The 60,948-nt window shown below is 47.1% G+C and overlaps 1 protein-coding gene across 2 annotated transcripts; it reads left to right on the top strand.

The window, feature by feature from the left end:
* Positions 1-8,203: 8,203 nt before the first annotated feature.
* On the top strand, positions 8,204-51,369 carry LOC135916777 (chymotrypsin-C-like). 2 transcript variants are annotated; one of them, XM_065450219.1, is made up of 9 exons: positions 8,204-8,324; positions 8,383-8,516; positions 18,692-18,719; positions 18,819-18,892; positions 20,654-20,757; positions 26,006-26,144; positions 28,857-28,974; positions 46,481-46,629; positions 51,008-51,369. In XM_065450219.1, exons 1-9 carry the CDS (start codon positions 8,294-8,296, stop codon positions 51,191-51,193), a joined length of 963 nt encoding a protein of 320 aa, XP_065306291.1. In that variant the 5' UTR covers positions 8,204-8,293; the 3' UTR covers positions 51,194-51,369. The 2 variants fall into 2 exon arrangements, with proteins under 2 accessions (XP_065306291.1, XP_065306292.1); XM_065450220.1 differs by lacking the exon at positions 18,692-18,719 and having other exon boundaries at positions 18,836-18,892.
* Positions 51,370-60,948: the final 9,579 nt, after the last annotated feature.

The raw sequence follows: 60,948 nt of genomic DNA, 5'->3' as shown, positions 1-60,948 counted from the left end.
TTCATGTTCTCTGCCAAGTACATGAAGTACAGGAACTGACATTTACCCAAGCCCAGATGTTTCCTGGATGTGCTGAGTTTTTGCTGAAAACCGCATTTTATATATCTTAGTTCATTCTTGTCAATAACCAAATATTGGAGGTCGCGCAATCGAGCACACATCTTCTTTAGCACGGCCATGGCTGCACATGGCTATCCGCACGGCTGAGCGCATACGCGGCCCGCGCGCCCTATATTGGAGGTGAGTGGTGGTGGGTGCAAAACTAGGGGCGAGCCGAGATGGCGGCTGGCTCCACGCGCGCCTTGTTCACGCACTCGTAGTGTGGAGGTCGTGTAATCTCGAGGTTCTAAGAAGTGGTGAAGCTAGAGGCGGCACGAAGCGTTCACTCCCCGCCGCCGGCCTTTTTCGTCACGCCAGCGTTGTGCCAGCGAGTGTTCGTGGACCTCAAGTGAGATATCTTGTTTACTTGTGGCCACGTGACAACATGCTTGTTCATTTAATCAGCAAGTGAGTGTTGAGTGTTCTTTATTCGGCTGCTGAAGCTACCAAACTAACTTCATGCAGTTGTCTCACACATTGTTGTCGCTATCGGTGGTTCGTCTTTCGGGCGATACCACGGCATTTTGTCAAGCTTTCCTTGCACATTTTTGGCGGGTCGCCTTCTTCAGCGCCTCTCTTTGACAGTGATTCGATTCGACTATACATTGTATTTCTTATTTAGCAGCTTTCATTCACTATACACTGTCCCACATAACATTGGCCAAACCTTAAATATATGCAAATGCCACTAAACTAGGCTACGTGGCAAATGCCACGTAGCCTAGTTTCAGCACAACTAGGCGAGTTTTCCGACCTTGTCCACCTTAACCATTGGCTTCATGAATGTGTCTCGATGTCGTGCCGTTCGAGAGTTCTACGACGAAGAGCTTTTGCGCGAGCCGCAGCAGCGGTCGGTCAGGACTTTCACTAGCTATTAGCCCCGAGAATTAGGAGTGGCGCCCTCTCGCGAGTGACGTCACGGCCAGGACGCCGCTCGCTCCGGCTCGCTCGGCTGCCGCGCGCGCTCGTTCCCTTCGTGTATGCTTGGGGTATGGGTGGCCCGAGCTGTACGTATTCAAGAATACGTCGGCTTCTTTCAGCTGCCATACCTTAACCACAGTTTCTTCTTCAAAAGCGTGTGAGTCGAGAAACTTTGCGGCTTGGATATCGCAAGCTAAGTAGCGTTAAAGGGGTCTGCTAGGTTTTGCAATGCATATATGCGCCGTGTGTATCGGTAAATTTTGACTAAAAAAAGAATATCTGCAAATTCAACGCGCGAAGTTGTGTATGATGCTTCGCTAAACATTTAACATTCCTTTAGTATTTAGCTATGAGAGGCATTGCATTTTACGTGGAAGAAAAATTTGGTAATTGGCGTCAACATGTTATCTGATTTTAGAAAGACACTGCCCAGTGAAGCTCTCATCATGATTCATATTACTCTGGTGTGTTGTTCTATTCAAATATGGCCATTCATTAATGCGTAAAAAAATACTTAGGTGCGCATTTCTTATGAAAAAGTTTGCTGCTACTTTCATCCCCCTCTGAAACAGGCCTCCAAAAAACGAATTGCTCATGGCTGCTAACACGACGGCGCGTCATGTAGAGTATTTACATAGGTAATTCCCAAACACCATAGTAACAATCACCTGAGATAAAAGTTTCGCTGATAAGATCGAGAGCCACTCAATTGAAAGTGATGAAATGTTTCATAGTGGCCCTCAGTAGCCTTTATCGACAATATGGCACACCCCTGATCACGTAACGGTAGCAATCGACTGTCCGTATGGCGAGGCACGCTATGTTCGCGAAACCCATCAGTTCACTACAACTTCGAATTAAAACCATAAAGCATGTTTTTTACAGCGCCAACTGGAATTGCTAAAGTGTTCTCGAGCTACTACACCGCAGCTTAGATTTCCTGTATACAAAAGGAAAATTCAAGCACCTTCTGTCTCACCATGTCTCGATCCAGCGTTATTCAATTATACAAACGGATAACTATTCGCTTCGTCGGTACATAAAAGAGAACCTTGCAGGCAAATTAAGTTTGCTCCAATCCAATCGCAAACATTCATAAAGAAAGCACCACAAGCCTTGCATATACTTTCACTTGATTTCTGACCCTCCACCGGGGGAATTTCGATATCTTCAATATGTCCCATACTACTAATCATTGACGCTTCGACTTCTTTCTGGCTGCAGCTATGCGGTCCAGCAGGCATACTTCACTAAAAAAATTGGGCCGAGCAGCCTGTGTCAGTTCGCCAAACAGATTCGTCATGTATATTCCTCAAGCAGCAAGCACCAGTAAATTTCTCAAGTGAGTTTGATTTGATTTATTAATTTCCATTTACACACACACATGTACAGAGGAGTGGCAAGTGGAGGTGGATGAGGGAAAAAAGTCGCACAGACGCGGCTTGAGGTAACCTCACCCCCTTAGGTACAATATGGCTGCATGGGGTAACACATCAAGCGCCATATAAATTACATTTATATAGTGGCCATAAAACATTGCAGTTATACAATATATGAAAGAACAGTGAAACATTTCCACAATAACAATGCAAAACACACTGCGGCATTGAAATAAATAAATAATATACACTTGGTAATATAGACAAAAAAAGAGGAACATAACTTACATTATTAATCATTAACAAACGCGCCCTAAAGAGGTGAGTTGAACGTGTAACACGGAAAAGGAAATATATATTGGTACATTCCTATTTGTACTCTGTAAATAGCTGTAAGCCTTCATTAACTTTACTTCAAATTTCCGCCGCTTAAAAAAATAAACACGTGAAGAACCGCCTAATGTTGACAGGCAGTTAAAGAAGCAAGTGAGGCGTGTAGAATCTAAGCTCCAGTATTAGTTAAGTCCCCGTGCTACTGCTGAGCGTTTCTGTGAGGAAATGCAAAAATTCGATATTATACCATGAACTACTCGTCGTGAGCAAACCTATTTTAGCGGAATAAAATCAACGTAACTGCTGTAGACGTCATATATAGCCAGCTTTGTGACATACTTGTTGCACCGCGGCAGGTATGGTATCATAACTGGATTCCTATAGGCTATGCTTTTGCGATTGTCTATCCGCGCATGAAAAACCCGCAATGGGCCGGTCTGCGTCGCTTCGGCTGCCACTGTAGCGTTGCCTTCGAGAGCTGCATTGTTGTCTAAGAAATTAGCTCTTTGAATAAATGTTTGCAAAGGAAGACGTCGTAAAAATATATTTGAGACGGCCACCATAAGTATACAAGCAGAGAGAACGAGGTCGAACAAACGAAAACACCGCAGAAAGCGCCCGGACAACGCCCGAACTGTAGCAGACGACAGGTGCGAGTCCGTGCCCTGACGTCACGCGAGCGGCGCTCGCAGCGCCGCTCGCGTTCGTTCTCGGGGCTAATAGACCCTTTTCGCGAAGCATTTTGTTCTAGAAGAATGAAGTGGCGCATTCGTAGGTGCGCCGTACGTCGCCTCAGCGAATGCGAATGAAAACGATACCATTATCGATTCTGCCATGCTATACTATGCGATCAGCTGTAATGCAATTTGGTGATCGCTAACGCACTGTGCCTCCACCCATGCTGCAAGATGTGGTAAGCTAGAGGGAAGACGTGTGCACTATAGGTGAGTGCAAAAGTAGTGACTGGTATATTAATAAATGGAATGAATCTTCGTGGCGATGTCCACGGAGCGCTGCTATATCAGGACTGCCTGTGTTGCCGGCTGTTGGAGATGCACTGCTTTCCTCGAGGATAAAAAAACTAACTGTTCCTGCAGCGTTGCATTGATAACCTCCAATGAAAGGACTTCTACCGCGGATCGCAAGAAAGATAGTTCCACTCATTACGCAGTGACAAAGGGAGTAGCGCCGCTTCTTGGCAGATAGTAAATTTTTCGCACATTATTTGCACACATCATTCCCTATTCGCACGCAAGCTTGCTACCACTATATCACCAATGCATCAAGAAATACGCCGAAGCCTTGGCGACGAAGACTATACAGACCACACACGAATCCTCGAATTAGCCTGAACGTTGCGTGACGATCGACAGATTAAGGGAGTGAATATGTAGTGATAATACGTATTTCCTATAAGCTATTTCAAATTGCACAACATCTACATTCCAAGTCGTGTGGTCAGCAAAAACAATTATATCACATGCGGCCACAAACGCAAGCGATTAAACAGAAAATAAATGTTGAGATAGTGACCGTACCGACAAATATTACTGAATCAGAAACATGACAAGTCGCTGCTTCAGAGTGCATGCCAAATAAAAAAGAAAGTCTCAGTTTCACCCGCAAGGCGATGAATTGATTGCGATGGCGAATTAGTAGACAGCTATCCTATGTAAGGATAGTAGCTTTATTGGCCGTATAAAGTTGTAAAGATAGGCATAGTACGTAAATTAAGAAGCACGGTGTCACGCGCCCACAGGCAAATATGAACACATCACGCTCGATGACCGCGGATAGTGGCTGTCAAAACAGTGCAGTGAGGAATTGCAGCAATAGCAGCGAGCGAATTGACCTTCGTGCATCTCTCGCTTCAACGCGAAGGAAAAGTCGAAAGCACAGCGCGTACAAAGCTGCCGTCACTATGTGCGCTCTGCAAACATCCCAGATCGCGTTGAAGATGAGGCCCGCGTGGGCACGCACTTGGGCCACGTCGCAGATTGCTTTCAGGATACGGCGCCCGCACGGCCGTGCCAAGCAGAAGCCCCCAGAGATGAACGCCCCCACCTGCTCCCGCGCCACACCCCTGTGCCTCGCGTGCGAGAGAAGAGCGCGCGCTTCCACCCCGCCTGTATCGTGACGATGAACGGCCCGATCTCAGGAAACAATGAATGCAATGAATGCAAGTATTGATAGCCGATATGATACACCGCCTTCCTCGTTCGCGCATGCGAGATTGAGCCGCATTCGCCGGATCACCCTCGCATAGTTTCACTCGCACATACAGCATACTGCGCGCGGAGACGATCTTATCGCCCTTGGACTTTACACGGAAATTCACGGCGACGGCGGCGGCAGAAATGCGCCTGGAGTGTCCATATAACGACAAGCAAAACACATTGATACTGATTTGATTCATAAGCGGAATGTTTTTACAGCTTGGAATGCATTTCTAGGCCCGCTTTTACTGCTCGCATTGTTTTGAAGATGCGTAATGCGCCATGATAGCGTTTGTCTGTCCTCTGATGCTGTTGCCAAAACTTCGTGTCGTCCACCCAATCACCATCGACGATATCCGCCGATATAGAGGTCTGCTTAGGTGGCCGGGTGCCATGCAAATCCATTGTAAACACGTATGCGACGACCTATGGGATCACCGAGAAATGGAGGCAAACAAGGTGAAAGTTCTCTACTTCGGCGAACGAGCGAACTCATTTATTGCGGAATCCAATAAAATCACGTGCATCAAGCACGACATTAACAATGACATGTTTCAAATGCTGCTCACAAAGAAGCATTTCCTTGCAGCAGAGATCATAAGTCTTGAGTCAGAAAGAGAAGAGCAGTGGAGAGAGCGAGCCTTGACTGAATGCCTTGTCTCGAAAGGCGAGCACGTCGCGGGCCTCACTGTTATGTCGCAGGGATCAACGCTCCTGACGCAGGTCGCGACATTCGTGGGCGATCCAGTTGCCTGTCAACTCGCGTTTGTGCTTTTTCCTCGGCAGCGCAACAGCCATCAGCTGTTTCTTACCTGCTTTCCCTTAGTCGGCATGGCACTGCAAAAGAAGTCGCCGACGCGCTGCCAGTGTCCCGTCAGCAACACCTTCCGGCCGCTCTTCCGACCTACGCACACATGGCTGCGAGGCTTCGCACAAATCCGGTTTTCGAATTTCAGGAATATCTGCAGGCGGCAGGTAAACCGCATGCCATGCGGGTCAGCCCCATCATCGCCGGCGCCTGGCATTACCACGGAGCGAGTATCGCTGTGTGTATACATTTGGATACGAATAGTGTGTGACTGTTTTTACGCTTCGGAAACAATTTACCGAAGATCAGGCACATTTCTTTCGCAGAATTTTAAGTAGCAGCAGAATTACCCACAAGTGGGATAGATGATTTTTTCTTATTCGCTTTGTCAGCAATTCGCGCACTGGGAATGTAAATTTTCAAAACGGAAGATCTAAACGGCTTCGGCAATTTTTATTTCTGCCATCAAAGCCTTCGTTCTTTGATTAACAGAGTGGCTGCTGACGAATGGAATGAGATGTCGCAACCTGGACCCCTCATTGAAATGTTGGATCACTGAAATATTAATCCATGCTATATCCAGCAATTTCGATAACATACTAAAGGCAGCAGAGCAATATTATACTGACGTTTAAAATACTGAGAGTAGCTACGCAACCTTCATTGGAAGCAATGAAGAACAGGATAGAGAGGCTCCTTCTATGTCTAGCGATGAATGTAGAAGTACCTGGCGAGTCATATTCCGGGGAAACCCGGCACGAGGAAATGGAATAACAGCCGATTTACTCCAACATGAAAGACATATGTTTGAAATGCCTGCGACCCTTTATACGCAATGCCTAACCATTTCAAGTGCACGAAAGAACTGCAATAATCCCAACATTATACTAATCTATAGCAAGGGAGACGCTAAGCAATCTAAGAATTATACACCCGTTACGGTGCTTGCAGTATTGCATCAGATATTGAACAAAATAATTTGCGACAGAATCAGGACAACACTTGACTTCACTCAACCAACGGTACATGAAGTGACATTCTACAGTAGATCCCGTCCATGTCATCAATCCGAGAACTGAAAATCTTAGGAGTGCAATCAACCTTCCTATATTACTTTCATAGATTATGAAAAGGCCTTCCATTCAGTAGAGATACCAGCCCCCATGCATGAATTGCGTAATTAGGGAGTTCAGGAGGCATACGTGACTATCTTAGAAAATATCTACAAGCATTGCACAGTACCTTTTTTCTCCAGAAGAAAAGTAGAAAAGTACCTATCAAGAAAGGGGTCGCGCAAGGAGACGCAATCACTTTGTGGCATGACTGCATGGTTAGGAGAAATATTCATGATATTAGATTCGGAAAGTTTAAAGGTGAGGATCAACCTTCGGTTCGCAGATCACATTGTCCTGCTCAGCAACACAAGGGAAAAATTTCAGCAAAGGATTGAGGACGTTAACCAAGAAACTGTAAGGGTAGGGTTGAAGATCAATATCCAGAAGACAAATGTAATGTTCAACAGCCTGGCAAGGAAAAAAATAATTCATGTTCGAATTCATAGTTTCTGCAGTAGCACGATCATCTCGTTCAATTACTCAAAGGAGCACGTCATAATGCGAACAAAGCTTACGGGAGAATAGAAATTGGTTGGAGTGCATACGGCATGCATAACCAAATTCCTGGCTCAGAGTTTACCACTGTCGTTGAAACGAAAAGCATACGATCATCGCAGTCTACCGGTGCTAAAATATTGGGCAGACACTTGGAGGTTAACAAAGAAGCATAAGAACAAGTTTAAGACCATGCAAAAAGCGATGGAACGAAAAATGTAAGGCCTAATGTTCAGAAGAAGTGAGCAGTGCAGATGAGAGCAAACGGGGATAACCGATATTCGAGTTCACATTAAGAGACAAAAATGAAGCTGGGCCGACCATGTAATGTGTAGGGCAGATGACCAATTGACCATTAGAGTTACTGAATGGGCGCCAAGGTAAGGGTAGCGCAGTCGAGGACGCAGAAAAATTAGGTGGCGTGATGAAACGAGGAAATCTGCAGGAACTGAGTTGGAATCAACTAGAACAAGACAGGTGTAATTGGAGATCACTGGGAGAGGTTTTCGATCTGGAGCACACATAAAGGTAAACTGATGATGATATAACCTTTCTATGATAGTCACTCCACCTGGATAGAAAGCTTATATTGCTTCTAAAGGAGCTCATTTACAGATGCGTCCTACTCATGTGTGCTACGGTGCTGCCGTGTTGCTTGCCTTCTGAATGGCTTTTATGGATCGAAACGAACGGCCTGCCACTGTCGCGTCTCATTTGACGTCCTTACTCTGAAAGAGAAACACACCAAGCAAGTACACAAACAACCAGACAAACAAACAAGCAAGGAATATCTTGAATGAATCCTACGGGCTCTTCCATTCGAACCTGGATAATGTAAGGCAATCAAGGAGTGTCAACGCTGACTTTCATATAGAAGGCAAAAGAACGCACGGTTAAGCTAATACTAAAGGAATAAGGTGCGTGCGCATGAGCTTTTTTTGGCTCTCAGGACGAAAAGGTGGGACCACGCTTAGGCTTATTTCGTCGCTGTGTTCTGAACTGTCATTTTATTACAGTGCCAGGCTCACAAGTTCGAAAGCGCGCGATCTTCCGAGCTGCACCTATTAGCGAAATGTTCTTGCCCCGCAGCACCCTCTTGCGCATCCTGCTCGTGACGTTGATAATCACATCGACGTGTTTCGCTGCGCAGGTAGGTACCGTTTTTCCTCATCATATTATTTAATGCTAGTTCAACCGAGCTCCTGTTGTGTGAATAATACTTGGACAAGCTAGATGCGCCATGTGCGTTGTTCCATTCCAGTATATTCCGAGTTACTCAGAGAGGATTGCCTGGCTTGAGGTGTTTCTTTCAGTGTCGGTTTATTCTGCTTCAAGTATTCCAAGAATTGCCGCTTACGAAAGAGTTTTACGAAAATGGTTCAACGTCAACGCTAAGAGGTACTGAACTTTCACTTTTTCTCCTCCACGTTGTCCGCACTTTATTTGCGCTGCAGGCCAACCACATTTTTGAGAGACCTACGAATATCCTTGTTGTCTGGTGTTTTAACACCAGTCAGAGCACCTGCACAAGCCAGTTGCCTAGTCTGGCATCTTAGATATTTATAGCTTCCAAGGCCTCCCTCTTCAGCTATTCAATTCAGACTTACCGGCGCCTTTCCCTCACCTCTGCAAGCAGCTGCAACATGTGCATCTACAAGCAGCTTCACAGCAGCCCGTGTGCCCACCTCGCCAATATTTCCATCAGTCTCCACCCGCTGTTCTGAATCCATGGCGCACCCATGACAACCGGCCTATCTGTTATTCGTGCGGCCTACCTGGACATGTAGCACGGCTTTGCCGCCAGCGCAGATGGTATCCTTCGGATTCTCCGAGGGCATAAAGCAACGGTTTCGACTATTCGTCCCGTTCCTCAACTGCCGCTCAGCCCTTCGGAGCCTCACCCCCTGCTTCCTGAACCTCCAATGCCCGTTGGTCTCCGTCTCTCCGTCGGCGTTCTCTGTCGCCCCTTATCCGTCGCCCTGAAGCTATCCGAGAGGGAAACGAAGGATCGTCGTTCCTTAGGCAAGAACTGCGATCTCAACGAACTCCTCAAGACCTCAGTTATTTCCTCTGAACGTCCTTGAAGTTTATGCAGACGACATTGGCGTTCATGCGCTTGTAGACACGGGAGGAGCGATATCTGTGATTTTGGACCAACTTCGCCTTAACCTTATAAAAGTCGCGACGCCATATTCTGCCATTTCATCACGCACAGCAAGCGCTGCGCCGATTGAACCCTTAGGGAAGTCTACCGTGCGTCTTGTTGTAAGCGGCACTTTAAACCATGTTGAGTTCGTTGTTCAGCCTTGCTGCTCCCATGCCATGATTTTAGGATGGGACTTTCTGTCCTTTCACGATGCCGTTATAGATTGTGCCCATGCTGAACTCACGTTGTCGCCATTCGGCAACCACGTTTTCGAAGATACTGATGACGCTTCCGGTCATGTGTTCCTCACCGTCGACACCGAGATTCCTACATACTCTGCCGCGCTTGTACCCGTTTCCTCCGTTGTGTTTTCCGACTCCACAATTCTTTCCACGCCGTCTAACCTTGTTGCTCGCCGTCATCGCTTCCTGCTTCTTTTTGCCCTTCTTGCCATTCGACAAGGTTCCAGCGCACTTTATGTATCGAACGTGTTTCCTTGCCCTGCTACCCTGCTCCACGATGAGTGTCTTGGTTATGCTGAAGAAATTGAACCAAGTTTCCTTTACGATGTGCCTGACGAACCGGCTTCTCCTCCGGTTGACGCTCTGGCTCTTCAAGGTTCTCCTCCCACGCTGCCGTGTAACCCAACATTTTCCCGGTGTATTGTTCCTAACCTCACTACATGTCAACACACCCAGATCGTCGATCTCCTTGGCCGCTTTCGCACGTCATTCAACCTAGAACTATCTCGTTTAGGCCGTACTTCCACTGTTCTCCATCTCATCGACACCGGCAACCATGCGCCTTTACGCCACAGGCCGTATCGTGTATCCGCCACGGAGCGTAGCGTCATCGCTGAGCAAGTTGGAGAAATGTTCCAACGCGGCGTCACATAATCTTCGCACAGTCCCTGGACTTCTCCTGTAGTGCTGGTGAAAAAGAAAGATGGCACAATTCGCTTTTGCGTGGACTACCGGCGACTCACTAAGATCACCCACAAGGACGTTTGTCCACTACCCCGTATTGACAACGTGCTAGACTGCGTCCAAGGCGCCGTATCATTCTCATCTTTAGATTTACGATGCGGGTACTGGCAAGTGCCAGTGGCTGAATCAGACCGTCCAAAAACGGCCTTCATCACACCTGACGGTTTGAGTTCAACGTGATGCCATTTCGCCTGTGTTACGCGCTCGCCACATTTGAAAGAACGATGGACAACATCTTGAGCAGCCTCAAATGGCAGATATGCCTGTGTTATCTGGACGACATCGTCATCTTTTCACCAGACTTTCCTTCCCACTTACGTCGACTTGAACGTGTCTTCAAGTGCATCGCCGATACTGTCCTCCAGCTTAACTTAAAGAAGTGTCGCTTCGCTGCTCGGCAGCTGGTCATCCTCGGTCATGTCATGTAGAAAGAAGGTGTACTCCCTGATCCGGCGAAACTACAAGCTGTTGCCCAGTTTCCGTGACCAACCACTTTGAATGAACTGCGCAGCTTCATTGGGTTAGCGTCATGCTTCCGCCATTTCATCCGCAATTTCGCCGCCATAATAGCACCTTTAACGCAGCTTCTTCGTAGCGGCCACATCTTTTCGTCCTAGGCACTGGATTACGACGCCGTCTTCACAACGCTGCGTCATCTCTTGACGTCACCACCAATTCTGCGCCATTTCGACCCAAGTGCTCCTACTGAAATACACACGGATGCCAGTGGCGTCGGCCTTCGGGCCACTCTTGATGTGATGTCAGCAATTCACGCACGCCACGAGCGCATGCGTCAATACCTGAGTGACATGATGTCACGCCAGGGTTGACTACTTAAACGACTAATGCTATGTTCACACTACGGTCGTAACGCGCGTAACAGCTCTTTTGGCGTATCGAACGTAACGGCTGTAAAAAACGTTACGGCGGTTAAGCCGGCACCTTTGTTCACATTTACTGCTGCTTAAATTACGGCTTTTACAACAGGCTAATCAAATTTGGAGCTGCAGAATCGACGTCACCAGCGGTCCAATATGGCTCCTGCCAACATGCGAGCGCTGGCCGAGATCGAAGAAATTCACGCTCAAAACAAACTTATAGTCATGTATTCAATCGCCCAAAGACGACGAAGGCGACGCAGAAGGGTTTGAGTGCGGCAAGTATTTCTCGACAGGGCCGTGGACGGCGATTTTCACAACCTTTTCGCCAAGCTCCGAGTTGGGGACGCTGCGATGTTTCATAACATCATGCGCATGTCAGCAGTTCCGCTTCTTTGAAAACCTAGTGAGACCACCCATCGAAGTTCGGAGCACGCATCTGCGGCCATCGATTTCCTCGGCGGATAAACCAGATGAACTGAAAACAGTCTCGCAAGGCGCACTGCAAAAATGTTCACGAACACAGCCAATCGTGCGCACGGATTGGCGGAATGGCACTTCCCGCGCCCGGAGCTGTCTGCAGACGGGAGGATGGAAGTGTCGTCACCGGTTGTTGAAAGCCGAAAGCTTATCGGTCATTGGCTGTGTCGCAACGGTCGTAACATAACAGTCGTAAATGTTGCCGACCCTTTAACACTCTCACCCACGATTTTTGCGAGAATTGCGCACGTTGGTACCTTTACGTTCGCAGTCTGAACTAGACGCATACGCGTGTTGCGCTTCCGCTTACGTATGTTACGAAAAATCGGCGCCTTACGAACGTAGTCTGAACATAGCATAATGCTATGTTCACACTACGGTCGTAACGCGCGTAACAGCTCTTTTGGCGTATCGAACGTAACGGCTGTAAAAAACGTTACGGCAGTTAAGCCGGCACCTTTGTTCACATTTACTGCTGCTTAAATTACGGCTTTTACAACAGGCCAATCAAATTTGGAGCTGCAGAATCGACGTCACCAGCAGTCCAATATGGCTCCTGCCAACATGCGAGCGCTGGCCGAGATCGAAGAAATTCACGCTCAAAACAAACTTATAGTCATGTATTCAATCGCCCAAAGACGACGAAGGCGACGCAGAAGGGTTTGGGTGCGGCAAGTATTTCTCGACAGGGCCGTGGACGGCGATTTTCACAACCTTATCGCCAAGCTCCGAGTTGGTGACGCTGCGATGTTTTATAACATCATGCGCATGTCGCCCCAGCAACTCCGCTTCCTTGAAAACCTAGTGAGACCACTCATCGAAGTTCGGAGCACGCATCTGCGGTCATCGATTTCCTCGGCGGATAAACCAGATGAACTGAAAACAGTCTCGGAAGGCGCACTGCAAAAATTTTCACGAACACAGCCAATCGTGCGCACGGAATGGCGGAATGGCACTTCCCGCGCCCGGAGCTGTCTGCAGACGGAAGGACGGAAGTGTCGTCACCGGTTGTTGAAAGACGAAAGCTTATCGATCATTGGCTGTGTCGCAACGGTCGTAACATAACAGTCGTAAATGTTGCCGACCCTTTAACACTCTCACCCACGATTTTTGCGAGAATTGCGCACGTTGGTACCTTTACGTTCGCCGTCTGAACTAGACGCATACGCTTGTTGCGCTTCCGCTTACGTATGTTACGAAAAATCGGCGCCTTACGAACGTAGTCTGAACATAGCATTACTCAAAAAACGTGCGTTCATTCCTATTCCTGCGTCCGTTACTTCAGTGGCGACGAGGGTGAGATATGCCGATCTGTTTTCATCAGGGCTCGGAATAATCAAGGGGTCTCCGGTTCATTTACAGTTATGCGAAGGAACCGTACCGTGATTCTGCAAGGCCCTCTCTATAACGTACGCGCTACAAGAGCCTGTAAATGCAGAAATCGAAAGGTTGGCTGACGCAGGCATACTGACACAGGTCGCCAGCGCCGAGTGGGTGGCGCCACTCGTTCGCGTCGTCAAGAAGGACGGCTCCATCCGCTTGTGTGGTGATTTCTTGTGTGGCGATTTTTTTTGTTGTTGTGTGTGGCGAGTCAACACCGCATGCCACGCGGAACAATATCCGCTGCCAGAGATAAGATATTTGCGAAGCTCAGCGGAGGGGAAGTATTCAGTTCAATAGATTTGAAGGATGCATACAACCAGCTACCACTAGATGACGCGATAAGCTGCTGTTGGTAAACACGCCAAAAGGGTTTTACAGCGTCAACCGGCTACCGTTCGGGGTGGCGTCTGCACCGGCGGTTTTTCAGAAGCAAATTGGAGCACTGTTGCAAGATCTACCGGGTGTGTAAGTGCACTTTGACGATGTGGTGGTCGCCGAGAAAAGAGGAAATTGTGACATGTTGCGGAAAGTGTTCCAGCGTTTCAGGGAAGCCGGTGTTAAACTTCACCCGCTCAAATGCAGATTCCATGAGCCGGATGTGGAATTCCTAGGTCACCGCATTAGCGCAAGATGCCTGAGACCAAAGACAGAAAACATCGACGCGCTCTTACGAATGCCTCAACCTACGTGTGTAACAGAACTTCGCAAGCTAATAGGTATGGTCACGTATTACAACGCATTCTTGGGGAACTTGGCTACAGTGCTTGCGTCGTTATATGAGTTAATAAGAAAGAAGAGGCCTTGGCAATGGGAAGCTACGCAAGAAAATGCATACGAGGCAGTGAAGCGGTTGATAAAGGATGTGCAGAGTTTCACCCGCTATAACCCAACAAAACCACTCATCTTGGAAACTAACGCATCCTCATGCGGTATCGGGGCCGTCTTGTACCACAGAGTGGACGGCGTAAACCAACCAATCGGGTTTCGATTTCGGAACCTCTCCTCAGCGGAGCGAAATTATGCTCAGATTGAGCGCGAAGCCTTAGCGGTGGTATTCGGCGTGACGAAGTTTCGCGAACATTAGCTGGGAACGCAATTTGCATTGGTCACAGATCATGCGCGGCTGATGCGTCTTTTTATTCCCGATAAACCAAGCAGCAAGGATACAGCGTTGGGCTCTTTTACTCGGTGTTTACAGGTATTCCATTCAGTACAAACCGGGAAAGGACATAATTATGGCAGACTCATTGGGCCGTCTTGCCGCGCAAGCGCCACATGATGACAAGAGAGTGAAGTCAATGTTGAAAAATGAACGGGAGTACGTCCTGCTAACAGACCATCTGAACACAGGGCTGGTGTCGTGGCACAATTTGGCCGAAATGACGGCACGTGATGGCACGTTCATGGCAGTTATGCGTTACATTTGGGAAGGCTGGCCAAGGAAATTGCCGGCAAAGCAAGAAGCATTAGTATCCATGTTCCAAAAGAAAGACTAGCTGACATGTAGCCATGGTATTGTTTATTGAGGCCATCGGGCCTGTATATCCACCGCAGCCAGGCAATCAATGCTACAGCTGCTGCACGATACCCACCAAGGCATGCCAGCGATGAAAAATCTTGCTCTGGCACTTTTCTGGTATCCCGGACTTGACAAGGATATCCAGAATATCGTACACGCATGTGCAGTGTGCCAGCAAAACTGCAGCATGCCACGCGCGCAAGAGCCGGCTCCGTGGCCGCACACGTTTGAGCGACGGTCTAGAATTTACGTTGATTTCGCAGCACCAGTCGAAGGGCGAATGTTGATGATCGTAGTGGATTCGCATACCAAATGGATCGATGTTGTTCCGCTTAAAGTAACCGACGCAGATAACACTTTTCAAACTTTGCGGGGCATTTTCAGCAGATTTCGGTTGCCATGAACAGTTGCCTCCGACAACGGGGACCCCTTTACAAGTAGACAGTTCCGCCAATTCATGGAAGATAATGGCATAGTACACCTACTATCTTCTCCATATCATCCGCAATCTAACGGACTGGCAGAAAGGGCAGTGCGCACTGCTAAAGAAGGTCTGCGCAAAGCGTTCATGATACCCTTGAAATGCGCCTGGCCCCAATGGCTACTGCGTTATCGGCGCAGCCCACTCTAAAACGGAAATACACCAGGCTTCTTCCTTCTTGGTTTCCAGCCACGTACTCTTTTGGATAATGTGGTGCCACGATCTTTTTCTGCTGCCTGTGCACTTCCCGGCAGACATTAAGCCCGGACAACCGCTCTGTTGTAAGGAGCATAAGGCAGGTGCCAGCTGGAGACCCGCAGTGACACAGAATACTAGAGGCGCCCGCTTGAGCACGGTCAAAACGGAGGATGGGAAACTATGTGAGTGTCATGAAGATCAGCTAAGACACCACGCGGAGGCTCAGCAGTCAACATCGTTGGACAAGGAAGGCGCTGAATGAAAAGGAGGGTTAGCCCCAGCAAACGAAGATGCAGACCCTCTGGCCGGCTTTTCGGGTACCAGCCCCAATTACTCGGCTAACGAAGAGCACGGAACGCGAGCTACCAACACTGGAGTCTCGGAAGAGCGTGACACGGGTACTGCCAAGGCTGGACCTCTGGCAGTTCCGATTCCGCAGATCAAACCGGCGTCGCAAGGCGCCATGCCGTTTCTAGAGCTCCTCTTAAGGGGAAGGAATTAATGTGATGTCAGCCGTTCACGCATGCCACGAGTGCATGCCACGAGTGCATTGAGTGACATGACGTGACGCCAGAGTTGAATACTTAAACGACAAACTCAATAAACGGCTTCGGTGAGTACGTCGTCGCCTTCGCTATTCGTGCACTCACTAAACCTCAATCGAACTATTCTGTAACAGAAAAAGAATACCTGGCTATAATATGGGCCATGACCAAAATTCCGTCCGTATCTCTATGGCGACCCATTTGACGTGATAACTGAACACCATTCGCTGTGCTGGCTGTCGTCCTTAAAAGAACCATCCGGTATCTTGCTCGATGGGCCCTTCACTTGCAGAAGTAAGACATTCGAGTGCTGTACCGTTCTGGCAGAAAATACCCGGATGCAGATGCCTTGTCACGTTCGCTACTAACAGACGTGGTTAGCACCCCGAAGGCCTCATTGTCCGAGTATTCCCCTGCTGCCGCGGACATCCTTCTGGAGCAGAAGGAAGACCCATGAATTGTGTCCGTGCTGAGTTTCTTATCCACCCCATCGACACCCACTACCAGTCGTGCATTCCGTCGCCAACCACATGACTTCTCCATTCGCGACGGGCTCTTGTACCATCGTAACTACCTTCCGGACGTCCGCAAATGGTTGCTTGTCATCCCTCGGCATCTGCGTTCGGGTATTTGTGTATTAGCGTTCGGGTATTTGGGTATTTGTATACCCCAGTGCACGCATGCAGGTGTACTGAAGACATATGCGCGTCTACGCCTTCGTTACTACTGGCGGGGGATGTATCGATTCATCCGTCATTATGCCCGCTCCTGTCTCGATTGCTAACACCGCAAAGATCCCCCTCGTCGTTCAGCCGCCCCATTGCAGCCTTTGTCTTGCCCAGCCTAAGCTTTTGATCGAGTAGGCACTGGCATTTTGGACCCCTGTCAACCACATCAGACGGCAATCGCTGGGTAATCGTCGCCATCGAACATGCGGGAACTTCCCCTTTGTCCAGCGCTTCTGCACGTGACGTCGCCTGGTTTGTCCTGCGCCAAATTATCTTTCGCCAAGGAGCTCTCAGGGAATTACTCAGTAACCGAGGCCGCGTCTTCCTCTCCGACGTCATCGAGGCTCTCCTCAAAGAACGCCGCATAATTCATCGCACCACTACTGCTTATCATTCGCAGACTAATGGCATTACCGAGTGATTTAATCGCACTCTTGGTGACATGCTGGCCATGTACGTTGCATCCAACCAAAGCAAATGGGACCATGTTATAGCATTTCGGACATACTCTTACAATACCATCACGCAGACTACCACGGGATTTTCGCCCTTCTTTCTCCTGTACGGACGCGAACCTTTTTCCACAATGGACACTATCCTTCCATACCGCCCTGACACCACGAAAACCAATACCTTATCCGAAGCTGGTGCACACGCAGAAGAGTGTCGCAAGCTATCCCGTAAATTTACGTCAGACGACCAGCAACGCCAGAAGCACCATCGAGAAATTTCCCATGCTCCTGTGTTCTATGCTCCTGGCTCGCTAGTGTGGCATGGGGTTCCAGGCCCTACCCCAGTACTGTCACCGAAACTCGCATCGAAGTACCACGGCCCATACCGCGTGGTCAACCAAACGTCTCAATTCAACTACATCGTGGAACCCCTCGACCTACTTTTGGATCATCGCCGTCGAGGACGCGAAATTGTGCATGTCCAGAGTCTCAAGCCGTACAATGACCCGCCTGTGTTGTCCTAGCCGTAGGTCGCCGGGACGGCTTCCTTTTCCGCGGGGGAGGTAACTGTACCGTAAGATAAGGAGCAGTGGGGCTGTGATTATGAGAGGGACAACGACGACGAGAGAGAAAAACCTTGTTGCGGTGCTCGATCGGCTGTACTACCTCTCGCTGCTCTATCATTCTAGTCGCGAACGCTTACTGCTCAAAGTGCTTTGATAGACGAAATATAATGCCTGCGGATGCAGTCTTGTGATGCACGGCTGTACTACTCAGTGTGGGGCAGAACGCTGGCAATAATGAGCAGAAAAGGTGAAGAAATCAGGGGGGCCAAGAAAGGCAAGCAGAGAAAAGGAACAAGCGCGTGTGGTGTTTTTACAGGGTCGCTGCAAAAGAAGGGCCCATGGAGGCCAAGTTAATGCAGAGGCAAATTAGCAGCTCAAGAAGCGTCGGAAATCATCCCGTGGTATCGATGTGCAGTTTCAGTAGTGAATGAAGTATACGGAGGTATCATTTGTAACGTGGCAACGTAAACGCCTCCTTTTCTCAAATCGGTGCCCATGCCGCGAAATATTTGCGCTTGTACTACCTACTCAAGGGCTGATATTCAATATCTGTGGTGATCTCACGGTCTCAATAAAGCGTCCTTGTGTTATCTGTACCGTGCTCGATCGAACCAGAGCGTTATTGCTCCTGAATGAAGGAAAGTTAAGACGTCGCATTCGACAGTTAAAAGATAGGTATTAGTATTTGAATAATTCAATCTTTTCAATATTTTTTTTAGTATCAGATATTAGTATTAGTTAAGAGATATGTAACAGACGTTTAGTATTTATAAGGTGGCGAGGCCAGCCGGAAGTACAAACTTCGGACTGGCTACCTCGCTCTTAGGAAAAGAAAAAAATAGGAATGGTAGGAACAGAAAAGGCAGGCAACGGTGAGGGACAAAATGATGATAGTTAAGTTCATAAATGTGTGGCCATGCGCTTATATGGGCGATGTCTTCAAGTAAAAATAATTATTTGCAGGCGTCCTCGCACAAAATCAACATGAGTGGTGAGCATTCATTTCCCCTATTATATTTTTTTCCTATGCTAAGTTGCTCTGCAAATCAGTGCATAAAACATTTGCATATTACCTTAACGTGTTATTCAGAATGCGGATATTCGCAGCCTCTAGGAAGGGTAATCAACGGCCGCGTCGCTTCGAAGCTGCATGTACCTTGGCTGGTAAGAAAGCCCCGAATATATTAAAACGTTCTTTAACTCTTCTTTTGAGCGAAATTTAGTAATTTCGCCTGTTCATGTGCATGTATTAAAATAGGGCTACTTCAGAGATAGAATTACAACGTGGCAAATGTTTTTCACCTGCGAAGTACCGCGATGCATACCTTCTTTACTGAAAGAACAATCACCTCGTAAAAACATCAAGAAGCACAATTCGTAAGGATCAGGGTCGGCTTGTGCGACCTTAAAGAATCCTAGCCAAATCTCTAGCGACTTCTTTGATAAGAAAAAGCGGGTTGAAGCAGTAACCTCGTGACATGTATTTCTTCTCGTCTCACCCTCGCAAGCTTTCCCTCGCACCCACAGCTTTCAGGGCACGGGTGACTCATTCTCCTCCCCCTTAGACCTTACGCGGAACGTCATGGTAACGGCGACGGCGAGAACTCGCCTGCTGTGTCCATATAGTTGCTATCATAATAACAAGCACTACCTAACCATCTCATTTCGGTGGCATTAAGAACGCACCTGCACAGTGATAAATATTTTATATGATCTATAGCACGCAACCGGAAAAAGTACTCACGAAATGGGAGCAACGCATATCTACCAGGAACCACCAGTTTTCAGACATGACACCATGTGACTAAGCTTGCCCGTCCAGGACTCGCGCCTGCATGCAGGGCGACAGAGCCTGATCTCAGCTACGTACTGTGCCGACACAGTGAAACTTCCCTGCCGTTTATTAAACTTGTTATGCTGGCAGTTTCTAGAAGTCAACATAGAACATTAGGACGCCTTTAAACACATATAGCTTAGTTCAGAGGTGCAAAGCCGTCTCGCGGTGTAGACTGGAGCTCTGTGTAATCTGACTGAAGCCTTGACTGGGTGGGCCACCGAAAATAGTGATTTTGGGAGAGGCTTCCAATTACTACGCACAGAATTAATAAAAAAGATTGATTTTGGAAGCGAAGGGGCACCACTTTCTGCAGACATTTAAGGAGCATGTCTTTCTTTCCTGATCCAGCAACGAACCAGAAAAGACAAGCACGAGGAGAGATCGCCGCCACTAGCCCCATAGGGCAAGGATTTTACTTTAAATGTTCCTTCCCCTGTGTAACTGAGTAACTTGCGTAGTATGAAGATATACTTAGGAGAAAAAAATATTTCAGCTCTATTAGTAAATTACCCGTCGGTAATACCAAAACTACCGCTCTTGCCGCGAGAAGACGCTTGGTAAAGCCGAAAAAACGCAAAAACGAAAGATGGGGTGGCGACGCCGCTTAGAAATCACCGCACCAGCTCGCTGTGACGTCACAGATTTTGATGTCTTCTGCTCAGGATAAGTTATATTTTTATCGGTAAACATAGAATACACCGTATTTTAAGAGAACGAAAGACTGAGCTTAAAAGTGTATGAAGAGCATTTACTGATCCAGAACAGCCCAAATGCGATAACGTACTTGGAAATCAGCGACTTCACACTGACATACCAGCCATGTTATGCCGGCGCAATATTAAAAAGATGAAATTTTGCCGTCTTTGTCACTCACAGTAGCCAGCCTATTGCCATCAATTCAACGATAGTGTATTTGTGTAAGAATAATTAATAATTTATTTGATCTTAATGGTTTCATTGTTTCTCTTTATTGTGGGTTTGACAACGCCGGCTAAAGAGATCTGTGAGAGCGCTACGCGTGTATGTGACTTATCAAATATTGTATCATGTGTTTGTTTCAATAAATTTCAGTTTTACATGTCTGCTAGGTTCATGTGGTATCCGTTAGACACGACAACACTATAAGTGCGTGCGGTGGAAGCATCATTACGAGGAACGCCATCCTGACGGCAGCCCACTGCGTTGTGTCAAAGTAAGCGCAATTTCATCATAACGCCAGCTTGAACAGTGCCATAGAATATTTTAAGACCCTTTAAGGCTGAGACATATACATACATAAATCAAATAGTATTTTATATTTAAATGTGCGCAACAATTTGAAAACAAGCATTGTCAGCGAAAAGAAAAAAAAGTATTTTGCGGATGCTTATTCAGTCATAGGTGTGAAACACCGGGCAGAAAACTGGAAGTGGGCTTTGGCCTATACAACATATACCTTTGTTTGGAATTTGTACGGACAGCTATTGTCATATGTGGGCCACACGTGCACATTTCAATTGCTTTACATCACGTGTGACACCGCTGCAGCCGGAGATATCGCACCGGCCTCTCTCCTCTGACTATGTGCTTTCAATACAAAACGAATCACCATGCCAAGCTTTTTCTTACTCGTGCTGTGTCCTTGCTCTCAACCTGCAATCGACCGTTTCATCAAGTGTGCCCTAATTTTGCGAGATCACAGCGCTGTCTATCGTCCAGCATCATGTTGGTATGCGTAATCACACCAGAAGGTGCACAACATAAGTGTTGACGACGAGTTGCCAGTTTTTGCGTTTTTTGAGGGGTTTAAACAAATGTTCGCGATCGTGAAAGTTCTTAGGCTGTCATTACTAAGCCCTGAGTTTCAAGACAGCCGCAGTATCTAAAGGTGACGGGTCCAGAGGCACTGCCGCATCTCCGTATGCGATCGAAATAGGAGGTGAGTCATGTCTGAACATTGTCGATATGTAACATACGTGCGACAAGTTATTATTGTATGTCTGACCTTGTACTCTAGATGTCATTCAGGCCATAGCAATCAAGGGTGTCTCCGCATGCGCGGTGTGCCGCTTCAGCGTACATCCCAATACAGTGAAACAAGCTTTGGTAGCTTCTGTGCTCCTGAAGTTCTGTCGATACGATTTCCTAACTCGACCAGAAGGGCAGGTGCATTTTAAATGCTTAAGCATTTTTATGCCTACCCAACGACGAAGAACGCCCGTCCGTCCATCCGTCCGTCACGTAAGACGATCGCTTTCAAGACAGTGCCCGCAGCAGTTAGCGAATTGACTTTCGTGCTGCCTCTCGCTTCAGTGCGAACACAGCGTGGACGAGGCTATCAGCACTAGTCGCGCTGTGTCCCCATCGCAGATAGCTTTTAAGTTAGGGACCCGCGCAGCCCACTCGTGAGCAGCCGCCGCCGGAGTGCGGTTAGTTACGGTTGATAATGGTTCGACGCGGATGAATAAGGCGCTAAAGAGCGATAACGGCTTATATTGATCGGATCGTTATCAGCGCACCTAGCGCTGTCACCTACAGCACTTTGCTTGCCTCATTAATTCCCCTTGCACCGCCGTCCGCAGAAGTTCATGTCGCCTCAGCGCTTTGGTTTATAGTGGTCGGACCAAGTTTCATAACTTTAATAATAGAGTTTCAGGATAGGGGCCCCAAAAGTATGGGACCCGAAAGAACTTTCCGGGTGTCAGCGTTTGGGCCCGCAGGAGTGAAGAGTTTTAGAATAGAGCTTTGCGGTTGCGGATAGCGTCTTGCGCTTGCAGCGCCACTACGGCTCCAAGAAAGGCTATCATAAATAATGAAATAAAACATATCATTTTATGATAAGAAGAGTATATTTAACATTCGAGTCTCCCCACTAAATGACAATTTAGAAGTTATTCGATTAGCAGAAAGCAATTTGTTACGCTTAGTTTTGAGTATCCAATTGACGTGCCTTCACCAGTCACGCTAAGCCATGTTAGGCCTACGGGCCATGGAATCGAGAATATAGTTTGGAATCAGCGGCGCCTAATGAACCAATCATTATAACATGCGCTAGTTGAGGGACAGCGATAACCACAGTAATTTCTCCAACCTTGGGAACTTCACGCGTAACCACGAATCGAACCCATTTATGTGCTAGGTGAGAGCCGTCGCTACCATGGGTGCCGCCATGTTTGTTGACGCAAAGCTTTTGGGGCTCCCGCTAAATCAGGGAAATAATGTGCGCGACGCAGAACCTGAACGTAGTTTGCGCCTCGCGCATGCGCAGTGGCTTGGACGGTATTTATTTGGTGCTCCAAACGCTTGGGGCCCCTATTCTAAAGCTCTCTAATGACAACGGGTTGTGTGGAGGTGAGGAAGTTGCACAATGCTTTCACTTACACAGCTTCCACAGGAGTTCCTGTGTGAAATTTCTTTTTGTTTACCTGAAATCAACTTCAACACGGAGTACTCGTTAAAACGACCTGGGGACAGGGGATGAAAATATTACACGATAAACCAGACGCGCGCTACGCGTTCCAATGATTTAGGCACTTTTTGGGCCTTGTGTGATGCCTACGCAAGCGCACTTCGCCTACTCTGGAGTGTTTAAAAATAACTATTCTCTGCAACGGTAAATTTATTCTCTGAAGTAATAGAGTATGCGCTACACAGCGTCAGCCAGGTTCCTTGCCATCGAGATGCAGAAACACGGAGAGTTCAACTGAACATGGTCTGTCCGGAAAACTGTAGGCATGGCTTTGGTTACTCAACAAAAAAGAACGCACGTTAATTTCCTTCGTCAGTGCTTACTGTTTTCAAGATACGTACCCGGCCGACTTCCACCACAACGTTTCTTTCCAACAGCAATAACTTAAAACACAGTAACCTTAACATGCATGCACGAAGAAATAGTTGTCCATTTATACTAGTTGAAGGACTCGAATACGCACATTTCGCTCATATCCCAGGCTGGCTATGTGTGCTGAGTTCGTCGCCATGGGCTCACCGGAAATAAAATGTTCTGGACATCCATGCGACGAAGCTGATGACGGCAAGTCGTTTCTTTTTATGCCGACAATCCAAAGCCTGGGCTTGCCTCCAACTGAAGCGGCGAAGTCCATGGAGTTACAGCGGCTAAAGGCGTGCATTCACATTCACTTCCGAAAGTTATTCTTGCAGCCGAATGCAGCGCATTTGGTAGCCCGTTAACCTTGAGTAATCTGGCTTTACACAATTGCACTAGATGCACGTTAGAATCACAGTAATTCGCAGGTGGAGGAGGAGGAGGAGGAGGAGGAGGAAATAAAGAAATAAGGCAGGAATGTTACACAGAAATGCTTTTGGTTGGCTACCCTATTTGGGGGAACGGGAGAGAGGGAATAGAAAGATGAGATAGAGGGACGGGAGGAGGAAGAAAGCTGCGGTGAGTCGCAATAACGCCACGGCTGTTCACAGCTGCCGCTGGGAGAAAGGGCGATTCCCACAAGCCAGTGTGAGGAGGATAACTACGTAGTAGAGCTGGTTCAACGCCGGATTTCTCGTCGTCGGTAAAAGGCGCTTGCTGGCTGTCATTCAGTGTTGGTGGAAATATTTAGCAAAAACCTTGTGCTAAATACCTAAAATCAAGAAGAACAAAAATGTTTTTCGTGTATCTTGCCAGTGGGCAACACTCTGAACCCTCTGAACTAATAAGCAGGCGGATAAAGTTCGTCTTTTATTTGAGCAATAGAAAATTCTGTGTTTTTACGCGCTATTTGTTAAAGTTGAATGTAAAGTGTCTTCGTTGCGAGTCTATGTCATTTATTATGCCAACGTATATCACTTGCGTTTCTAATGTGGCATTATGGAGGAACGTGAATAAATGATAGGATTGTAGATACACAGATCGAATGTTTATCTTATAATTTATAATTCACTTGCAGACCGCCAAATGTAGTCTGGGAATTAGATTCGCATACGTTTGCTCTAATACTGCCCGGATACATTACTTGCAGAGACTTTCTTGCATTTGTAAATCGTAACCGATAAACGATGGAAACGAACACACAGCATCATACGTATCATTTATCACTTCTCACAAGCCTTAAAGGAGCATTCGTGTTATTTGTATGCAATAGATTGGGAAAATATTTCCATTTTGCTGTTATTAGCGTTTAAAGCTTCATACGCCAGCTCTTCATGATTACGATTTCAAAAGAAAACAATTCTAGTCTCCGTATCATTGAAAGCAAAAGATAAAACAAGGAATGACCTAAAACTGGCCTAATAGAGCTTAACGGATGTCAGACTTGGAAATGGTATAAATAGCAATTGTTTATTTTTTCCAGAATATGAAACACAGCAGGTTTTCTGAATTTTGGCTGGTATAATGGATGTCTGCAAATAATAGCTATAGAAGAGAAATTTATAACTGACTGCTTACCATATCCACCGAAAATCGCACGTTAGCTTTTCTATACGCGTTTCTCTACGACGCGTTGCTTGCAATTAAAGATTTTCTAAGGAAATCCTGTCAAGCGTACTTTACAATGCAGGCAGCCGGTGTTAAATCTAATAAGCTTATTTGGATTTTTTGCGCTTGTAATTATTAGGCATAAACTTCGCATCTGAACTACAGGCTTGCTGCCCAAAGGGGCCGTTAAAGGAAAACGAAAATGTCATATACATTCATGTTTAAGTTGTATACTATGTAAAATATCGTCGAATGAATGAATGAAAAATTTTATTTAGTGAGCTTTTCCCGCGCATGCACCGGATGGAAGTGGTCACTGCTTGACAGGAATCCATATGCTGCTTTCGCCGCCAGGCCCCTGGTTATGAGCCACAGCTGGTCTTCCAGGGTGGGGCTCGATAAGGAAGATCTGTCATCAATCTCAAAGGGATGGGACGGGGTAGGGGATCATGTTAGGTTTGGGGTTGATGAAGACTAGTGTGTCTTGCTGACTAAACCTGCATACCCCTGTTATGTGTTGGAGTGCTCATCGCTCCTGCCCGTACTGGCTCGGGTACATGCGGTTTAGAATTCGGGGTTGTGGTTACGACTCTGAATCTGCCGATATGCTGTCTGTTGCTCCCTCGTTAACTTGGGGTGTGGCTCGGGGAAGCTCTGTCTCTCGTTTCTGTAGCACTCCACTATGTCTTTCTACGTGACCGGGGGCTGGCTGTTTGCGTTCTCCTCGTTCCTCTTCGCGGCTCTGACTCGGTGTGAAAGAGCTCGGGCCTGCGGGTGCGCAAACTCGTTGCCCTCGACTGCGGAGTGGGCCGGAGCCCAGACTACCTCTGTAGGACCTGCGCTTCTGGAGGTCCTTTGCCTTTGAGCACCTGAAGCACCAAACGTGACACCCAGCCTGAATGAAAGCTTGTATGCGCTTGCTGTAAGGCTGTGGCCACTCTGCTCCTGCCGGGTATGGTGAGGGGCAGATCTATGCAAAACATGCACGGATGTAAACATGAGCCTTGGGATGCTCTCCTTTCCACAGGAAACATAGAATCAAAAGACTGCTGGTGTACTATAACACCACCAGAGTTCTGAGGGGACCCTTCATGAAGGTGACAAAGACAATAATTCACAAGAAATATAAAAATGCATTCTTGGGCTTCGACATCGCTGTGCTGAAGGTAAGTCTTGATGCAAATAAAACTTTCTTTACCTGACGAAATACTTGACTTTCATAGGGGTGATTTTATCACCTCATGGGAAAGTTTTAAAAGTCTGGTACAAATAAAGTTTTCGCCAAAATAAACAGTAGATTAAATTCCACAAGCCACCAAGCGGAGCTTTTGGTATCCATCAGTGTTTGTAAAGTGCCGATAGCGAACGCGTTAACCACTTAATAAGGGTGAGAACCACAAGACTATTTGCAAATGAAAAAATTACCACAATTGTGTTTTAACGAACGACGTCATAATTTTGAAACAACATGAATTTTACTATGAAAGAAGCCACACAGGTGATGCGTTATAATTACAGATCGCCTAGAAATTTTATGTATTTAGTACCGAAGAGAAAGAAACCGTGAGTGCGAGGCCGTTACTAAATTAAGCACGAATAGCTTGTGAAGGTTTTCCATAAGAGGCGTCTGCGGAACTAGCCAAAATTAAGCCTCTCCTCCACTTTACTTGACTCTTACCAACACTGGGATTCCTAGATTTTGTGCATAGCACATGGTGAAGGCAGTACTATTTCGTTTTCTTTTAGCCTCCTGAAGCTGCGAAGAAGCCCGTTTATACCTATGCCAAGTGGTCACATTGAATATACATTACGAAAAGGAAATTTCCAGGTGAACGCAAATTTGTCGGAATGCGTATGACAGGTAATCTCTAGCCATGAACGACAGCTTGCCGAAGTCATATAAAATTCAACAGTATTATACGTTTACTTTGTCAGTAATTATCTGTCAGGCCAAAGTTTCAGTAGTACTCCACACGGAGCCGTGGCACACAAACTGATTGGCGAAATGTTAAGAAAAGCAGCACAGCACAGAAAGGAATGCGCGAGAATGAAATCTTATTGGAACGAATGCAGCAAAGACGCACGGACGAGTGCATGACGTCTCAAAGATAATGAATGCGTCGAACTGCCTAATCAAAAATACAAAAGGCCACATGACGCCTATAAAGTGCTAGAGAATAGGAGTGCGCGAATATTTGAAACTTTAGAATGCCGAATCGAATATTCCCGTGCTCACTATTGTATTCGAATCGAAGGGTAGCTATTTGTAATCATACGAATGTTGCTAAAATAGTTGTAGAAAACAGCAAGATCGCCAACCGTGCTCAACCATCCATGCTCAAAATTAAAGCAAGAGCACGATATCTTTAATCCCAGCGCATAATACAAACATAAAGCATGAGAAGTTACGTGGTGCAGCAGGCTTCTTCGCCCAAAGAGCAAGACTTCACCGATTTAACCGCGATCAATCGCACTCTCCGAAGAGTCCGGAGTAAGGGAACTAACTTCATGTTTGTTCGTGATGTTCCATCTCTAATTTCAGTAAGCGAGGATCCTTAACGAGGACTGTATTGACAAACTTATCGACGGTAATTATATTAAGATACGAACCTTTTTTTCAGCAATGGCAAAAACAGCGGTGTATTATTGGAAAGCTCTTCGAGGAGTATTTGATATTCGATTCGATTTGTTCCTCTCGGTATTCGATTCCCGTTCCTTTCGTTCTCAAAAATGAGTGTTTGCAAACCCCTAGTACTAACTGTCACGCGAAATGCTCTGGAAAAAACATCCCGTAGAGGACTTGGAGGGCACCTAAAAGCGCAAAGTAGTTTTTATAGAACGTACGCAAGAATTCCAGAGGCTTGTGCTTTCTTTCTTTATTTTTATTTTTATTCGAGAACGCCATAATGCATTCGACCATCGTTAACTGACGGATCTATCGGAGCGTGCCTGAAACTTAAGTGTTCAGGGAAGCAAAAACAATGTTCAAAGTTTGCATATAGAGATTTTCAGTCAAAGGAAGACAAAAGCTTCCAAAGGAACAGTGTTTCGAAAGAGTGAGCATCTGTTGTCCCTGTAACGACGCATGTTTCTTCATTTGTTTGGGCCGTTGTTGTTGCTTTGGGTAAGCAAGCTAAATGCCGCGTGCCTACGCGTAACTGGAGCCAAACTTTCAACATAAATTACAAATATGTTAAAAAAAATTTAAAATATGCAGCTGTGACGTAGCTGGACAGAACCAAGGTAACGTTGTTTGCCGTTGCATCGAGATAGAATATTTTTTTGCATTCCACCTAATTAAGTATTTATTCTTAATAATTATTCAACATCTCAAATATTAAAATTAGATGAAGTATCAATGAGAAAATTGTGGAGAAACATGAAAAATTCTCCAGACAACTTCCTGTTGCTCAATACGTGGTACATAAGAGGGCATTTCTAAGCATGAGAGAATCCCGCGAATACACGCTAAGTGCTTCGAGTGATTAGTCGCACGGTAATTTTTCGTGTATTGGAGGGCTTCTTTCATGCTTGCAAAACTTTCGCGTAACACGTATTGAGCAACAGAAAGCTGTGTCGGAAGTTTTTCAGATTGGTCTACAATTTTCTCATTGACACATTTCGCTTCATATTTCAGCAGTTCATTAATTAATCAGGACTAATTATTTAATATGACCTAATGCAAAATATAATCTCACTATCTCCAAGCGACGCCAAATAACATTGCCTTGGTTCTGTCCAGCAACGTGGCATTTGCATATTTTAATTGCTTGGCTCAGGTTATGTGGGACACCCTCTATCAAGACGCATTAACAAAGTTAGTACGTTTGCTACATGGATTTTGAGTTTATAATCCCCTTGTGCATTATTTTCTACAGCTGGCAAAACCCATTCCCAGGTTTGACTGGTTTGTAAGACCTGTGTGCTTGCCTGGACGACACGAGAAGACAAGGAAAGGCCCTATGCTCTTGGCTGGTTACGGTCGTCCCACGTTCAGTATGTACTTGCCGCCTACAAACATCAGCACATTGTAGTACGATAATGTTATCGTTTAATGGCTGTTTCATATAAATAATTAGTGGCAAGGTTTCGTTTTTTTCGCAATAAATTGGTAACCACATTTCACTTCAATATAGTAAATATGAGGCTAAGCAGCTGAAACAAGAACTACAGCTAATGAGATCATAAGATAAATGCAAGAGGCGCGCTGACAACACTTGCGCTTTGAAATGAGTCCTAAAATAGGAAGAAAAATTATTTGGTTTCTGGCTTATTTACGCAAAAATATAAACTTGCGCTACCCCTAGAGCTGTGTGTGTGTGCTGTATTAGCCACCTTCGTAATTGCGATCTCTACATTTCCGAACAGTTATCCTTCAGCAGGTTCTGCACACACAGCCGCATTACCCAGCGTGCGGTGCCTTGTCTTTCTTCCGGTAATATGAGTATCATCAGCAATAAGAAAGTATGCCTAAAAATCTGAACTTCTACGTGCGCGGAACGACCTTCTATTTCAAGCCAACTACTCTTTCTTCTCCGTCGATTTCTCGTAGGCAGCGTTTGATTAGTGCTTGAGGCACTGTGTGTACACGCCGAAACAATAGATCCAAACCAAAAGCACACATGAAATAGAGATGTTTTAAAACACGTTGCATATGCATTAGGGCACTTCTGATTGCACCTCTGCCGCAAATTTGAACATGCTATGCAAATTGTTTTGTTGAAAGGAATGTGAAGACAGGCGGGAGAAGAAGAAGAAGAACAAAACTTTATTCGGAGAAAGAACTTCGTTGCCCCTAAAACGGGGTAACGCCGTGTGGTCGGGCCCCTATTCCAAGGCACCGCTGGCCCTCGCCATCCTTTCTGCCCTGCGGACGAGCCTGAGCTGATCCCCAAGGGCGGAGCTGGATAGCAATGCCTCCCACCTCGCTCTCGTATTATTGTCTTCTTGTTGTTCTGTGTGAGCTGTGCACTCCCATGTGATGTGGTAGAGCGTTGGTGTGCTCCCACACCACGGGCATATGTCCTTGTATGCTGTTGGGTAGTATATATGCAGTTTATGTAGGTTTATGTATGTGTCTGTTTGGAGCCTGCGTAACGTCGCTGAGTCCATGGCTGAAAGGTTCCTATGCGGGGCTGGGTAGAGCCTTCTGATTTCCCTGTAGTGTTGCAAGATCGCTTTAGAATTTGGATCGATGGGTGTCGGGTCCTCCACCATGTTGCCATGGGCAGCTCGGCAATTAGTAAAACCTCGAGCCACCTCATCTGCATGGAGGTTCCCAGTAACACCCTCGTGTCCCGGGGCCCATGTTATCGTTTGGGTATACCCGACGTCAAGGTCTCTGTTGATTTCGGTAAGTATCCGGCGTGCCCTCGCACTGATCTGTCCCCTCTGATAGTTTCTACATGCGGCCTGAAAATCTGTGACTATTTTTAGTGGAGCATTGCACTCTATGCCTTCTCGTATAGCTAAGGCGATGGCTATCTCTTCGGCTTCTAAAATGGTTGCTCGGGAAACCGAAGCACAGGCCGTGATTTTCCCTTTACGGTTTACGACAACTGCCACCATGTTCTTTGCGTTGGCCCGATATGGTGAAGCATCCGTGAATCGTGCAGTGTCCAAGTATTTTGTAGTTTTGTCTATGTATTCTGCTCGAGCTTTTCTCCTTCCTGCGTGTAATGTCGGATCCATGTTTTGTGGTATTGGTGATACCCCATACAAATCTCTAATCTGGCAGGGTAGACCTTTGGCGTTTTGGTGTATTTGTATGCATCCTCCAAGGCCGACTCTTAAAAGAAGAGCTCTGCCGATTGTCGTTTGCGCCAATCGACTCCTCTGCGCTATGAGTTGGGCCTCAGCCAGCTCATGAAATGTTTTGTGGAGGCCGAGGGCTAGAAGCTTCTCATTTGAAGTGTTGCGTGGCAACCTCAGGGCTGTCTTATATGCCATCCTTATTATTGTATCAGCCTTTTCTTCTTCCTCCCTGTTCATGGTATGGTAAGGAAGGGAGTACATTAGTCTGCTGATGACCAGGCTTTTCACCAGTCTAAGGGTGTCTTGTTCCCCCATTCCTGTCCGATTATGAGCCACACGGGCTATCATCCGATTAATTTGTTGCATTGTTTTTCTGATCGTGTTTAAAGTGTGTATACATCTGGCATTAGATTGCAGCCACATCCCCAACACTCTTACTATTGACCTCTCAGGAATAATTTTCCCATCCAGCCTGATCTCGAGTTTTAGTCTCGGGTCAGTTCTTTGTTTTTTTGTTTTTGTGAGGCGAATGAGTTCTGACTTCTCCGCAGAGCACTGGAGTCCTCTTTGTTGCGTATAGTTTTCTATTGTATTGGCTGCCCATTGGAGCTTTTCCTCCTTCTCTCCCAAGTTGCCCTTGGTTATCCATATCGTTATATGATCCGCGTATAGGGAATGGTGGACGTCGGGGATTTCTTGGAGTTTTTTAGCTAGTCCAATCATGGCTATGTTGAAGAGTGTAGGCGAAATCACCGCACCCTGTGGCGTTCCTTTGTTGGGAGGATGGATGACTTCAGATTCATCGTTTCCTACTTTTATAACTGCTGTTCTCTGGTTGAGGAAGCTTCGGATGTACTGGTACGTCCTTTGACCGCAGCTGGTCTCTGCAAGTCCATCCAGTATCCCTTTGTGACTTACGTTGTCGAAGGCCCCTTTTATGTCGACAGCCATGACAATGTGTTCTCCGGCCTTGGGGACGTTCGTTAAGACTTCCTCCTTTAAAAGCAGGAGTATGTCCTGTGTTGACAGATGTGGTCTGAAGCCAAACATGGTATCAGGCATTAAGTTGTTTTCTTCAAGATGACGTTGGAGTCAAGTGTTTACTAATCTTTCGAACACCTTTCCTAGACATGATGTAAGAGAGATGGGCCTAAGGTTGTCTAAAGTAAATTTCTTCCCTGGTTTTGGAATCATGATTATCACAGCGTGTTTCCATTGCTGTGGTATCGTTCCTTTGACCCAATGATCATTTATAAAGTTCGTAAGGGCTGTTATGGCTTCATCATTCATGTTTCTAATCATGGCATTTGATATTTGGTCTGCCCCTGCTGCTGTGTTCCGTTTTGTACTGGCGATTGCTGCTTTAACTTCTGCTACCGTGAAAAGTTCATCCATTTCTGGGTTTGGGTGTCCGATGCAATCAGCTTGGTATGGGGGTATCGGGGCTTTGTTACCGAAGCATTTTCTATGGACTGCCTGTAGGAGTTCTTCTTTTGTGCCTGGGTACGAGTGTAGCAATCTCTCCAAGTTCTTTTGTCCTTCGCGTCTTGTTTTGAGCGGGTCAATCAATCCTCTGAGGATGTTCCACGTTTTTGCCGTCCCTAGGGTTCCATTAAGTGATCCGCAGAAGCGTTCCCAGTTGGCTGTAGTAAGTTGATTAGCATAGTCCTCGGCCTTCTGGGTTATTTCTTTGATTTTCATTTTGAGTTTGCGGTTGCATTTCTGTCGCTTCCATCTTTTGGTCAGGCTTGCGCTCCTAGTCCATTTGTCGTAACGTGGCGGATTCATTTATTTTATTGCTGGTACGATAACTTACATCAGAAATATTTTTGAAATGGATTAGCCAGCGTGTTGCAGGGATGCTGGACATGCAATGACCGATGTTCTCATAATTAGAGTTATTTTAGCGAGTACGTGCATGGAATCCGCCAGGGCATTCGGCCAAAACCTTCAGCGCCGATAACAATACTCCCTAATGCGAAATTTGAGCGTAACTTTATGCGTGTATTTATTTCTCCATATATTGAGGCATCGCACCGACCACCGCACAGAGCGCTGCTTACGCAACTGTAGTCATTACCGGGAAGCACGTGTGGCGAACGCTATGCGAGATGGCGAGCTTCCTGGTCCTTTTTAAACATGAAATGCTTTAAGCTCATGTTGTCGGCAAGCTTTCAGAGACCTTGAGCCAAGATACCGAGCCTTTATCCGGGCACTCACAACGCGAATAGAGCGAGAAGATTCCGCCGTCATTTCGCGAACGAAATGACATCATCCGGGCAAGCAATCAAAACTTCAGAAAATTCGGCGTTTGGCCCCCAACCATTTGGGCAGGACCGCATTACATACGCTTCTTGATGCCAAACAAGTTAGAAAAATTATGGCTTCCGAGTTGTTCCTAATATTTGTTCACAATGTCACTCAAGTTGTAACTTCTAGTAGCGTAACTACTCTAACTTCGTCGCTATGGTAACTTCATTAGCGACGTCCAAAAGTCAGATTCAACGCACTTGATACAAGGCAGATACTATACACTTGATTGTCATAATGTTTAAAAACCGAGCAAAGACGTACACCGGACAACAGAATGGAGGTTGGGACACACACGGCACAGACATACAGCTGCGTTTATTGGAAAGAGCGCGGTGGCTTTTTAAAGTCATACATCAAGCGTGCACGCATGCTCGATGCTAATAAAAAGTACGTATCATTCCCAAAACTATAACCTCGGGAAGCGGGTGCGATTAACACCGATGTTCACCCTGTTTAGCAAGCCCATTTCCTTCAAAAATTTGGATGCGGAAGGCTGACTAACACACGCACTACCTTTGCTCCTTGTGTGGAATGCTTCCTCCACTTCCCTTGTAACGCTATCATTGTGCGCAAACAGCATTTATGTGTCATGAAAGAATAGTGTGCACTCATATTCTAAACAGTGCTTTGCCAGGTTCGTATATCTCTTGTCTGAGGAATTCTGGTGCTCCGACAGCCTGATATTAATGCATTGGCCTGTCTGCCCTATGTACGAAAGGCCGCAGGACAAAAGGATGTGGTGAGCAACAGCAATTTTACAGGGCCCGGGCTTTTTTCCATGGTTTAATTTTACAGCCTGTGTCCAGTCCTATTCCTTCTCTCTTTCTTTGGACAGATGCTCCCACCTTACCAACTTAATCCGGTGCGGAAAACAAAGCTTTATAACCATAACTGGCCCCTACTTTCTTAAATCCATGTGAGAGAGAATGAGCCTTTGGCATAACCGTTACTTTTTTACTCCTTTCAACTGAGTTACTACGCTGCGCCAAATTGTGTTTTCAGGGCTTTAACTTACTGAGGATTTTGCCTGCACATGAGACAATTACCGAGTTGTTGAAACCGGTCTGCCTGCGCCGATGTACGCGCCTCAAGACTACTGCTGCGGCTCAAGACTACTGCTCATCTCATGACGACAACACTTATTGACTGCAATATACATGCAGCCGGCCACTATCCCACTTTTTGCAAGTTATGAGTAGTATGACCAGGGGTCGAATCTTATAACGGTTCGGTTGGGGAACCGTTCCGTTGGCCTCACCTGACTGCCCAAAATTTTGATTACGTCACAGGTCGTCAGAGACAGCGGGGCGGTATCGCAATTTTCAAATACGCCACGCATCTGTCAATCATCTTCAAAGCGAACCGGTCGTAGGAACCGGCGAAGGGGTAGTCCGCTTTGGGTTCCGTTGCTGTGGCTTGGCTGTTGGCTTGTGACTCTGGCCGCGCGCGCCGGTCGCGCGACCTCGGAGAAACGCGGGCGTCGCGCGCGCGTACGTTGGTTGCTTCGGAGGCTATTACTTGCCTTCGTCGTCTGCTTGGCGTTGCTCTTTCGGTGTCGACCACGGCTGGAAGTGCGATACGCGTTCGAAGAAGTGACGGATAATGAGTTGCACCGCCCTTGCTGGCTTTCTAAGTAGACCTCTTGTAGGCTACGCTATCGAATGGAGGAGACTCGGGTGCAACGCAGAGGAAGGAATATTGCGCGCTGCGGTTCATCGCCACCGGCCTGCAGCTCCCAGAGCTCAGTCGGACGCGAAGCATTCATAGGAATTGCTTAGATATCTGCTACCGACATTGTCCACAAAGTTGCTCTCGCAATTACTGTGTCGGCCGGTTGAAGGGCTGGGTCAGCTTTCCTGTGACCTCAGCTTCAAAGTCAATGCCAAGGAGATATTTGCATGGTGAGATCGAATTCCCAGTGCTATCGCCAGTGTGAATAGCTCGCAGATCGCCGTTCAGCAGTTAGAAGAGTTCAACCTAGGCTGGTTCAGAGCTTCCTTCGTTCGGCTGATAAAACTATACAGTTAGGACGGGAAGGTATTGTAGAGCTCTTTTATTTGGCTGCCCTTTTTTCTCTAGTTCGGGAGTGCCATACTTTGTTTCTCAATTTCATGGCACAGCACGCACCGTCAGCACCCCACTCTTCGATTTGACTTCGCGCAGGCAATGCATGGCACGTATACCGTAATGTTCGATTTAAGTTCCAATGCTTCTATCACGCGACGCGCCGTGCGGCAGATCGCAGGGATAGCGGCAGCGCTGCGGCGAGCGAGTCATGTCTGAGTCGATGACGAAGGGCGAAAAAAGAAGGAAAATTGATATAGTCGGCTAGTAAAGGTTTCCCTAAGAACCAGTTCACGGTTTTGTCGCGCTATCTACTTGAGAAGTGCTGGCAGTGCGTTCCTGTTGCATGCATCGAGCGAGCTCCTGGTAGCAGACGACATTGCGCTGCGCTCTGCCAACTCCGTGGCCAAATCATTTAAGCTTAGGATACCAGCTGTGGGCTTATAATGAAAAAGAATGACGTTAATAAATTACTTATGCATTGCGTACACGCCCGACCCCACAAGTTTATACTTCAAAACTTGGCGTATAATATTTAATTTATATTTTACATTTATTTAGCAAGCAGAAACATTCTGCGATTCCTCGATTAGCTCGTCTATAATGACGTACACTTCAGAGGTGGCACCCTCTCATCTATTGGTCGCGTCCTCCCCTTCTTCCACCGCCAGCTTGGTAGTGGCGCATCTAGTGACGTAAGCGGCGAAGCGAACGGTTCGTAATCGGAACTGTTATAAGATTCGACCCCTGAAGTTCAACAGCGGCTACTCGCTCCTAGGGGAGTACTGCCAACACAAGTGGTTTTGTTCGAAGGTTAGCTTTAAATCTAAATATTGCGATATGCTATGTTTCGGGACTGCATGCGTGAATTTGAGTACGCAACCGTTTTGTTTAAAAACATCACGAGCATGTGGCACACTTTATGATTCGAGGCATTCGACAAGCAAAGGAAAATCATCTATATACCTAACAATGCTTATAAATATAAAACCACCGGCCAAGTGTTTCTCCACTTTTTGTCAACACGGTTAAGAAAAATATTACTTAGGACTGGGGCTACTTTGACACCTAAACACACACTAGAGTTTTGTATGTATGTTTGGCCTTCTCAAACAACATCCTTATTGTTGAGGTGGAACGACAGGAGTTCTAGAAAGGATCCATTGTTAATTCCTGATTCGCTTTGAAATACACGCTCATCATTTCCCTCCTCATTTGCGGGCCCTGACCCGACCTGTGCACCCTTTCATAAGCACACCGCCACACTAAGTGGTCCCTGCCAATCACCGGCAGCAGGCTGATGCCCGCTACCTCCCTGAGCCCTCCTCGGTGTATTTCTGAGCGTACTGCAGGTCCTTGCACTCTTTTTAAACAATATGAAATACCACGAACTAGCCCAATCTGCCGTTCTTCCTCACTTAATTTTTTTTTTTTTTGCACTGAGACAGGGTTGCTAGTGCTCTTCTCAAGAACATCAGTCCGAGAGTTCCTCGGCGCGTGCAGCGCGCGGCAGATGACTGTTTGGCCGGCGCGAATCTCGCAATGAGGGTGTATCTGTGACAGGAAACTATTGCGTCCATATGGACCAGTGCAATGTATGGCGTAGGGTGGTGCGGTGCAGTGTGGTGTGGTGAAGCATGCCATTGCGACCATGTACTTCGCCCATTATAAGATTGTGGCTAGTATCATCTCCAACCAATCTGCTTTGCCGGCAACCATTCCTGCTTACATATGATCCAGATTACGGGAGTGCCAACAATATTGTTCTTTCCCTGATCAGCCGGCGCCGCTGCTACTGCGGGAGAAGGCGAGCTTTCCGGTTCTTTTTAACACGAAAGCGTTTTATGCCAGAGTCCCCCATCAACTTCCTGTAACGGATGTGACGTCGGCACAAACGCGTATAATATGTTCTATTTTGACAGGGATGAATCCGCCATCTAGGAGCGTTACTACATGACGACGCGAACGAGGGCCGAGAGTGAGCGCTTCGGCAGTCTCAGTGCAGCGGATGCTCGAACACGGTGTAGGCCTTTTGATGAGGTGACGAAGCAGTTTCCGCGTATGGTTTGTCTTTTGTGTCCGATTTGTCTGTGACACCTCGTCGCCTACGGAGTGCAGCTTGCACATGCATCAGCAGTGCTAACATGCCGCCAACTGCTTCGCTTGCGATACCACAAGCTAACAAAGCTGCTGCGCTAAGCTGCCCACCAAAGCAACGACGTTGACGGGCGAATTTCGCTTGGGTTTGGCGAGAGACACGCCAGCGTGAAGCAGAACGCCTACGCACGTTCGCGGCGCACGCTGCGAACTCTGCCATTCGTATTCCTAAAGTTGAGCGCGTCGCAACTCAACTGGCTGTCCGAGACTGCTTAGCCAGAGCTAAATGCTGGTACCTTTGCCGAAGCGTATCGGCAGCAAGACGCCGCTCGCCCACAGGATGCCATGCGCCAAGCAAACCTACAACACGGTCGCGGACACGCAAATCGAGTGACTATTGTTGCAACAAACACACAGCAGCTTGTGTGAACACACATTTCAATTTCTTGTTCTACAGGTTCATATGAAAGAGAGATCAACCATATCTTTTTAGAGCACAGCTCTTAGGCGCCCTATCCTGCAGTGAGCGTCGGCGTGGTCCAAGGGTGTCGGCTTAACCGAGCGAACGAGTGCCGGGAAGAATGAAACTGAATGCGGAGCGCGGCGGGAGGTGAAAGAAAGGCGATAGCGCAGGAGGAGGATGCAGCGGAACCATAAGGCGGAAAGCGGAAGAGGTGCGGAGGGGAGTAGCCGGTAGCCTGTATTCCATCTCATATGTCGGTTGCAGCACTGCGGAAGAAAGGAAGGAAAGAAACTTAAAAAAAAAACAAAATTAGGCGAGCGAAATTAGCGAGCGCTTAATCCACACTGGCGCGAGCGGCTCGATGGGCTTGGTCGAAGAGAGCCATTTGGCTCTCCTTTCCCTCGTCCGCAAGCCATGCATCCCATTGCCTATTTAACATGAATGGCTGTGCTATTGTGTTTGGGCTAGTAACATTTTAAGGCCTTTCCAGGCACTCCCACGTAATATGTATTAGTGTGGTTATGTTAGAACACCATGGGCAGACGTCTAGAAATCTAGTTGTGCTTGTTTTACTCTGGTGATGCACGTAGGGGAAGCTGTTTGTTTAATGCGTCGCCAGTCGCTACTGTGCTGCCTGTTAAGGACCTTGTGTGGATGAACGTAGACTCTGCCTTGCTCCCTTTATTGTAGAAGAATGTCAAGAGTGTGGGGAAGAAGTTCCTGCTTGGCCCGGCCGCAGCTCGGCTGTCGAATCTCCGAGCTATAAGGTCTGCTGCAAAGTTACCCTCCAAGCCCTCGCGATCCAAACACCAGATAATCTCATGGTATTCTGTCAATGTTTGTCCCAGAATTCTGCGTATCATTTTGGGTACCGTCGCATTGTGAAACAGGCGACATGTCATTTGCGAGTCCGACAGTATGACTGCCGACTAGTTTCTGTGTTCCGCATCTGCAATGGCCATGTCTATTGCTGCCGTTTTGGCCGCGCAAGTCGATCGAGTTATGACTGTGACTGTTATGATATGTTGTTGCTGGGTAACCGCTAGCGTGTGAGTCTCTCGACTGGCTGGGCTATCGTCTGTGTAGTATGCGGCGAAGCGTTTCCAAAAAGATTCTGCAGAGTTGCACCTCGTGCTCGCCTTCTACCGGTATGGTATATTCGGCGCATATTCTTTAGTATTAGTGCCACCGTGGCATGAGATCCCGTGTCCCTGTGCATTATCACTGTTTCATCATCGCAGTATAGCGGCCGCATTCTGATTCCGGCTTTTCTAGAACAGAACGTCCCTGGTTCATTGAGCACAGCCACTAACTTTGAGCTATGAGGACCGCGCTAGCGGATTCCTCAAAAGTGTTGTAGAGGCCTAATTTCTCGACTTTCTCGTTGTTAATACTTTCGGAGATGCTAAGGGCTGCTTTGAAGGCTTCAGTTATTACTGTATTAACTTGTTTCATCTCCTAGTCCGCTAGTACAGGGTATGTTGAGTGCCGACGTCATCCTGCTAACTATAAAGGCGTGGACCAGCCTGATCGTTTCAACTTCAGTTAGCCCATTTTGACTGTTAGCTATCCTACTTATCATACAGGCTGCGTTTCCGGTTGTTCCACTCAAATTTTGGATGGTGTGTGGGGTGCCTGCGTACTGTTGTACCCGAATTCCCAGAATGCGCAGTACTTTCACCTCCCTCACGGGAAGTCATTGATGCAATATCCGTTCTCGCGTATTTAGCCCTGTCTCTGAACAGCTAGGTCTTCTCAGACAAGCATTCCATCTCTGGTCCGTTCGCGAAAGCAGTATCTTGCGTACTGCTCTTTGGAATGTGTCCTATTTCTCCGCATACGACCTTCTTCGCGTCCGAAGGGTTATGTCGTCTGCGTAAATATCGATGTTTTAACCTGGGTACCACGTATTTCAATGGCGAGTTTACGCATGCCTATATTGCAGAAAAAAAGGAGAAAGGATAGCTCCTTGTGGGGTGCCTGTATTTGGGAGGTCGAACGTGCCGGACCTAGTCAATCCTGAACCTATCACAGCAAGCAGGGCGAGTGGGTGACTGAACATATTCCTAGAGGTTGGCAGCGCAACCCGAACGATGGACGAAAGGAAGTACACGTAAGTACACGCCCGTCCTCGTGTCGTGTACCTCCTTTTGTACTTCGTCCGGGCTGCGCAGTGTTCACCCCTTCGGATATGTTCAACCTGTCGTCGTCATTCGCTGTGTCAGGAATGACCTAACCTATGCGTATATGCAGTGGCCACAGTTTATTGACTTCAGGCCTTTCATGATCGAATCATGGCAGATTGTATCAAAAGCTGTCTTGATATCGGGCGCCAGTACAAAATTATCACTCTGACCGGCTGCAGGACGTAGTACGTTAGAAGGAGGAACATGTCTTGAGGTGATACGTGTGGCCTGAAGACGAACATGTTGTTGGGTAGAAGGTTCTCCGTCTCTATATAGTTGGATAGTCTGGTTAAGATCACTTTTTCAAACAACTTGCCCACCCATGACGTTAGTGAAATTGGTCCTACGTTCAAGATACCTCTGGATTTACCTTCTTTTGGTATTAGGGGAATATTATACTGTTTTCAGGCTGTTGAGAGTTCTCCGTCCTCACTCCAGGTTTTCTCGTTAAAGAGATCCATGATGTGTGTTAGGACTGCGTCAGATATATTTCTGATAATGGGACTGGTAATATGATCGTTTCCTGGAGTTGTGTTTTTCCAAAACGATTGGGCCACCGCATACACTTCTTCCAAGGTTATAGGTGCGTCTAACTCGGGTGGCTGTATACCTTTGTGTTCAGTGTTTAGCAGCTGTGTGGTATGGTTGCCCCCGACCCATATCTCATTGATCATATTTATTAACGTGAGTATTATAAGTATCATTGTTCAGCTGTAAGTATTATCGTCCGCTTTAAGCTAGTTGCCTATGGTCTTGAGTGTTCTGCTTGTCGCCTGTTTTTGTACCTCCGGGATCAATCATGCGTCGCGAGATGTGGCATGTCCTTTTAGTATTCAGTGTTCTTTTAAATGAGTCAGTAAAATGTCTCCACTTGGCGTCACTCAAACGTTGCGCATACTCTTTATAACGCTTGCTTTGCTATCTGGGCTATACTTCAGCTTTCGGTTAAGCTTCTGTCTCCTCCTACGTTTTCTGAGGCTTCTTCTGGCACCGCACAGATGAAGTAGGTGTTTATCGACCGCCGGAGTTTCAGTGTTTGTTTCAATCTCCTTCGTTGTACTCGCGTGTGCACTTTTCGTTTGTGCTATCGATGTGCTGACGTCGGTCACTTCTCCGTGAGGGTCTAGCCCTTCGCGGAATTTCACCCAGTCCGAGATTTTGGATTTTGGCTAGACGATATACTCAAAATGGAAGGGTCGCTGTCATGGTTCGCTCCAAGATTCGTCCATGCACGTCCTGTTCCTTGCGGTGTTCGTGAATGTCAGATCTGGTGTCATGTCTTTAGAGACACTGTAACCGATGCCTGGGGGGAGATTTGGCTTTGTAAGCTTGTATTGGTTGTACCTTTACATCAGGTCCGCTTGCGTTATTCATTTGAGCTTGTCTGTGCAGAAGCCTCGGTTAGCATGCTGTGCATTAAGTTTCCCAGGAATGTAAGTTTGTCGTTTCCTTTTAGAAGATGCAGTGAGTGCACTACTATATTCTCGAAGTCGGCGTGTTTCTTTCTAGCAGGGCCACACAAAGTGATTATCATCGTTTTTGGTCGGCAGCGTTTTCAAAGCCAGACCGTGATTATGTGATGGTGGGTGGGATCGTTCCATGCACAGCTAATGCTCAGCGCCACATCCTTTTTTCCGAAGAACGCTATTTGAGGGCGCTCCAGGTTCTTGTAGCACGCGTAGCCCTTCAGATTTGCCTGGCATTTGCCTAATTCCTGCACGGATATAATATCGGGGGGGACTGGAGACGATTCGATGAATTTTGTGAAAATGGCGAGCTTTTTCCGCAGTGAGCAGCAATTCCTCTGTCACGTTTCCACTTGTTCGGTTTGTTTACTATTGCTGTGTCTAGCCATGACTGCGGTTCTCGTAATTTGGCCTTACTTTTTTTGTTGTCTGGTGGAAGCACCCGGGCTTTCAATAGTTCTCTTGCGAGGGTTCTACGTCTGATTTATGTCGCCAATGATGCGTTCCATCTGCCCTAGTTTGGCAAATACAAGCTGCATCTACTGTACTTGAACGCTATCAACGCTGTTTCTGGTTGCTGCGTTGACATGGGCTGCACAATGGGTGCGTTCGCCGACCCTGGCGTGTTACTCAATTGATTTCGAATTATTGCCTCGAGGCATGGCATCCTAGACTTAATCTCCTGTAATTCCATTTTGAACTGTCTGTTTTCATCCATTGCCGTTCCGTTTCATGTTCGGGGTGTTGCGTGATTGGTAACAGGTGTATGTCTGGCAGTGGGAGATACAACTAGCGCCCAGCTTACCTGATTTGCCTGTGACTTGCTTTGTGCCATGAATACTCCGCGCAACTTGCTTCTCAAATGGGCTTTCTCCTTCATGTTCTCCTGTGTAGTTGGTCTCGGCCTCGACGTGGACCTTCAAAGCTATATAATAATATATGGGGTTTTACGTGCCAAAACCACTTTTTGATTATGAGGCACGCCGTAGTGGGGGACTCCGGAAATTTTGACCACCCGGGGTTCTTTAACGTGCACCTAAATCTAAGTACACGGGTGTTTTCGCATTTCGCCCCCATCGAAATGCGGCCGCCGTGGCCGGGATTCGATCCCGCGACCTCGTGCTCAGCAGCCTAACACCATAGCCACTGAGCAACCACGGCGGGTCCCCCTTCAAAGCTGCTATCCTGGTTGTGCATGTTCCTTGCTCGTTCGCTCGTTCGCTCGGTTACGCCGAGGGAAAACGCCGACACCGACGTTCGCCGCAAGAATGGGCACCTAGAAGCTGCGCACTAGAACAGCGTTGTAAACTCTTGCACTGCGCTCCAGATTACGATAACCTAGAACCTGCGCCACGTTATATAGCACACCGTAGACTATCCGGAAGGCGCGATAACAAGCGCTCGAAAAAATGTGCTAGAATAAAAGCTATCTGTTAGGAATCGAGATGTGGAACAACAAAAGAAACGTGGTGAAAAGAACATCAATATAAGTTTTTCTTTATATTATTCATCAATGTGACAGAAGAACCTGGCTGAATATACAGCACGCATAAGGGTAGATAGAATAGATAGAATATGGGGTTTTACGTGCCAAAACCACTTTCTGATTATGAGGCACGCCGTAGTGGAGGACTCCGGAAATTTCGACCACCTGGGGTTCTTTAACGTGCACCTAAATCTAAGTACACGGGTGTTTTCGCATTTCGCCCCCATCGAAATGCGGCCGCCGTGGCCGGGATTTGATCCCGTGACCTCGTGCTCAGCAGCCTAACACCATAGCCACTGAGCAACCGCGGCGGGTTAGCACGCATAAGGGTGTAAAATAATACTGTGCTCTAGTTTGCACGAACAGAAACACTTTCTGGAGAATTACAGATCTTCGGAAATGGTGGATGTTTTTAATCAGGCAAGCTTTGCGTATGTGGGAGCGCGGCATTTGGTTGTGAACGCCCTATCATTTGTGTAGCTGAAATGAAGCCGCCTTCATGAGTGGGAAGCTGTAGGCTAGTATCCCTGCACCTACTGATATTCGCGTTATGCTTGGCTGCAGAAAAGAAGGCCTCCTCCTAAAAAAAAATGAAACTCGAACAACCTCATAATCAAGATGAATCGAATAAAACTGTTTATTTTTCTTCATTACAAAGAAAGGAGCGCCACACAAAAGCCGCTCAGATATGCAGCTTCCTGAGGTGGTCATCCCCATAACAATAAGAAGCAATATTTCGGTTATGAAATCCTCAATCTTTACATACGATTTTTTCTTGCACTGTAGTTCTGAAGGACAAAGAATTTCGACTGAGGCTTTGTTCTGTCTCATTTTTTTCCATGTAGAAACTAGGGAGACACTTGGGGAGAGGGGACCACACGAGAGCCCGTCGCGAGAAGTTGGCATTGCGATCACATCCACTGAATATATTTTGCAAGCGTGTATCACTGATTCGCAACTAATAAGCCGCACAGCAAGGTTATGTTTGTTTACGCTATTTCACGAGCACGACAATAATGTTTTGAGGCAGTATTAGGGGATACACAGCTCATAGACGCAGAAAACGTTATTCCGAGATATGCTGCTGAAACCTTGAGCAGATGTGTAATATTATGGGCCTATTTTGAATATGGTGTCCATTTTCCTTCATCTCGGCTGGTGCTAAGTTTCCGGAAGCTGCATCTAAAAAGTTTTCTGCGTATGCTAGCACAGTACCATATGATGGCGCCAGTACGTTTTTTTGTAGGTACGTTACATTAAATTAAATTACGGGGTTTTACGTGCCAAAACCAGTTTCTGATTATGAGGCACACTGCAATGGTGCACTCCAGAAATTTGGACCCCCTGGCGTTCTTTAATGTGCACCTGAATCTAAGTACACGCTGCTTTCGAGTTTCGCCCCCATCAAAATGCGGCCGCGGTGGCTGGGATTCGATCCCGCGGCCTCGTGCTCAGCAGCCAAACACCATAGCCACTAAGCAACCGCGGTGGGTAGCACCCTACATAGTTTCGTAAAAATAAAGGTATGCGTGCCTGCCAATCCCCACGAATTATTCGTTAAGTTTCTGAATCCCGGCTTTTTTTGCGGCTTGGTGAAGGTTGCGTGAAGTTTTATGCAAAAGAAGTTCCGTTCGTGATAGAGCTTCCCTGGTTGGTCTCCGAAACTTCAGTTGGCAGTTTTCAGATGGTGAAAGCACACCACAGGGGCACTTGTTTCGAGCAAATTCCTGAAGCAGGTGAAACCATGAACAGCAAATCTGTGGTTAAAGTCACTGTGATCTCAAAACAGTGTGCCGTTTCTCAGTCTCTGCTGCTATAAGCGTGCTGCTGCTTTTGGGGAGTGTCTAAAAGTGAAATATTGCTAATGAAGTGCGTTTGTACACTTAAAACGGTGTGTGCTCACGGAAACTAAAACAAGGTCTCCAATACACACTGTGAAGGTGGTTTGACAGCAAACCTGTAAATGCCCACGAGAACGATTACCCATTGCAACATAGGTTGACATTCACGGGACAACATTCACGCGTAATTCACCTAATTATTAGTCTAAAACGTTTCGGTGGCCTGCGACTGGGCTAGCGGCACTACTTCGTGCATGTACAATGAGTGGACCAGAGAGAACATAAATTCGGCGCGTCTGGTATGCACGCTGCTTTTCAGGAGTTCTCACTATACATGGCCTTCCCATAGCACCGTCACAACACAAGTCACTTGCTAAGCAGGTTCTTCTTTTATGTACAATATTGTAGCAACGCCACTCCCTCCTTCGTATGCTCCATTGAACTTGCCATGGCCGCGGTAGCTCGCGCAAGTGTAATATTTACCGAGAAACGTATGCGGGGAGAGCTAGGTGCGTCGCATTGCATGTAGGTGCTGAAGCGCCTTATTATCAAATATGCGGTATGGATGCTTCTCTCGACCTGGTTATTAATTTGAATGTGTGCTGTTCTGTAAGTTGTATGCGTGTTTACAAAGAATTTATGCACTGTTCGCTTCACTTTGCTGAGAGCTTGTACCCTCTGCCCTACGGGGGAGTATTTGGGGGCATCAACCATCAATGTTGATAGTTTTCTGTCGACGTTACGTCACGAAGAAATCCCGGCATCGTAGCTACAGACAGCGTCGCTTCAAAAAAGAGACACTTGGCGCTGCTACCCCACTCCTCGGTGTCGTGTCCGGGCATTTTGCGAATTTTGACGCTCGCAGATTGGCAGGAATGGGCGTACCTTTTGAGTACGAGTTCCAACCGGTTCTAAGTGGAGGTTGCGTAAAAAAAAGTATTTAGAGATTCTACACAGTGCTGCATTACAGACGTCGTACACAGGTAATCAGTGCGTTTGCTATTAAGAAATACCGCTTGCGAATAAACTGGCTGATACGGATGCATCAAATAAAAGGAAGCCTTGAGAAACTGCCTTATAATTACTCCATAGAATTTTGTACAATATATGTGAATATTGTTCGTGAAATGATGTTCAGTATTCAAGGTATACTTTAGGGGCTGTATGAAAATAACTATTTAGAGCTCAGTACAAAAAACATCAATGCGTCTTATAATCAACTTGTATTGCATGTCAATGGGTAGAGTTCTATAGTCCAGTCATTCCAAACTTCCTACGAGCTTCAGTGTAAAGGACTGTATATACGCGATTTCCTATACAGACCTTTTAGGCAGGGTAATGACTCAATGGGCAGTTTAAAATAATTGAAAATCTATTTTTGCAATGTTTGACAACTGTAGAATCCACATCTTGTAAACCACATTAACTAAGGAATTCAGTCTTGAATCTTTAGCGATGTTGCTGACATATCATATTTTAATTATTGTGAAGTTGCAAGAAGTGTAGCAAAACCAAAATTTCAGGCACAAATCATTTGGTGCCTGAAGAGGAAAAACACTGGATGGTCTTCATCCCTTGGATTAACCACGGAATGAGTTTGCCAATTTCTTGGACATGGAAAAAGATGCGCTATATATTTTTGATTTGGAAGTTCCTAACATCACGACCTGATCTAATAAACTGTCTTATTTTGGACAAACCTTAAAATGGTGACATGCTCTGATCAGCAGACGATGACTTCGCATTTGACCTGTTGCAGATATTAACGTGCGAAGATATTACCTACACGGCCCTCGACCATATTCCTCGTCTTTTGTTTACCTCCATTTCAGAGAAACAGGGCAAGAGACTTCTCTACTACATAACGAAGGCGTTGCCCGATGTTTTTTGCGATGCTGCTCTTGCTGCTGAATGGTGGATGTTTCCAGTGAATAGAAGCCTGCTCATGTGCAGCAATAGCCGTCACGCGATCATGTATAAGGTACGCACAAATAGAACCTGGATGGAACATGGTTCAAGTCTGCTTTGCATGCAAACTAAGCACCTAAGCAGGAGACACACGTCAAGTATGACGTCCAATCCGCATGGGAATGGTTGTATCAACAGCGCCATTGATTAAGTTTTCACCGTATTCAGAAAGGTTTCCCAAGTTGTAGCAGCCATCGTTCAGATGCTTCTCATGAGGTATCGAGTATCGAGGGGCCCGACTTTTATTTGTCATATCATCAGAAGCCAGCAAACACTGACACCAAGGACAACATCGGGGAAATTACTTCTGCTTAATAAAATTAAATAAAAAACGACAAATTAATGGAAATCAAAGTGGATGAAAAAACAAATTGCTGCAGGCGGGTAACGATCCCACAACCTTCGCGGTCATTTTTAATGGCTCTTTAACTCTGCGGCGATTGAGTCGATGGAGTTTGTGAAGATCATTGCATCCGGTAGGCATTTCAGAGCAATGTGACACCGTGTAACTATGCTTTGTACCAAAAAACATGCGCGCTTAAAGCCGACGCAGCGCCGGAAGCCCTAACTACAAATCGCGCTTGCTATACTTGAATGGTCATGTCGTCTAGCTTACGCCTGCTGCATACCTACTACATCTTCCGAAAATGTTTCTTGTAGCTTGAATAAACGTGGAATATTATTCGAAAATCGCAACAAAGATTTTCTTTCATTCTTCTGTAAGGGATATTTTGTAGAAATTTGGAAATTACTTTTCATTACTTTTATGTTTGTATCGGAGACGACATTGTCGATTGTTGTGTTCTAAGAATGCCTTAAACAAACTACTTTGGTTCCAGGCAAAACATGCAAACAGAGTGTTTGATTCGGCATTTGGCATCAACCTATGGCTTATCAGTCACAGCCATGGCGGCCATCCTTCTTTAAAGTAATTTGTTGACGTCACAATTTGCCATACTAAGTCACTAGAAAGAAGTGCACATGCTTGTACTCTTGTCTGTCACTAACATGAATCGCCATCGAATTGCTCAACTTCACTTGTATGACTAGAAGTAGGTGTTGTGCTGATCTAGCTCATGCGCGAGGAAATATCGGAAATCAAGCGTTTTCCATGACGGCTTCAATTCACTGATTGGTGCTGCGTTCACCAGTTTCTTAGTAGTTCACTTGTGTGCTACCGCTGACTTAGTAACCTTTCTCTAAGCCAATGAGGAGTTGGACACTCACAGCAATACACGCAGTTGCGCTTCTGCCAACACGTAAATAAATTATATCTGCGACCAGGCGTTACGGGTTTATCGAAACACCGCTGTTTCCTCATTTTGTCCAATTATACCGATAGCGTATTCACCACGTGTATTTTTGATGTTTTGAAACCCATCTTCTGGAGAAAATGTGGGGCTATGTGAAGCAGATTGTTACCATATTTTAACTAGAACCGAGTATGAGATCCAAGAAAAGTTCTTACACAAAGCCGCAACGGCATTTGAAGCCAGGACAGAATTTATTTATGCAAGCTTACATTACTGGCTAATTATTGGCAGGCTGTTTAAAGAACGATGCTGGTGGCGCACGCTTTCTCTTTTTCTAGATTTTTTCCCTCGGTAAGCATGTGTTAGCATAACGTGTGTTAGAAGACTGCGAAAGTGTTTTCCATGCTTTGAAACATGCCCTCACCTCAGTACCAGTACTGTCTCACTTCAATCGGAGCGCAACCATCATCACTGACGCTAGCGGTCATGGTCTCGGAGTCATTCTCGTGCAACATGACCATACCGTCTGTCAACAAGTGATTGGTTATGCTAGCCGTTCTCGAATTCCTGAAGAGAACAATTACACGGTCATTGAACACAGGTACCTTCCCCTTGGTTGGACAGCGCAAGAAATTGGCAGAACCCATCAAACGATGACTTTCAACGGTAATGCGTTTTGCATTGAATCCCTGTGGCGACACAGGTTAGTGCCACCATCCAAGCTAGTCTTGTCTGAGGCATGTGCTGCAGCGGGGCTCCTCTTTCCCGCTTCCCTAAGTACTCCGGGGGCCCTCTAGTGGTTCCATCGCCAACTCTGCGAGTGGCATGGAAAATTCATGGTGTTCCGGGGCGTGCGGACGCTGAGAAACGAGTCGTGCGACAACCGGGCTGTTCTCTCGCGCTTATTTCCAAACACGCTGCGCCATCTAGCATCACTGTCAAGAAGTCCGCGCACGGCCTATCGGGAGGCGTTCATCACATCGGGACGCCTTCGTCGCCGCCTGCTTACAGGAGTATCGCTTCTATGTCACCTAAAGGCTTGTTATTTCTCGCTACCCTTTTCCCATTCCTGATTACTCATCATCGCGTTTCCGCACCAGCTTACGCACCGAGTAGCCTTCACTCCCTTTAGCTCTCACACCGTCAGACTGGTTAGGCCCCGACGACCTACCTGTCCTTGCTTGCCACTAGCATGCCGTGCCGTACTACCAAGCCATTCCTGCTCGCTTAGGAGGTTCCTCTTCCCCTCCGAACGCCCGACAACATGGACAACTTAAACAAGTCAGCATTCATGGTTGGGCGTTATACCGTTACATTTACCGCATCGATGGCGACAAAAGGGTCGCCGTCATACCGAATTCTCCCCAAAGTAAGGGTCTGGTATTGTTTCACGCCGACCCGAAGGCTGGTCATTCTAGCCATGACAGGAGGTAAGATATAATCCTAAGTCGCTGTTCCTGGCATGGCCTCTCTTTAGCCATTACTAAGAACGCTGCCTCTTGTGTGCCTTGCCAACGTTGCGAACGACCCATGTGTACCCTCAGTGGACTACTGCAACTTGTCGCTTCATCCGTTCCGCCCTTACAAGTCGCTACAACCAACTGGCACGGATCCCTGCTTTCCCCTCCACAGGCAATCATTGAATTGTGGTGGCCGGTGAACATATGAACGCTACGCGGATACACATAATCTGCAATGTGGCACCACTTCTGAAGTGGCAGATTTTTTCTACGAAGCGTCATACGCCATGGAGCTTTACGCGGTCTCCTGCGCTACTCCAGCAAGGCATTTCTTTTGTCTATCCTTACCGATGTTCTGCACGCCATAAGCACAATGTCTGGTCAACATCCACAGTGGCTTGAAAGGACGATTTCATTGGTCTCTCTCTGACCAGACTGCAATGTTTTGCACTAAGTCTGCTCTGTTTAGATCATGTGTTACGTGACGCATTCGGGGAAATATGGAAATGTCACATCCGCGCACCTTTGCTCTGAGTGGCGCTGGCTAACCCTCCTGGAGCTAGATCTAGTAAACATAAATAATTAAATTAGTGGACAAATTGATAGCCGACGCCGTATTACAATTGCTAGTGCAACGCACGAGTAACGCAGAGGCTCTGAGTTCGGTTCCCGCAGGCGACAAGTTATCTTATTGTCCACATTAATTTCCCCTTTTCTTCATTTTTTCCTACATTCTAATTTAAACCACACCTAATGTCCCCTGCTGCATTCCTTGACTTCACTGTCCGTTGGCTGTATGAGGTCTTCATTCAAAAAATTGAGCCCCAGTTCTCCTTCTTCTCATTAACAAAGGAGGTACGAAAAGATTGGTAGAAATTGACAGGTACATGGGCGTTAGAATTTGCCCTAGTTTCCACAATGACACAAGCCAACTTGTTCAATTCAATTCAAGCCAACTCGTTTACTTTCCCCCAGCTCTCGCTGAACCTTAGGGCTTCAAGAAGACCAGTCGTTCCTAAGCCTACCGCTGGGCAGATATGTTCACATTCCAATAAAACATGCTCCATCGCTGCTCTAGCTTCACCGCAGCAAGCACGTGCTTTTTCTTCCTTACTGCGCATGCACTCTGTTGCATCCGCGGGCTTCCTATGTACGCAGAGCTAAACTAAAGTTGTCCATTGTCAGGTTGTAGTGGTGGTTAAGAACGAAGTAAAAAAATTGTGAATGACGAAATTCCCTCTTTATTGTGCGTACTTACTGTGCCCTTTAAGCCAAGCGATATTCGAAGCACAGCAATAGCGGCGAGCACAGTCGGCGATTGTAAAATAGCTTATATACGTTTCAAGCACGCCGGCTTTTATAAATGATTCGACGAAGCTTCCAGCATGATCGTTGGTGCGTGCGTGCCTTCCGAAAAAGTACTACACAATTCTATCGCGAATAAAATCAGATTACATAAGCTTGGGTGGCAATAGACAACGGGATAGAACCATTGATAAGATTTGAGAAACATCGGATGGATGAAGGCATGCGTTGCGCCGAGCAACTACCTTCAACGTTCTTTAGCTGGTGAAAAGTGGTCACAGGAGAAAGATAAACAAGTCCACGTGTCAGTATAGTAGATGGTACGAAACTCATTGTGAAAAATAGCAACGTTTCTTCTTTTCCTGTGACGCAGGGAGACTCCGGCAGCCCTGTTACAGCGTACACGCGCCAAGGGCAATCGACGCAGTACGGCATTGCCTCGTTCCTCAGGCCAGACAATTCCGGACGTGCCCCAGCTGTGCACACTCGCGTCTCCATGTTCATTGACTGGATAAAACAATCGCTCGAAGAGGAAGACAAAAGAAGAGAGCATAGTTAGAGTGCCTACCTGAAATTACCGACTAGTATTGGTACAGCTGTGCAAATAAATCTAATAGGAAGTCGCTTTTTGTTCTAAGAGAATGAAACACTCATCGAACCATCGAGGTAGCTGTATCTGCTGTAGTCGGTTGGCCCGTTTATTGCCAATATATTTTATCTTCTTTCGACCCCTTGCGACATGATTCTCCATATCACAATCCCGAGGAACGCAAATGTAATCATGCTGGTTCAAGCATAGTTGAATTTCGATTATGAAAACAGAGGTTCATGGGACGCCACCACTCTCACTTGATATCAGTATTACAAGAGGAAACGGCAGGTCTCATATGAAGCATGCCTCATATAAAGCTTGATATGCTCTGCAAGCAACGTTACTTGAGCATCAATTCGGAGGAGTATTGCTGAATAATCACGTCACACAACATCACAGAACCTGGAGTCCCCATTCCAAATAAGCTTTCGTTATTGGATATTTGAAGAGGCGTTCAATATTAGTGCTGGTACTCTTTTTTTTTCTACTCTAGAAAACATGACGTACGTGAGTCAACACACCGTACTGCAATTACACAGAGCGCTATGTCTGATACTCTTACGGCATGTATACGGTTTACAAGTACTACATTTGTGCATTTGAGGATGTATGTACAAGGCCAGGCCTGCTCGAAGTGTTATGCCTCCTTTGCTAAACATCAAAGACTGCCATTGAATGCCGTTGCCACTGGCCGCCCGCTTACGATGCATATCACCATGGAGCTTCTTTTAAAAATTTCCAATTACAAGTATTTGCTGCAAGACATACGCAGTAATGTAGGAAGAAAAAGTAATCAAATAAATACATGTACCCTGTCTGACACAGGTATTGCAGCAATCAGTTGGCGCATATGTTGTACGTTGTGTAATGGGTCAGAACCTCTGGATCGGCTTTAGTTATACGTTTCTGACTAACCTATGCCCAGTTTCTCGAGTACCAGGCAACTTACAGCGTATTACAGCGCATATTGGTCGCCTTTCGAGAATACGAAAACATGATCAGGTTTCATTCATTGAAAAGGTAAGGAACATGGCAGCTGTTAAATACCGATTATAATGAGCATCAATCAAGTTCTCCGGATGCAACCACTCGCCGTCACATTTCAATTATGGTGCGCACCGTTCTAAAAGTCTACACCGACGTCGGCCAACTCCCGCACAGAACGGCGAGATTCAATAACAGGATGATAACGATGGATACGCAACGCTAAGAAGCAGTCTCAGAGCAATATCTCATCGCACTATCACCAACGCCGAACTTCTGGTTTATTTGCGTTAGTTTAGTTATTACCGCAAAAATCGTCAAAAAGCATGGGGTGGCTGGGGGGGGGGGGGGTGTCCTTATATCGGTGTAGAAGCCACTATCGCGCACATTCACTCACATCGATTCAGATATCAAAATTGTATCGTTATATCTGCAGCGCTCTTCCGCGAACAGTGTCATTAGGCGTATGATACATGCTGCGTCAGAGTATCCCCGACTTTCTCCGCACAATTAACCGCACCGTAATCAACCATTAAACTGTACATAAGAAAGGAGATATTCTTTCTGTTCAACGAGTGCGATTACCCTAGTATTGACTGGTATAAGCTCGTAACCTGGAAAAGCAGCCCTGAATTAATCAATTTTATTCACGTTCTTCTTCCCTTTGATCTCTGGCAGTTCTCAAGCAACGGGTGCTGCGCAGAAATCAACAAACATCTTAAATTTGATGCTAGCCAACAAACTAAAGAGTCTCTCTACGACATCATGTCTAAAGGAAACAAGCAACCATGCTGTTTTTCATGGAACCTCTCCTTTTCTCCACTAGTACACAAAATTTTAGAAAAACAACAAAAGAAAGGTTTTTACGAAAAGACCGATTATGCATTGGTTAATAATGAGCTAGTGGCTTTCTTTCATGTATTCAAAACAGCGTCTTCTAATAAATCTGAACAAGAAGACTGGTTGATTGATGTATGGGTATTGTTTTTTTTTGCACAAGGGCCAGAGATGGCCAAAGAGCGCCATGACACTCGGTGGTGAATGTGTTGTTCTTCGGTGACAAGATGAGTTGCAAATGGTGAATACCAGATGGCTGTATATCTGCCTATGTGTATGCCGCTCCTTAGGCACTGGCGGTGCCGTCTGGCTGGCTGTTGGGTCTATCGCCTCTTGCGAGGCGCTGGACACGTGCTCTTGCGAGCGATGTGTTGGATGTGAAGGCCTCGGCACGTTGGACGAGACCTTTGAGGTCACCAGCGCGGAGGTCGATGGCCCGTTCTGCCGGGGTGGCGCAACAGCGCTAGCTGCAGACGTTGTGATGGCAGATGGCGTCCCCGCCGGCGCACTGCTTGTGGGCCGGACAGCTGCCGGAAGCCGTTGCGTCGCTGCGTCCTGGCGAGCAACATCGGCAAAGGTGTTCTTGGGCAGGTAGATACCTGCCTGCGTGCAAACTTGAAAGTCATATTTTTCTTAACTTTAATTGTTACTATTTCCTTTGCTTCTATGCCGGATGGGCTTGACCGCGAGCGTGCGACATGCTCCCCATCACAGTTCACACAGTGTAGCGAGTTTTAACAAGACTCAGATGAGTGTTGATAACCACTGCATTTCGCACAAGTTCGGTGGCGTCGTCATTTCTGTAATCTATGGCGGAATCGCTGGCATTTAAAACATCTCAGATGATTTGGCACGCATGCCAGGACATGAACCATGATCTATCCGGCCTCGACGGCTTCGGGCAGAACACTTGAGCCGCAAGTGAGCACCAGGTGCTAAGTATGGATTTCTTTGCCACCACCCCTCATGCAAATTATTTTAACTTTCATGACATTCTGTTCACTAAAGCCCTCCAAGAGATCACACTCAGCTCCAATAAATTACCATTTGAGAAAAAGCCGCGCTTGGTGTTCATAGTACTGAGTGGGGTCAATCCTACTGGGACGTCTACGAACGACACTAGTTTGGGTTGTTTTTCGTATGGTTTATGATCGCGGAGCTCTAGAAGCAGATCACCGCTTGCCATTTTCGAAGCTTTGTGACCTGGACCGCAAACTTCAGTCAGAGATTTAGAGACGAGGAAGGGTGAGATCATTTTCACTGCCTTTTGAGGCTTATCAGTGCATGTGAAGTGAAACCGTGGAAAGCTTTGTGTTCAGTTGCCGTAAATTAAGAAAAAAACATCTCCGGTGCGCCCTCGTTTCTCCGGGCAATCAGGGAGGTTTGGGAATGAGCTGTACATAAGTAAACCTGGGGCTTAGTCAGCGATGAGTTTTTAAGGACGTAAATTGTGCGATCGCATTTGACTATTGTTGTGCGTAATATCGCGTTAGTGTGTGAATTTTTCTTGTTTTTTTCTCTCTCTGCTTTCTTCTTTTATTCCCTTTACCCCTTACCCCAGCACAAGGTAGCCAGCCGGTATTTACAATGGCTAACCTCCCCGTCTTTCCTCCCCTTTCGTCTCTCTCTTGGTAGCGATGCCAGCCACCCACGAAAGTAAGCCTCCTACGTGAGGGCGTGAGAGGAGTTCCTAGTAAGGAGGCCATGCCAATTCCTGCCTTATATCGCTGCTATAACCAAATGCAGCATAAGCAAGAGTGGCTAGCCATGCAAGGTTAACGCTTGCCACCCAGAAAATTACAAGTAAAAGGAAGTGACTGGAAGATAGGAAAGATTGAAAGTGACATAGATAGACGAAGGTTGGAGAGGAGGACAGGTTAAAGGCGACTGCCGATTTACTCCAGGGAGGTCAGTCGGGAGGTGCCGTCAATGTGAAGCACAGACCAAAGAGTGTGGATTGGCTCCGCAGGGGAGCGTTAAAGGCCCAAACAACATGCATCAACTCAACCTTCAGGAACCCCTTTTCCCTAGACCCGGCTATGCCGCACACGGCTACACGCGGGAAAGGCCAACCCTCATCCTGTCGGGTCTGTGGTGTCATAACACACACAAACCTGCTGACGCCGACGCCCCTATCGGGGATGCTCCATGAAAGAATTGAGCTTTCAGAAAATATGTAAAACCGATATATGGTCTCTAAATATGGAGTGCCCACTTATATGATTCTCCGTCAGGTGTGTGTAGGATCCCTCTTTATCAGTATTCCACACCCAGAAAAGTCAATGCGTCATCTTATGAAGGTCTTGACAGATTCATTCGGAATTTTTCTCCCTAGCCAATGTTATTTGTAATAATGTTTTCAGAATGACCTTTAAACACTTACCCTTCAAATACATAATGCAGGCAATGAAAGTCCGTCCTGAATCAAGCTTAATGGCTAAACACCTGGGCCCGTATACACAATACAATCTTAGGCTAAAAGCGTTCGTGCCAGCCAGTAGTAGTGTAGGACATATTATTAGCGAAGGCGATCAGCCAGTGAAAAAAAGCACTTACGAACGAAAAGGTTTCTGAATTCGGCCACTGCTTCTTAGCTCACGGGTACGTTTTATCGTTGTAGTTTGACATTGCTTGACGCGTGTGGTTTTTTATTGCCTGAACAAGGCACATGGGAGCCATTACTCGCGAAAAGAGGAGGAAGAACGAACTGGGCTCGCGCTGTGAATCTAACCGGTCAGCACTGACCGCTGTTGCAAATATAACATGTATATAGTTGCTCGTCTTACTGACTCGTCCTGCGAGAAACATTGTGGTGGAGGTGGAACGTTCCCCGTTCTCGCCACGGATCCCTGAAGCGGCCACACCTTCATCTTCTCAGCAATGGCTTCCGATGGAACCACGCCGTTGCCACCTTCACCCGCAGCGCCAACCACAACGTAGGTTACGGTTCCAAGTCTCTATGATCGTGGGACATTCTCCGCCGAAAATGACGTCGACGTCGACGACTGGCTCAGCATGTAAAAGCGTGTTAGCCAAAGCCACCACTCGGACCCTACCGTCATGTTTGCCAATGTGATCTTTTATCTGGACGAGACACCGCGTGTCTGGTTTCGCACCTATGAGATCAAGCTCTCCAGTTGCGAAATATTCAAAGAGCAGCTTCGCGACCTATTTGGGAACCCGTCAGGTCGCCAACAGGCTGTGCGAAAAGAGCTTGCCACCCGTGTTCGCTCGTCGACCGAATCCCATGTCTCCTACATACAGGAAGGGCTCGCGCTTTGCCGGAAAGTCGACCAGCACATGACCAAGGTTGACAAGGTGGGCCATATCCTAAAAGGCATCGCGGACGACGCCTTCAATTTGCTTGTCTATAATGACGTTTCTACCATCGACGCCATTGTCAAAGAATGCCGGCGATTCGAGGTAGCCAAAAGCTTTCCAGTTTTCAACAGTTTTCCCGGCTCCCAAACACCCCTGTCACGTCCTCTTGCTGCGCTCTTATGGCCACACGACCATGTCCAGAGAGCGTCAAACGTATCGTACGCCGTGAGATTGAAGCGGCGAGTTCTGCCCCTTTCATCCACGACCCCCTGACGGTACCTTTGACCAAGCGGCCCCAACTATTTGTGTTATTCAAGGAGTTGTGAGCCTAGAAATTGCAAACCTTGGCATCCCTAGCACCTGCTTTGTCTCCCGACCTGATTCGGCACCCGTTCCCATTTCCACAACCTGTAATGACCAGTGTTTCACTTCTTGACCAGGTATTCCCGCTGAATGGCCAATCCCAGACGACAAACCAATCTGCTTCCGCTGCCACCGCGTTGGTCATGTATCCCGCCACTGCCGAACCACCTCGATGCCGCTGTACTGGAGCTCGTAAATGCCCGTTGGTTGCTGATCCCGTCCGCTTGGCGGTAGATGCTGATAGTAGCTTTCTCTTTCTCTAGTTCATTGTTTCTCACCCACACCTTTGCTATAACTTTCACTTTTCCTCTCACCTACCCACTCCTCATTTTTCTCCTTCCTCTATACTGCTTCATACTCCTTACCCTAATATTCACCATCTACCAACCTAATCCTCTTATTTCCTACTTCTAAACTGCGATACTTCAGTGGCGCAGGTGGGGTAAACTTAACCCCTCTCACATTCGGTACTGGAGCTCATTCCCTGCTCCTCACCCACACGCCGACTCTCGCCGTTATTCACCCCACTGTCGGAACCCAACTTCTGATGCACCTGACAGCCGCTCCTCCGTGCAATCGTGGTCGCCTCAACGCCGTCACTCCCCTTCATTCCAGCCTCGCCGCTATTCCTCGCCAAACTGACGGACGGAAAACTGGGCCATGCAGCTCTTGGAGGTAGTGCTGCATCACGTTCGTCCTGTCCGAATCCTCCGTTGACGCTCCTCACTAACACGAACTTAATTGAAGAAGATGTAGATGGTGTTCCTTTAATGGAATTAATTGATACTGCAGCCCAAGTGTCCATAATAAGCGCTAGCCTATGTCGTCGCCTCAAAAACGTTCTTACGCCTGCCATCACTCGAGCCGTACCCGTTGCCAATGGTGCCACTGTTGTCATCAGGGGCACGTGCACTGCACACATAGGAATTGCTGGCTGCCAAATTCTAGACCTGTTCACCATGCTGACCAGTTGCCCTCATGACCAAATCTTCGGGCTCGATTTTCTGACGACGCATTCTGCCCTCATCGACTGCGCAACCGGTACGCTGTACCTCGAGCTTCCTCTTCTTTCAGACGTTCGACCCGAAGAACTGAACGCCCTCTGCACTACAGGGTTTGTTCGCTTACCTCCGAAAACCCTAACCTTCGTCGAATTGGCCTCAGCGGCAACCATGCCTGATGGCGACTGTGTCGTCGCACCTATTCGTGATGTTCTCCTGGTGCGTGACATCTTTGTGCCACACCGTCGTAACCCTTGCCGCTAACCTGATGTGTCTGCCTGTTAACAATCTTGGCTTGACGAAGCAAGTGTCACCTGAAGGCATAGCGGTGGCCGCGTTCCGGGCAATGACAGACGACCACGTCACTGCTTTTGCAGCCGATGGGTCTCCAGATCCTCCTGAGTACCCGCAGGATGCCTGGAACCTCTAGGGCCCATTACGTCCCATGGTCGCTCCGGACCTCGCGCCTGACCAAGAAGCCTCCCTATATCGCCTTTTGCTTTCCTACCGCGACATATTTGACACTGACAATCGACCACTTGGCCAGACGTACTTTGTTAAGCATCGGATAAACACTGGTGATGCTGGTCCCATTCACCGCCGACCGTATCGTGTGTCCACGGCAGAGCGACAACGTATTCAGCAGGAAGTAAACAAGATGCTCACCAGAGGCATTGTTGAGCCCTCGTCGAGTCCTTGGGCGTCGCCGGTCATGCTCGTCAAAAAGAAAGATCCTGCGTGGCATTTCTGCGTTGATTGCTGCCACCTAAACCTAATTACTAAAAAGGACGTTTACCCTTAACCACGAATCGTCGACACTCTTGATTGTCTTCATGGTGCCAAATACTCTTCGTCCATCGATCTTTGGTCTAATTATGGGCAGACTTCCGTTGATTAGCAAGATCAAGAAAATACCGCTTTCGTCACTCCAGATGGCCTCTACCAATTCAAGGTTATGCCGTTAGGTTTATGTAATTCCCGCGCGTAGTTCCAACGGATGATCGACTCTCTGCTTGGTTTCAAATGCCCACTTGACTTTGTTACCTCGACAACATCGTTGTGTTCTCTCTTACACTTGAGACGCACCTTTAGCGCGTCGCAGCTATCCTTGACGTCTTCCGCAAGGCTGGGCTCCAGTTAAACTCATCGAAGTGCCACTTCGGGCACTGACAGATTACAGTGCTAGGCCATTGGTTAATGCTTCCAGACTAAAACCCGGCCCGGAGAAGGTTTCAGCAGTAAGCTGCTTTTCCTGTACGTTAGTCTGTCAAAGACGTCCGAAGATTTGTGGGGCTCTGTTCTTATTTCCGACGGTTCGTGAAAGATTTCGCAGCAATCGCTCAACCACTCACTGAATTTCTGAAGAAAGACGTGCCTTTTACGCGGGGTTCCCCTCAGGCTGCGCATTTTCACGCCTTATCACGATTCTCACGAATCCACAAGTCTTGGCCCATTTGACTCGTTCACACTTAGAGAGGTCCGAACCAGTGCCTATGGTTATGGGATCGGCCCCTTCTTATCGCAACGCCAATACGGACACGACCGCATTATATCCTACGCTAGACTGCTCCTGACAACCGCAGAGCGCAACTATTCGATTACCGAGCACGAATGTCTTGCTCTTGTCTGGGCTGCTTCAAAGTTCCACCCATATTTATATGACAAGCCCTTCTCAGTAATCACAGACCATCATGCTTTCTGTTGGCTTTATTCGCTCAAGGATCCTACTGGCCGGCTCGGTCGCTGGGCCCTCCGACTACTAGAATATCTCTACGCAGTGACTTACAAGTCGGGACGCCAACACCAGGACGCAGATTGCCTCTCTCGCTACCCAGTCGAAGACGCGACCTCTACGTCTTATACTGACATAGACGTCTGTGTTCTCTCTGTTTATCCGCTGTTCCATGTCACTGACGAGCATCGCCATGAGCCGTCCTTGCCTATCGTCATTGACCGCCTGCAATCGTCACGTGCCGACAGTTCCCATCGCTTATTCACACTTCAAGATGGCGTACTGTACCGCCGCAACGTTCAGCTCGAAGGCCCTGCATTACTCCTTGTGATCCCTAAACACCTTCGCTCGGCTGTTCTCCACGAACGTCACAACCTCCCCACTTCCGGTAACCTGGGTGTGTCACGTACTTACGACCGGATTCGCAGACGCTTCTTTTGGCAAGGGCTTGCTCGCTCCGTTCGAAGATACGCAGCTGCATGTGCGAAGTGCCAGCGACGCAAGACACCATCGACATTCCCTGCTGGGTACCTTCAGCCACTTGACATTCCCGCGGAACCATTCTTTCGGGTTGGTTTGGACTTACTTGGCCCTTTTTCTCGTTCTTCCTCTGGGAACAGGTGGATCGCTGGGGCCATGAATTACGCCACGTGCTACGCCATATCCCAAGCGCTTTTTACAAGCTACGCCACCGCTGTCGCCAATTTTCTTCTACGCGAAGTGATTTTATTGCATGGAGCTTCGTGACAACTTTTCGCAGACCGTGGCTGGACATTCCTATCTAAAGTTACCGCGGACATCCTGCAGCCCTATGCCACGAGGCACAAGCTCTCCACGTCATACCATCCGCAAACAAATGGCCTCACGGAGCGTCTCAATCGCACTCTCACAGACATGCTCGCGAAATATGTCTTTTCAGACCACACTGACGGGGACCTGCTCTAGAATTTGTCACATTTGCTTATAACTCCTCGCGCCACGACACAGCCGGTTATTCCCAATTTTCCTTCTGTTCAGCCGAGAACCAGCATTTCCCCTCGACACAACTCTCCCTGTTCACGCGGCACCGTTAATTGCCCGTGACCGCCTTCTGAAATCCCAAGAGAGCCAAAGGCATTTGTACGACAGGCGATACCGAGACGTGAACTTCGCGCCTGATTCTTTGGTCCTTATATGGTCTCCGTCGCGTCGGATCGGCCTGTCAGAAAAACTGCTGTCTTGTTACACAGGCGCATAACGAGTCCTTTGTGCTGTGACTCACGTCACCTACGAGATCACCCTTGGCGCCTCATTTGTTTTGCAGTCCACTGATATCGTGCACGTTACACGAACGAAGGAGTATCACCCTCCCAGTGATGACATTTGACGCTCCCGGACGTCGCTTCTGCCACCGGGGAATTATGCTACAAGCTTGTTGTATTTGATTGTTTGAACGAGGCGCGTGGGCGCCATCACTTGAGAAAAGAGGTGAAAGAAAGAACTGG

Source organism: Dermacentor albipictus, chromosome 7, assembly GCF_038994185.2.
Source record: "Dermacentor albipictus isolate Rhodes 1998 colony chromosome 7, USDA_Dalb.pri_finalv2, whole genome shotgun sequence".
NCBI classification, from domain to species: Eukaryota; Metazoa; Arthropoda; class Arachnida; order Ixodida; family Ixodidae; genus Dermacentor; species Dermacentor albipictus.
This window is presented reverse-complemented; position numbering and strand designations above follow the sequence as displayed.

Coding starts and splice junctions, on each gene's coding strand:
- LOC135916777 (XM_065450219.1), top strand. CDS start 8,294: ATGAGCTTTTTTTGGCTCTCAGGACGAAAAG. Junction 18,893..20,653: donor AGCTGCATGTACCTTGGCTG/GTAAGAAAGCCC, acceptor CATGTCTGCTAG/GTTCATGTGGTATCCGTTAG. Junction 26,145..28,856: donor TCGACATCGCTGTGCTGAAG/GTAAGTCTTGAT, acceptor TATTTTCTACAG/CTGGCAAAACCCATTCCCAG.